The sequence below is a fragment of the Macrobrachium nipponense genome, chromosome 17 (assembly GCF_015104395.2).
Source record: "Macrobrachium nipponense isolate FS-2020 chromosome 17, ASM1510439v2, whole genome shotgun sequence".
NCBI classification, from domain to species: Eukaryota; Metazoa; Arthropoda; class Malacostraca; order Decapoda; family Palaemonidae; genus Macrobrachium; species Macrobrachium nipponense.
In genome coordinates, this window is record NC_087210.1 from 65855994 (window position 1) to 65908493 (window position 52500).

At 36.0% G+C, this 52500-nt stretch overlaps 1 protein-coding gene across 1 annotated transcript; it reads left to right on the forward strand.

Annotated features, from left to right (window-relative positions):
* The first annotated feature begins 36483 nt into the window (after positions 1-36483).
* LOC135195926 (uncharacterized) lies at positions 36484-38833 on the forward strand. Its single transcript, XM_064222430.1, has 2 exons — positions 36484-37382; positions 37510-38833. The coding sequence occupies exons 1-2, from the start codon at positions 36484-36486 to the stop codon at positions 38831-38833; spliced, it is 2223 nt and encodes a 740-aa protein (XP_064078500.1).
* Positions 38834-52500: the final 13667 nt, after the last annotated feature.

Sequence of the window (52500 nt, forward strand, 5' to 3'; positions counted from 1 at the left end):
GTTGAGCTGTCATTTATGTGATGGCTGTTCTGGTTTCCTTGAGAGTTGCCAATCCCCTCTTGTCGCTCTGATATCCTGAGCTGATGGTCAATGGGATTAATCCTTGAGGTAAAGGTGTGGTCACCAAAAGTCTGTTGGGCAGGAAACCTAATCTCCAGGTCAGCAGGGTCAATCTTAGCTTCTTTTAATATCAAAGCTCGGCTTATGGGATCTTCTGAGGTAAAACCTTTGTTTCCTTCTATTACTTTAATCTCTCTGATGAGTGCACCTTCTACTACTCTCCTGTGACTAATTTTGTTGCTTTTGTATATAAGCCTACTGTTTTTGAAATCAAATCCTATGGTCATTTTCTCAACAATGCCTAGCTATAGCACTCCCCTGAGAGTTAAGTTGTACTGCCCTTCTATGTTCTTGGATTCTAGTCCTTATTCCCCTTCCTGATTCCCCTACATGTCTGTCTCCACAATTGTTGCAATTGATTATGTATACCCCCGCTACATCATCTGTATTACTGTCTTCTCCTTCCAATTTATTTTTACATACTTTGTTTTTTTACGGTATTATCAAAGGTATATACAAATTTATATTTACTTTCTTTCATTTTTGAAGTGATTTGTTTAATTTTAGGCATAAAAGGGAGGGCAACTATTTTCTTGTTTTCTTTATTCCATGTACTCTCTACATTTGCTCTGTAAAAATTTTTTCTAGCTTTGTTGAGTGCCCTTTTTCTAAACCATTCCGGGTATGCTAATGCATCGAAGTTTTTACCGATGTAATTTATTTCTTGTTCTATCTTGCAAGGGTCACACGTTCTCATTGCCCTAAGAAATAAACCTGTTAGAACCCCTATTTTTTATATTTTTTCAATCTAATGATGAATGCGCAGGGTTTAGTTACAAGTAACTTAAAAAGATAAATAGAGTTCTTTGAAGAGCTAACCCAAATTGAAAAGAAAATAGATATAATGAATATAAGTGAAACGTGGTATTCCCAAGAGACTGGTAATGATGATCAAATAAAGGGGTTCCAAAATTATAGATCAGAGAGAAAAAATAGGAATCAAGGGGGAACCGCGATATATGGGAAAGACATAAAACAAGGAAAAATATATGAAAAATATAGTAACTCAGAATGTGGACTAATAGCGTTAGAATTTGAATCTAAAAAATTAATGAACATATTAATATACAGACGCCCTAATACTAAAGAGTTTGACACAATAATAGAAAATTTATATGATATATGTAGAAATCACAAAGACTGGACTATTCTCCTATCCGGAGACTTTAACTTTCTTTTCGTAGATTGGAAAGAACGAATAGGAAATTGTGGTTGTATTTATACAAATAAAAAAGATAGTAATAGGAGTGCAGAAGATAAGAGGCAATTCGAAAAACTATTAGAGATCCTACTAGAATATAACATTCGTCGAATAAATCACCTGCCAACAAGAAAGGAAAATACTTTAGACCTAGTATTTGTGAACGAGGTGAATTATGTTAAAGAAATAATAGTTTATAATGCGAGTATTTCAGACCCTAATGTCATAGACTTAACAGTCCATTCCAAAGCAAGTGAAAACGGAGATAAGCAAGAGATGAAAAAGTGGGAAGGATATAGAAAATACAATTTCTACAGTAAAAATATAAAATGGTCAGAAATAAATGAAGAATTAAACAAAGATTGAGATAACATATTCGTAAGTGATGATATACAGATAAATACGGATATATTATATAAAATATTAGAGAAAATAGTGGATAAATATATACTGAAGAAGAAAAGTGAACATCAGTCATGCATACCAAGAGACAGAAGGATCTACTTCCAGAAAATCAGAAAGTGGAAAAAAGGTCTTGCAAAAGAAAAGATTGAATGGCAAGTGATGGAACTAAAAAGTAAGATAGAAAATGCAGAACAAAAGATTATATAATAAAAAAAAATTAAAAACGGGATTTGGAAGAAAAAAACCCTAGTAAATATCAAGCAAAACCACAAACTATTGTACTCATATGCGAAAAAGATGAATAAAAGAAGAATAGAAATAGGCCCTCTAAGAATTGAAGGTAGATTAACGAATGGAAAAAAGGGAAATATGCAACATATGGGCAGAAAGATATAAGAGAGAATTCACCCCTAGAATTGATAATGAAGATAATGATACAGAAATAAGGGATGAAAATAGTGAATATTTATCAGACATAGATATTAATGAAGCCGATATTGTTTAGTGTATTAATGAAATTAAAAATGGAGCTGCAGCAGGGCCTGATGGTGTCCCTGCTATTTTGTTAAAGAAAGTAGTTCATTCCATCGCAAAGCCCCTTGTAATATTATCAAGGCAAAGTGTAGATACAGGCAAGAGCATAAATTAGCATATATTACCCCTACTTTGAAAAGTGGATCAAGACTAGAGGCAAGTAATTATAGGACTGTGAGTCTGACATCACATATTATGAAAGTGTATGAAAGGGTAATGAAGAAAAATATTATAAAACATTTAATAAAAAGATAATTTTTTTTAATATAGAACAACATGGTTTTGTACCCGAAAAAAGTACAGAAACCCAACTGTTAGTCCACCGTGAGAACATATATAAAAATATGAAAAACGGAAAAGAATCAGATGTTGTTTATCTAGACTTTGCAAAAGCTTTTGACAAGGTAGACCATAATATATTAGCGAAGAAAATTAGAAAACATAAGATAGTGGACAAAGTAAGAAGATGGGTGAAAGAATTTTTACACAACAGAAAACAGATAGTTATTGCAAACGATGAGAGATCTGATGAAGCTAAGGTAATATCCGGTGTGACACAATGTACGGTGCTAGCTGCAATTGCTGTTTGTTATTATGATGGCAGACATAGACAGTAAAGTTAAGGACTCTGTAGTGAGTAGTTTCACCGATGAAACAAGAGTAAGTAGAAAAATTACCTGTGATGAAGATAGGAATGTGCTACAAAGAGACCTTAACAAAGTATATGAATGGGCCGAGGTAAATAAGATGGTATTTAAATCTGATAAATTTGAATCAATAAATTATGGAGATAGAGAAGGAAAGCTATATGCATATAGGGGACCTAATAACGAGACAATCACTAATAAGGAAGCAATTAAAGACCTTGGTGTAATATTGAATAGGAACATGTTATGCAATGATCAAATAGCAATTGTATTAGCAAAATGTAAAGCAAAAATGGGAATGTTGTTACGGCACTTCAAAACGAAGAAAAGCTGAACACATGATTATGCTTTATAAAACGTGTGTTCGTAGTCCACTTGAATATTGCAATATGATATGGTACCCACACTACCAAAAGAATATTGCACAAATAGAGTGTGCAAAGGTCCTTTACAGCTAGAATAGAAGAAGTTAAGGATCTTGACTACCGGGAAAGACTACAATTTTTAAAATTATATAGTCTAGAAAGGAGAAGAGAACGCTACATGATAATTCAGGCATGGAAGCAGATAGAAGGAATTGCCGAAAAACATCATGGAGCTAGAAATATCAAAAAGAGCAAGCAGAGGTAGATTAATAGTGCCCAAAATTATACCAGGAAAACTATGGAAAGCACACAGGACATTAATCCACTACGCACCAGCATCAATAATGCAGCGCCTATTCAGTGCGTTGCCAGCTCATCTGAGGAATATATCAGGAGTGAGCGTAGATGTGTTTAAGAATAAGCTCGACAAATACCTAAGCTGCATCCTAGACCATCCAAGATTGGAAGATGCAAAATATACCGGAAGATGTATTAGCAATTCTCTGGTAGACATAAGAGGTGCCTCCCGCTGTGGGACCTGGGGCAACCCGAACAAGATGTAAGGTCTGTAAGGTCTGTAAGGTCTCTCTCTCTCTCTCTCTCTCTCTCTCTCTCTCTCTCTCTCTCTCTCTCTCTCTTTCTCACTAAGCTGATATTAGATTTGCTTACATCCTCAACATGTATCTTCCGACACGAATCAATTTCGAAAATAATTTCTGTATCGAAATTTGCAAATAACATCGATTCCACCACGACATCGGTACACTAACTACTTACACGTAAGCTATATTTGTCCAACATTTTATCAAAGCATATGCCCATACTGGAACAGCGTTTCAATTCTATACGTAGAATATATCGTCAATAATGTGACTAGGATCAGCGCAAATACATCAACGTTTAAGCAAACTCAATATGTATCTCAAAGACCGAACTTCGTTCCTGCATCGGCTGGACATTCCATTGCACTTTATCTGGGCCATTAAATGCTAATTTAAATCGATGTTTATAATAACTTCAGTGTTTCCACTTTCTCGGAGAGTAAGCCTGTATACAAACAACTTTGTTGTGCGGGATCTGAAAAGGGTGTTCCGCGTTGAGTTAAAGATAGAGGAATTTTAGGATAGGATATTTATGATTTATTTATTAGAATGGAAATGTGAAAAATACATAATGTTTATATTAAACAGTACAGAAAGTTGGTGTGCATATAATCCATGTGACCACTGTACCACATCATGACTGGCTGCCGTAATTGGCGGGTCAGCCAGAATTCGACAGCGAAGCGTCGATGCTTTACCGTGGCTTTACTGTTTAATCGAGTTATCAACTGAGTCTTCTGCATTGTAAGTTTGGAGGACACACAAAGCGAAATGAAACCGTTTCCACCTGACAATGGTTGTTGGAGTCGAATGACAAACGCGAAAATCAAGAAGAATGCGGGGTTCAGATTTTAATGGAAATACCAATAACAACGTCGCGACGATCCACATGCTGTATACTACCTGACTCCTGAACTTGCTTTGACTCATCTCCAAAATAACTGCCTCGGAGAGAGAGAGAGAGAGAGAGAGAGAGAGAGAGAGAGAGAGAGAGAGAGAGAGAGAGAGAGTGGAACTGGAGAAAAGGAAACAAAGTTAACCAAAACCAAAATTTTCTGAAGTATTTTCCAGACCTGTCAGTTTGGCCAGCGAGTTATGTACTACGGAAACGTTCCCAGGTATAGTATAGATGTCTTTTGACCACAATACAGTCTATTTAGAGAAGCCGTTTACAGACTACCGGGAGTCTCTTCTAATGGCGCTGAACTGCAATTCCGGTCGAATAGCTGTTACATCTAAATATTGCTTGCATCATAAAAAGGAGACGTTTCCAGCATGGCATAGCTATCATAAACGAAGGAAAACGAATGGTTATTACTATTTGATTTGAAACGAACGCGAGGTTCTGGAATTCGTCAGAACTGTACTTTTATGCCTAAATATTACGAAACTTGTACTGTATCGTTCAAACTGAATTTATTACAAGGCACAAGGCATTTTTGTTGGTGAATACAGACGCTCAAGAATACTAACAGTGATATGACAGCGGAAAGGAAATATCGCTATATTGTCGAAACAGTTATAAACAACCATTCGTATGGTGAAGCGTAATATATAACTGTCAGAAATATCGTTAAAAAGAAAATAAATAAATAATTTTTCTTATCTAAAACGTTGTCGTATTTCAGCTGACACATGAGCTAGATCATATAACTCGATAGGTGTGACATATTACCCGTAGATCCTTTATGATATTTGGTTTTTCTGCACCGTTAGCATAATTTGTCACGGCCTCTCACCATTTGTCAGACATGCCGTAGATATCTAATACAATTATTCCAGTTTATTCTGTTTCCAAAAAGAAGATATCGATATATGCTTATACAAATTCACTTTGAAGCATTTTGTACTGCTGCTGCTGTAGATACTGAGTCATATTTCAACCTGACTTTTTCTGGAGATGATTAAATACTTAATTATTCTCAGACTAAAATATGAAGCATACAACATAATGACTTAAATGTTAAAAGAAGACCATGAATCAAGAGGAAAACTCCAAGGCTACGAATTTCCAATATGATAGCAAGATTACTATGCATTCCAGAGGCCACGACATAGCAGTGTTTTTTGTAAACAACTTTTAATCCGACTTATGGATATCCATGCCACTAAAACACTGAGTGTTTCGAACTTCGTTTTAATTTTCGGAAGTATTGTACATTGCCATATGACTTTCATGAACTTTTCCACTTTAGAAAATAGGATTAAAAAAGCACTTAGCCACCCATCCATCCGCAGAAGTGGTGACTTGTATCATTGACATCAGCATATCGTATCCTCCACTATGCCTTTCAAATGGTTGTTTGACTTATGGTTAAATGTCATTTTACCTATCCTTGGCCACATAAAATTTTTAAAAGCAATTTGATATATTGTATGATTGTATGATGATATATAGTAAATTTGTAATAATAAGGTAAGGGGGATGGCTCTGCGTCAAAGATATGTCATAAAACACCACCTGTTCGAAACGGTCTGAGGAAAGGCAAGAAGTTGGTCTTGTCTAAGATAAGCTCATCTATCAATTCAGTGTACTGCCATGAATTAGGGCAATGTTAAAAATATTCGGTGCATAAGTAGCATGGAAATCCATACGTCGGTTTAAAAGTTAGTTCTTTACGAAAAACACTATTTCATGGCCTTTGGAATGTATAGTAGGATTATAATTATATGTCTGTTCTATTTTTCATTTTCCTTTATAACCAACATAGCCTCAAACTAGTAATAAAATTAATCCATTCGAAGATCCAGCATTATTTTCAGTAATGGAAAAATATTCTATACATGACAAAATCAGTACAATTATTTGGGAATTCAGATCCTTTGCTATATGAATATAAAATCGCGAAGCCTTCCAGATTTTCTCATGAATTTTGTGAGCAGAAAAATAAGTGTTTTATCACAGAACTCAGCTCACCTTTCGTGTCAGCCTATGAATAACTTTACCCAAGGCTCTCAGTAGCTACTGAATTATTAAATTTGTAAGAGGATAAAGTTATACAGAAGGATTGTGTACGAGATAAGGAAAAAACGGCACATTCTTCATTTTACTTTTTTTTTCTTCGTGTTGAGTGTCATTTGTAAAGCGTCACGTGACAGGAAATGAGCCCCGGAGCAGATTTTTTAGAAATTCATTAGCATTCAGACGAGGATGATGATGAAAAGAGGCTGATGGTGAAATGGGAAAGAAGAAAATGTCCTATTTAATTTCTGTATATATTTCATGGTTTTCGAAAATCCACCAGTTGCATGCAATGAGACTCTCCATGCAGAATATGCTATGATTCCGTCTTTGCTTATTCCTTTTCTCTCGTCAAGGGAAAGAAGACAATCGTCAATTCTTTCCTCCTTTTGAAAATATTTGTTCTTCAGTTCTCTTTCTGTTGAATATGAAATAAATGTCTCGTTATAACCATCAACAGCATGAGCTATACTATTTATTTATAATTCCGTCAAATGGTATTAAAACTGCTCGGGAATTACTACATGATGGTACTGATTTCATTTTGGGTGTAAAATAAATACTGCCGAATACAGAATAAATTGTAATCCCTTTTCTCTAAGCTAAGATATTGTACAAGCGAATGAAGATTTAATCATAGAATAAGCTCTTGCATTATAAAACAAAGAAAAGAAAATTTCATTGTTATTTTAACTCAATGAATGCCTCTTTAGCTTTTACAAGAAGCCATGGAATTATTATCCCTTTCAACTGTTAATCCGGATAATCCTAATTACACCGAAATCTCTCTCTCTCTCTCTCTCTCTCTCTCTCTCTCTCTCTCCTCTCTCTCTCTCTCTCTATCTCTATATATATATATATCATATATATATATATATATATATCTTATATTATATATATCGAACTACAAATGTCCTTTAATATCTAATTTGCTCTACTTCGGAATTAATATATTTTCATATATGCTTAACCGAGGGGGATTTATTAAGCGATAATAGAATTGGCGTTCGACAGGCGCAAACCAGCGACCTCTCAATACTAGGACTGCCAATTCTATTATCACTTAATAAATTCCCCCTCGGTTAAGCATATATGAAAATATATTAATTCCGAGGTAGAGCGAATTAGATATTAAAGGACATTTGTAGTTCGATATATGTATATGAATCACGGTAATGTGATAGACTTATATATATATATATATATATATATATATATATATATATATATATATATATATATATATATATATAATATTATATATATATATATAATATATATATATATACTTTATATATTATATATATATATATTATATATATTTCATGGGTGTGAAAGATTAGTAAAAGCCGCCCCTCTCTCTCTCATCTTTTTAACTGAAAAAAATTTTCAAGTTTATGGACACCATAAAAACAGTTTTATATTCGGTGAACGTGAACCTGTTCTTAACTTCTGTGGTCGTTTCAGATGGCGAGAAAATTGCTTCATTGGCATCATCAGTCAGAGAACAGAAAGAACAATGGTTTGGTATTTAGATAATACTAAACCACCCATGACCCGACTTAATGTTGAGAATTAGGGGAGGGGAGGGCAGGGGAGGACAGTGGATAACAGGTGAGGGTGGAAGGGTAGGGGGAAGGATAACGGAGGGGAAGGTTGGATGAGGAAGGGTGGAATGGGGCTGGGAGGGGAGGAGGAGGGAGGGGTGGGGTCGGGGTGGGGGTGTTGGTTATAGAGAGGGAAGGGAATCTCGGGAGCACCAAGGGGTGGGGCGGGAGGGAAGCGGGGGAATGGTATGAGAGGAGTGGAAGATGTGAAGTCTACGGGCAGCAACAGCCCCGTTTAACTTTCGGTGTTTCAGAGCTTTAGTATTGTGTAGAATAGATGAACCATGAAACAAAAATGAAATATCGTCACAAATATGTCCAATGCCTTTCTCTAAGAGAGAGAGAGAGAGAGAGAGAGAGAGAGAGAGAGAGATCTAACAACTTCAGGTAAACCTATAGCTATTTCCTTTAGTGTGACATTTTCAACAGAAAAAGACTGGAGTGTAGGCTGGCTAATATCTTAATGATCTATCGTCTCATAATCCATAGGATAGAGCTTTCGCCCTCTGCTGATTTTTATATCCCCTATTGACAAATAAAGCGTTAGTTATTGAAATTGCTCCTAAACAGCGAGGAAAATAATCTAAATAATGCTAAAATGAATATGATGTTAATAAACACCAATGTTTTACGAGAAACCTTCTCTGATCAATAGTAAAACTAAACATTTGTTTTGATAGTCTAGTGGTTGACTGTCTAAAACTATGGAACAAATGTGTATTATTATAAACTCTTTCTGTCCTTCACAATATACCACGAATTAAGTACGCCTTTAAATAAAAAACCGAAGCACTCATAAAATGTATAAGTCAAACGACACAAAAGCAATCAGTGTGATTTGTATGTAAAATAAAAGAAATAAAAATGTTTGACGTGAAGTTTGTGAAGTTTCTGAAAATAAATCCAGCACAAAAAATAATCATTGCGTATGCCGAACAACTAACGAAACTGGATTTCATACTTTTTCTGCAAAAGCAATCTCTCTCTCTCTCTCTCTCTCTCTCTCTCTCTCTCTCTCTCTCTCTCTCTCTCTCTCTCTCTCTCTCTCTCTGTCGCGGTATTTTATGAAAAAATTGGCCATGTTGACTGGCGATGCTCATACTGATGTCGAGATAAAGAATGACTTATTTTATACAGCCGAGTTTGTGAGACGCTGCTCTGTGTCTGTAACTATAGATTTGACCATTCAACTTGGGTTACCATTTGTGTATTTATACTGTTGTGCTGTAAGTATATGCTTTTTTTTTCTTTTCTTTTTTTTTACCGAGTCAAATACAAAATTTCATGCCCCTGTTTGAACTGTCACTGCATGAGGCACGTATATAGCAACCTAAGGATTTTCAGTGAATTGCGAATATATGGCCTCCTGAATAACACTTCCGATCACTCGCATGGAACTATAGACAAAAAACCAGGTAGACCAATTTTATTTACTGCTATTTATCTTATATTATGTAAAAGCGAGAAAATGATAGCGGCGAATTCTAAATTTCCTATAAATGCCATCTGAAATTAAGAGAATAGAATTTTTAATTAGACTGTAATATTGATATTTTTTTCTTAAATCAGCGAAGAATAAAAAGTAACTACATTTACAGAAATATATCCACATGCAACGTAAGTGAGAACCCTTTGCAATCCTCACTTTCGATATCAGTTGTCATGTGTAGAAAAATATAGTAAAATAACAATTAGCCAAACGAAAATACAGATCATTAGGAAGCCCATGCTATCGGTTTATATGAATGCTTTGAATGTAATGTTGCCTTCCTAATAGCATTTCGAATGGAATGATATGAGATGAAATGAGCTACGACCTCCCACAGCCTCCTCGGTTTCATTCCCCTTCGATCTGAGAGATGGCGGCCAACGCTTGTAACATTCGCATCGGGATTCGTATAAGGTACTGCACCTCCATCCAACTTCCAAAATTGAGTCTTCCTGACATCAATGATGGAAACACAGTCTCTGGACTCGAACTGGTCTTTTCCTTCGAGTGAAATCATAAGTCGTAGTTTTATTCTTATGATAAAAAAAAGGCTTTCACTCTTCATAAATAGTTTAGAAAAAGACTTTTGTTTTTCCAAAATGTTTCGCTTGTGGAGGATAACCAAATAAACTGATTTGTATATATCAATATCATACATTCGTCTATGACTTTTGTTAATTGGAAATATGAACTCATCTAAAAATCTAACAAAATACCCTGCTTTTCGTTTACTATTTTGTTATATTCCTTTTTTATCGTTTATATTCCTTGTATCGTCTTATGAATAATTTGGATGAAGTTTATACGTTATTAGAAACGACTTACTTTAAATATATAGTAATTAAAGTTTTCATTTTAATGGAAATTCTTAAAAGAAATTACTAATATTATCTTTGTATATGCTAAAATTGAAGGAGACTACTTAAACAAAATGACGAAGTAGACATCGAGAAATATTTGGCAAGGAAATTCCTTCAAGAATCAGTTTTCGAATCTAAGTGGTACGGTTATGAATGTTGGAAGATCTCTGAAGAACGTTCAGCTGAACTCTTTTTCCCGGTTTGATGAGATTTTTTTCTTTATTTGTTTGCTTATTTGTTTTGGTGTTACTGAATATCTTTATTGTTGAAGGTAGGTAAACTTTTGGAATGAAATATCTGCAAGTGCCAAATGGGCACCATATAAATCTTTGATAATTTCTTATAAAATTTACAGTTTTGCAAATTAATCTTATAACCACCGAGTTACCTAAGGGATCTGAGCTCTATAATTTAATATTGTTCATCCGCACACTGTCCCTCTCTCTCTCTCTCTCTCTCTCTCTCTCTCTCTCTCTCTCTCTCTCTCTCTCTCTCTGTTACGTTAATTGATTTTTTAGTATTGAGTTTATGTGATGATTTTCTCTCTCTCTCTCTCTCTCTCTCTCTCTCTCTCTCTCTCTCTCTCTCTCTCTCTCTCTCTCTGAAAACAGCCTTTTTCTAAACCTTCACGGTAATTAAAGATTTAACTACCGTAAGATACAGCCAAAACTTAGAGGCACGAACAATCTCCATATCGGACATGAAGAACGATTCCGAATGCAGCTCTGTATATAAGTTTAGCTTATACCTTAATTAAGCGAACGACGTGCTTACCCAGCGTTTCACCAGAGCATTTGATTATGCTGGCATGCCATTTCTCTTCGAGTCTAGAATTCGCAGACTTTGACACCGCAAACATTACCACAAATGTGTCGGATTTAGTACCGGTCCCGCAAATACGTCGTAGATCGCGCTGCGTCTCGGAACAAGTAATGGGTTGTGTAAGCTGAATGTCCGACTACCCATTGGTAGAGCAAAATGATTACTAACTAGGCAGTAGATAATATGACACTCTTATTATCTACAAAAGTAAACATACTGACTTTCAATCGAGAGAAAATATTGGGAAGCTATATGTTTCTGAATTCCTCTGGATAAACTCACCACAATAACAAGAGACTGCACTTCTGGATAGCTATATCACGAGTAACAATAATATCTTTTAGTGACTCATGAATACAGTTATCAGCAAACATCAAATTCGATAAAACTATTTTTTTATAAACAATGAAGGGATATAAAGTGTAATGCCTCACTCAGGAAACAGTTTAAGTAACCTCATAACCCCATACACTTATGGAACAACTGAGAGAGAGAGAGAGAGAGAGAGAGAGAGAGAGAGAGAGAGAGATGCCATGCTAAGTTTTCCGAACCACAAAAAGAAATTATCCTTCTTTGTGATCCCAAGGCTCCTCTGAGAAGATAAGACACCGTTTCTCGTCGTTATTTTACTTTCTAGGCTGCCTGAGCGGCTTTATTTAAGGTTCGGTATTTCTTAGAAATGTGCTCCTGTAACACCAATTTCTTTTCGTCTATTCATTATACGTATTATATAATAATCATGTAACGGAACAGGAGAGAACAGATAACGGCACGAATGATTATTGTGTGTCGCCAAATTGCGGAAAAAATATATATCAAAGGGAAAAATTATTTTATATCATTGGTTTCTATAGTATATATCTTATTATTCTGAATATTAAAACGACTACACTCACACACACACACACACACACACGCACCCACACCCAAAACACATTTAGGTCAGCAACTGAAGTGAAGACTTTCGTAGTAGGTATTAACGGATTGAATGTCTCGAATCTGAATGGTAATTATGGTAAAATTTTAATTCCTCGTTAAACCGTGTCATCAGCTGAGCGCCCAACACCCTTAACACATTGTGCTATATAATTATCTCATGTATTTACCTCTCTCGCTTCCTGAATGGTGAGGCCCTTGCTGTCTGGTGGCCGGAAATACAGTCACATAAAGAAAAAAAACCCATTAATTTACAGTCTTTTGTTTATGTGTTTACGGTAATCCCCAACGGGTTTGTACTAAACACGCCGCGAAGGTAGATTCATATCGGGTTAAAATCCGTGGCGGTCACTATCTAGGAAAGATTAATATGATTTTTTTTCACTGAAATTTACACCGCGACTTTTTTTACCTGTGACTTTTTACCTGGATTTCGCTGTCCGATATCTTTGACACCATCTGCCCAGTAGTTTCTATTTCTCCTTCTCCTCTGACAATCTATAATTTCCGAACTGAACTGTTTCCTATTAACACTTCATCTCGTAATACACTCTCGTCTGTGTTTACACCTACATCAAAATTTAATATTCACTGTCTCTACGTATTTCTCCATTCCCCACAGTTTGACTCCTTCCCTTGTCGTATATACTAAACACCCGGCTCATTTAACACCTCCACCCAGTGTTTTACATCCACAGGTGGTTCAATAATCTATTAATACATGCGCTCTGATTTTAAAAACACACCCTACGCGTTGCATTGCATTATGTATGTATGTATGTATGTATGTATGTATGTATACTACAATTTTACGAAGTCTGTTTGTAATGAATATTGAAATCTGTGAGTTAGTAACTTTACTGTCGATATTTTTACTTGTCATGGACAACGTCACTTCAGTTAACGTAGTATATTGTTTACGTAGTATTGTTTCATTAAGCAGAGTAGTCAATGTGTCCTCATACACAATATCAGCCTTCCACCTTTAAACTGCGTAGAGGAGACCTGGTTCCATCCATTCCCCTAAGTAAAGGCGGTGATTAAGATGTCCCGGGAATTCTTTATCATAATAAGTTAATGTCTCAGGATGTTGTGGGTCGTTCCCCTCTCTTCCCAACTCCACAATCTGGGATAGATTAAATGCGCTGACGTCTTTACGCTAGTGAATACCTTTCCTTCTATCATGGCTTTAAGAGGATGTGCCCCTTCTAAGTAAAAGGACAGTAAACAATAGGGTAAAGATTTTTTTTTTTTTTACCACAAGCAGCATTTCTATATCACGATGGGCAAGCAAATTATTTCAAGGATTTCGACTCACTAAAATCATCTGACCGCTTTTTTCGTATTCCATTTACATCATCGCCTTCAGTCGCTTATGGTAGGTTTATGATCGTAAGTGCAAAGTCGAAACAATGTTTTGTTTTTTTATTTTTTGAGGTCCCGTGAGCTTTCTATTAGATCCGATAGAACATAATTTGTGCAAAAAAGAATTACATTCTCCTGGAAGCCGCTAAAAAAAGCGAAAACTTAAATTATACAAAGAACGAAACGTAATAAAAGACCTAACGTGTATATCAAAAGTTTATCTTTATGCTTAATAACAAAAAAAAAGGTAAAAAATATAAATGATACGAAACAATCTATTATCTATCTCATTTACCTCTCCACTTATGAGTTCCATTGTGTCTTAAATATAAATGTAGCCTCCCAACCACCCACACCCCACCCACCCACCAAAAGAAAAAAACACACAAACAAACAAACAAACAAAAAAGTAAAAATGAGAACAACTAAACTCCATTTCCTCGTCTTTTCGACAGATTTCCGACCACCAGGACAACTTACTGGTCGCGGTTCCCCAGAGAGAGCCCAAAGTCCTAGAGTTTCATATTCTATCAGAATCGTCATTTCTCTAGTCTAAACAATGTCCCCCACCTCTCCTGGGACTGTGAGGAAACTGGATGTGCAGCCTACCGAGAGATAAGTAAAAGTCAATGTGAAAACCCCCTTCTTTCACCTTTTGACATAATGCCTATTTACTTATCGGTGTCTTGTTATCTAACTCTTGGATAGCACTCCAATTATTTGTTTGTTATAAATCTCAGATGATTATCGAAATACGTGTAAAGGAACACAGCAGCTCGAACATGCCTGTTTATAATCACATTTTCCGTATCACTGTCCGTAAAGGAATTAACTTCAACGCTTTGTGCTACACGCAAGCTATCGAAAATAGGTTCGCTGCAATTTCACATTAAGTCCGAGTTCGTTCTTCCTTCTTCTACACAGAGAGCCAATTCCATTGCAACGTTCATGGAGAACACGTTGCAACTCCTTCAAGGTGATAAAACTTTTGAAAAAAAAAAAAAGTGTTCCCAGAAGTATCCAACCAGGCTCATCCTTAGAGGCGGCATTCTTCAACATATCCCAAGTCAATTACTGTACGGAAGTTCATAAGGCCCTGACAAAGGAAAAAAAAGGAAAGGCTTGAGGATTTAATGATAATCCAAATTACGCATTAAGATGAAAATACTTAAAGGATGGAAATTCAGGAACACTTACATTCTCAAGTCCTTTCTTTTTATAATACTACGCTGAAGATAAAGCAAGGTACATGATAAATATACGATACGTTTTCCGAACAACGAGCAATGACTTATATCAAGATATAATTTTGTAATAAAATTATATATCCGCTTTCCCTTACAGTGTTGGAATTTAAAACTACTTGAAGCACCATAATAATCTTATTATAATATAACAAATTTTTCATCACTACCTTGTGAAATGCTAAAGGCATGAGGATTACTTCAGTCAATGAAGAGGACTGCACATATTGAACAATATTAATTCCTAGTCATACTTTCTCACTCTGCAATTCTAACTCGAGAACTGCAGGAATTATAATTCAAAAACTTATGATTATATTGATATTAAGTCTTCGGTGCCTTCAGGTGACTTCACACATGTTTAGTAAGAGAAACTGTAAGAGAAGAACGCGATTCTTAATTGTAATTTTTATCACCCGCAACTCTACATGAGACATTTCAACCGTTTTGAATCCATCTTAGTTGTTGGAGTTATGGCAGCTTACATTGCTTCTGAGAGAGAGAGAGAGAGAGAGAGAGAGAGAGAGAGAGAGAGAGAGAGAGAGAGAGTGAGAGAGAGAGAGAGGACTATAGGGTGGGGGAAGTTTACTTTACAAAATAGTATTTCAGCCAGTTTAAGGGACTCAGTGCTTCAGCTCAAGTTGGCAGAACAGCAATTAGCATAAAATAATATGTTAGCATAAAATTAATAGCCCACTATGGTAAGTAGATAAAAAATATGGTTAATAAATTTTTTTAAATTCGCAATTGCTGAGAGACGCGCGTACTGTAAAAATTTGGACTCAGGAATGAACTTCAGTGTATTGAAACATATTTTCAGTATTAAACTAGTGGGAGATACCACCAAGTGTTGCAGGGAGGGCAAGAGAACCATACAGTGAAATTCGAGTTAGAAAAGTGAGCCAGGGCCAGTGCTCTTCTTACGATCACTTTAAGCTTCTGTCCTGTCGGATAAAGCCTTGATCATTATACCAGTTATATCAAATTAAGGTAATATTATTATTAACAAGCAATATTTACACAAATTTCCTGTCCTTTCCTTTCACTAAATTCATTTCCCTCACTTCTTCCTATCTATTTCATATATTTTCGGCATCTAGAAATAATTTTAAGATTAATGATCTATTACAACCAGAAGCACAGCTAACGGAAGGTTTAAGCATGTAACATTGCTTATCCAGATGGTAAATAAATTTTACCTGTTTAAAGACTGCAACTGAACAGAATGTCCTGATATGCATTTCAAAATATGCATGTCCGCTTTTCATGGCAATTTCAGGATTACACTTGGGCCTGAAATTGCAAATGAAGTACAAATGCAGCAATAAGAGATGACCCAGCATTCTCTCTTTGTTGTCGGACCCTCGTTAACAATCAAAACAATGTGAACATTTTCATTCAGAACCGTGAATATATATTAACTTTGAAATACTGGAGCAACTTCCTAAGGGAAGAGACAAAGAGCTTAAATTTGGGGTGTCTGAAGTGGAAATGCTCTTGGGACAGAACATAAACGTTATGTTCTTGAATGAGGCTTTCGGGGTAACTGGTGTTGCTTAACGGCCGCAATTTTCATAAAAATAAACAAATAAATAAATAGATAACAAAGTTTCAGCTGGTCTATTCGTTTGCTTATCAGTTAACCGGACGTCATAGTTTTAGAAATCAGGGGCGTCACCGTAAATAGCATAAGAAAATAACACTCAAGAAGAAGAAAACATGCTAATCAGAAAATATCAGTGTAGAAGTTAGCCAGTGAAGACAGGCTAATGGGCGGTATACAAGTTTATTTCCAGTCTGAGAGAATAATTAGCTATATCATAACTTTAAATAAGACCCTAAAATCGAGGAAGCTAGAAGGTCAAAATTTTCTATATAAATTACTGAAATACGTCTGAAAAATCTAGTTAACCAAAATATTGCAGTGGATGCCTATTCGTCTCTCTAATTACAAATAATTTTTTTTCCAAATAAAAATGGTCGTTGTTTTACGGTAAATAGTTCCTCTTCCTCGTGGTCCAGGAACAGGAAAAAAATTCAGGAACAAGAAGAGATTGATAGACGCATGTCTATTATTATTATTGTTGTTATTATTATTATTATCATTATCATTATTATTATTTCAGTAGATGAAACTCATTAACATGGAACAAGCACACTCCAGGGGCCATTGACTTGAAATGCAAGCTTCCAAAGAATGTTGGTTTCAACTTCCCACCGCAGACCTCACACTGCAGTAGTAATTTATCATGATTCAGACCCAGTGATTATTCATAGCCCAGGGCGAGACGCGAACCCGGGACATCTGAGTGGCATGGATTAGCGTCCTTCTCAGACTCGTAAACAGGCTGAAAGAGAGACAGAAAGCGAAAAGCCTGGAACAATATGTTTTCCAGGATTCCAGCAAACATTCCGCGGGAAACTGCCTTCTCAATATTCCGCTGACCTAAAACAGTCACTCATGAACGAGATAATCCTGTTTCTTGATTAACAGTTGTTTTGCTGACTCGTAATGACCTTTCACGGTAATATGATTGTTAGCTAATGAGATTAGAGCAACAAGGCAATGAAATGCTATTTGCAATCCTCTGTTATAATTACGTATTTCTCTAAGGATTTGAGACATCACAAACATCTGCGAGGCATTCTGCTAATTGGAGGAAATGAAAAGTATGAACCATGTATCATCCATCCAAATGAACTTTGACCTCTTAAAGATTTGTAAAGCATGTGATATTAGAATCCTTCCGTTTCAGTTCCATTCTGTATTTACGTATGTATTTCTTTTACACTCATGACGGGTATATAAATATTTCAACAAGCAACAATTGGATATCATATGATAATGCAATCATCTATTCATCTCTACCACTTCACCAGAGAAGCAGAACTTTGGAGCATTAAAGGAAAATATCTCTATCATACTGATCACCAATTTAATGGCAACATTACCAATCAATAATCGCAGCAACGCAGAGAAGAGTTTTAATTTGTTAACGAATTAAAAACAACATTAACTGACTATTAGGAAAAGAGATTGCGCAAAATGGGAAGGGTCAAAATGATAAATAAACGACAAACGTAAAAATAATGTCATTAAACTAATCATTGCATGAGAACTTATTATACCAATACTCATTCACATATTGCTTCGACCCAAAGAAAAACAAATGATCCGCCTACTTCCAACCTCCAATTTCGCTTTTCACATGCAAATAGCGACCCAGTCCCTAATAACCCCTACCACCACACCAGTACCCCACCACACTACCACAGCCCCAACTCGCCCGGTAAGAGAGACAATCTGGGTTGATTGCTGTTACCGAGCTCAAAGGATCGGCGATAATTGGGCCGCGGGTAGTCGATCCCTGAGTGGTAAGGGGATTTATTCTTGCCACATCCTATATCAGGCCTCTCTGATGACACTCTTTTTATAATTTCTGTGGAAGAAAGAAGAAATAATAATGATAAAAAAAAACTACAAGCATCGCCGACGCATTCACACTTGAATTGCCGAAGTCTTATTAGTAGTTGGTCAGAACCAATGAAGTCAAGCCACTATTCTCTTATCATATCACCTGATAATCTCCTGATCAAACCTTTCACAAACGCGTTAACAGATCTAGTTTTCCCACGTACTTCACGTTTTTACCTTATTAATTCTTGTGTTCTATATACTATGCAAGCTCTTCCTCTCAACGGTTTAAACATTATATCTTCCATGTACACTGAACAACACGTCATAGCCAAAGATGAGAGTTAGCTCAAGTGCTTCGTCATACCTTACAACTAAGTTTCCACAGACACCCAAAAGTCTCTTTTGGTTTTCATTAATTGTCTTTATAGTATGAGGTACGAGGCAGTAAGTATACCTTGCACGTGCAGTAAGTTACCCGTTTTAACATGAATTCACTGGCTAACATCATTAACATTTGCTTAACTACGATCTGATAAAGTATATTTCAAAATACGAATTTCGATCAAATTGTAAAAATCCTCGGTCGACGAGTGGCCCTTTTGGTCTTTCATAAGTGCCAGTTACGATTCCAATTTCTATCGAGTACAATCCAACCTTCTTTACTTCCACTGAGATATGGTGCAAGAGACATATTTCTGTTTTTAAATTGCTCTCTCTCTCTCTCTCTCTCTCTCTCTCTCTCTCTCTCTCTCTCCCCTCTCTCTCTCTCTCTCTCTCTCTCTCTCTCTCTCTCTCTCTCTCTCTCTCTCTCTCTCTCTCATGAACAATAAAGGATTTAAGTCATGAGGAAATTTATCAAACAGTAATGGAAAACAAGAATAGTTTCTGTCTAGTGAAAAACTATTGGTAATCCTAGCAATTAACAGAGTGAGAATCTTTTAATCACAACAGCTTTAATTGTAATTGATTGTGTGAATGGCCTTAATTAACGATTAGAATCTGTTTATGATTAATAGCAGCAAAATAAATGCATTTAATGATCCACAGTAACCACACATGGAAAAAATATTATTTTCATGAGTAATAGTAAGTTTAATAAATTGACGATTTTTATAAAATACTTATGATAAAGTTAAGTGTGCAGAGAATACATCAAATGGAAATATTCAAGGTGAAGCATCTAGCCATAGCAAAGTAAAAATTCCAGAATTATTATGCATTGGATGCATATTAGTCGTCAATGAGAAAATGTTTGTATGTTTTAAATAGCCAGTGCGCCTCCTGATGGATTAAAAAAGAAAAAAACTCTATTGTCCTGATGATAATTTCTTCCGGTAGCTAAATCCCGGTAGATGGGACGAAACGGAATAAAGAATTTAGGTCAAAGGCCGAGCGCTGTGACCTGTGAAGCCAATCAGACTGAAATTGGGAGTAGAAAGGTTTGAAAGATGTAACAGGAAGAAAACCTCGAAGTTGCACTATGAAACAAATGTTAAGAGGTTGGATAGCTAGGGACCGAAGGAACGCTGCAATGGCCCTTACGCAATGCTTACAGTGCACCATGCGATGTTCACTGACAGCCCTGGATCCTGAACAGCTCTAACCGTCCAAGGGGAAGTCCTGGTAATTGATAATTCATAATGTGCGTTAACTCATCAAGCACTTCCCTGATGTATACATCCTAGAGAAGGATTAAATATCAAGAGTCGTTTGACAATATTCTTGGTTAATGGTACATAAGTGTGACAAGAACTAATGAGAATATTTATCGGGTAATCTGTTCTCTGTTCGTAAACTCACTGAATTTCTGATTTTCATGCTTATTTTGTTTCATTAATTTTCCTTCCGTTTACAATGATGATTTTTAATTCAGTGTCTTCCAACACTTAATGAAACCTTTTTCTCATCATTCCTGCAATTAACATTTTCTTTCTGATTTAAATAGTGCTCCTGCGTAGTTCCAGGAGAAAGATTCTTGTTAGAAAATTGATGGCAACCTACTCGAGGTATGAAGTTCTTTTATTTTTTATGTATGTACGTATGTATATATACATACATACACACACACACACACACACACACACATATATATATATATATATATATATATATATATTAATATATATAGATATATATATATATATATATATATATATTATAATATATATTATTATATATATATAACGTATGTATATACATACATACATACATGCATGACTATATATATATATATATATATATATATATATTATATATATATATAATATATATATATATACACATACGTACATACAGAAAAAATAAAAGAACCTTCATACCCTCGAGTAGTTTGCCATCAATTTTCTAACAAGAATCTTTCTCCTGGAACTACGCAGTAGCACTATTTAAATCAGAAAGAAAATGTTAATTGCAGGAAGGATGAGAAAAAGGTTTCATTAAGTGTTGGAAGACACTTAATGAAACATATATATATATATATATATATATATATATATATATATATATATATATATATATATATATATATATATATATATATATATATATATATAACCAAAAGCTCCTAATTCAGGTTTTAAATTTCTTAATAATACTAAATAAAATGATGTTTGCGATGTATCAATTATATTTTTCCTAAAAACAGATGAAAGGAAACGTAAAAGAAATGACAGGACAATCAAACCTTAAGATAAAGAGAAAACGAACAAAATATAACTAAACGAGGAAAAGAAGAAATGGCAGATTCCACGGCTCCCTTCACAAAGTCTTAAATTCCAAGAAAGCAGTTTGCGAATCCGAGACCATAGCGCGCTCCAAATTTCCCGAAAGGAAACAATTTGATATCCCAATTCTTGGACACTAAGTCCCAAACGGTCGGAATTCTCCGCTAACTCATAAAGACTGAGAATCCGTTCCTTGTTACTTTCTAGCTTAAACTTTAAACGACGGAATAATTATGTTACCTTATCTTCGGTTGGCAAAAGAAATTCATTAGTTACTCGCGTATGATAGAGCGATGTCAATGATAATCATTATAATGTTACAAAGAAATTTTCCTTTTATTTTTTTTTCATTGCAAGTGAGTTCATGTGCTCTGTGATCTCTTTTACTCTTTCAAAGATCTTTTGTGGATTTTATTTAAAACCCATAATTAGATAACCACCTCTTCTCTCCTCTTCTTCTCTCTCCTTTCCCTTCTCTTCCTCTCTCTTTTTCAAATTTCTCTTCTCTCTCGCTCTCGTCTCTCTCTCTCTCTCTCTCTCTCTCTCTCTCTCTCTCTCTCTCTCTCTCTCTCTCTCACATAGGAAACAACACGTTTATTTACTTATTTTTATTTGTTTCATCATTTGAATCTTATCGCAAGTAATAATAATAATAATAATAATAATAATAATAATAATAATAATAATAATAATAATAATAATAATAATAATCATAATAATAAATACTCCCTCCAGCTCAGGTAGCTTCATTGTACATTCCGCTGTGTAAATGTTTAAAGAAATCAGTTGAAATCAAAACATTCCCTCTTAAGCTGAATTCAAACTACTAGATTAGCCATCAATTCTCAAAGATAACGGGACCCTGAGTCTCCTGGGAAAGGGGCAGTTTCCAATTTAACTCTGTTCGAAAATTCTCTCTCTCTCTCATTTTGGTTTCACGTTTTCTCTCGTTTTCTGTCAATGACTCCATAATTGTGAGATATATACCTACACACGTGGGTCCCTAAGGCTTTTTTTTTTTTTGTGTGTGTGATTTTTTATATTGTGATTTATATCGTTACATAATTTATTTGTTTCATTCACCTGTTTGAAAGTTTTTTTTTTATATAAATGAAACTAATATTTCCAGGTCATAAAATGATATTAAAATCAGAAAATTACCGAAACGCACGCAGGTATCTGATATAATTTCACACAGAGCTAATAATAATTTTAGATTATTTCTAAACATCGTAAAGTATATCAATGTATCTTGAGTAATGTTAAAGATTGATGGTTCACGCCTCACCATTATTAAATCAAAAGTTAAAAATACGAGATCTTCATCTCGTTAAGTGAGTATCGGAGAAAATGAATTCTAAGGGAACAAATCCGAGACCAGTGTTTTGGTGGAGCGTCCTCCTTCTTTGAAGTTAAAGTTGCCCTTCTAGATTGTAAGTTCAATGAAGTTGAGCTGTTTGGTCTCATTACCCTTGTTTTTGGGAGTTAGATGGAAAAAGTTTTGCGACGAAAACGACGTTTTTGGAATGTAAGCTCGCAATGTAATTTCTATACCAAGTACGTTCCAGGGGGAATTAGAATATTATTCTTCCTGTGTATTTTTGCATATGCAACTGCTTATACTAATGACCATTAAAGTGACCTCAAAATAGTATTCAGAATATTCGAAAGCGCAGTTTACATTTCTTTCACTTAACTTACAGCAGAGACAAGGATGAACCAAACATCGGCAGAAAGAAAAACCAGTGATAAAACAATAATCAAATACGATACAACTATTAGTGACAGCATGAATAAAGAGAAAATAAACTGTAGATTTAACAGTTTCGGTGGATTTGTCAACAATAAACTTCATAAAAAATTTGGAATTTCAATGACCACGAGAGATCTCAATGATTCTATTAATTTATGAATAACGTTAAGGCATGAATTCTTCTCGGTTTACAATTAAAATATCAGTTTTCTTGGATACGCTCTTATTTACTGGAAGCAGTTGACATTTAAACTAATATATATTAATATATATATATATATATATATATATATATATATATATATATATATATATATATATATATATATATATATAGTATATATATATATATATATATATATATTATATATATATATATATATATATACAATATATTCAGTTGCAATAGTCAGTTTTCTTGGATATGCTCAGAATCGGCATTGCGTTTCTTTGGGCCATTACCGTTTACTTGTAAATTCCTAGAAAAGATGACGCTTTATAAGAGCTATGTGGTTATCAAGAAAACCATCATGACCATGATTTGTTACTTCCATAAACGGATGTACAACTCTTACAACTCAAATAACAAAATGAAAAACGTTTCCCTATTCTTTATTAACAGGCAAATTTTAAGCATCAATATTTCTTCTGCCATTCCTTCACACAGGATTCAGCTATTCTGTCACTTAATCGAAATTCTTGATTTACGTAATAACTACATATTCGTCATCTTCATCATCAAAAGGATACAGTTTACACATAATGACTAATCTTCAGAAACAGTGGTAACAGCAAAATGTCAATTAATTTCAAGGGGACCGAGAAATCAATTAAGGATCAAAGGCTGAGCTATTCCAAGACTTTACCCTTCTGATCCTGGTGTTATATTAATACTAAGATCTTTCTTTCTTCTAATCAAAGGTTGTTCGTAATAAACCACGTTGATAGCTAATTCAAACTATAATGATAATTCACAGTGATAATTCACCAAAGTTATAAAGCTAATGGCAAAATTCGAGCAATGACGATATCTTCAAGTAATAATTCAATATGGTAATCAAGTCTTATTTCCTGCGGTCGAAGAATATATGGCCATATTAAGAAAGGAAAACAAACAAAAAGACAAACAGAAATGCGGACGAGATAAAGCGAAGCCGATGTACCAAAGAATAACTAAGCTTCCGACAAAACTAATTACAGAACAACCCCAGAGAAGAAATGACATTCGCCTGCCCCCCCCCCCCCCCCCCCCCCCACCCCCCCCCCCCCCCCACCAACTCATCAACCACACCAGCTGGGATGACAATATGCCATAGTTGCTTCTAAAAGATAGACCAAATCACACACACACACACACAACACACACACACACACACACACAAAATGACATCAAAACCAGAGATACGAATCATTTGACAGCATCCCCAAGGATGTCGTAAAGTTGGAAGCTCAGAAGTTCAAGCGAAGATGCAATGCATTGCTGCCTTAATCCTATTCTCCTTGCACTTTGATACACTTCCATCCATTAACTTATTAATTTTTTTTCAATAATTGGGATCTCTTCCTTTTGTAATCCCTTTACCTACTCTTACCTTTTCCTAAATAACACCACATTCTTTGGAAGCTTGAATTTCAAGTTAATGGCCCATGTGGGTTTGTTCCATATGAATAGGCTTCATCTTCTTGATTGTAAGAAAAATTATAATGGTGTAAATGCTGCTGTAATACTTGACTTATTATCAACATCAATTCAGATGCAGTGCAGTGGACAACACCGAGAAGTATTCGAAAGATGTGTCTCTGATGAGGGTCGCTGACACTTGCCTGGATTACCATACCTCTGAAACTGCACAGTAAGGTAAAATCCAGGTAATAAAGTCACAATAAAAAAAAAAAAAAGTTACTGAGAAAAAAGTCGTTGATTTTCCCAGTTAGTGACCCTCAAATGTTTTAGCCCGGTATGCATCCATTTTTGGTAACACGGGATTGTCGTAAAAACCTAAGCAAAAGACTGTTAATTAATGTGACCTTTTCCTTGTTACTTTTTTCCTAGCTTTTTTTTTTTACTGTGACTTGATTTTCAGAACTGCTTGTGTGTCGATTTCTCAAATGGATTTTGAATAGTCTTTCAAAATTTATCTTCGAAGTATACCTTTAGTAGACCTACCATCCCTCACTATTCGGTTTCAGAGTGACGGCAATGTCACATAAAAAAAAAAAGAAGGAAATTTTGGCAGGGGGGGGGGGGGGTGGAGTCACAAGGAAAAAGGTTGCATTAAAAGCCTTTTGTTTTATTTAGCGGTCATCCCCTACGGTATTGTAGTACTAAACACACCACAAAAGTGGATACAACCCAGTTTAAAATTAATCCTTGGGGGTCACTTTCTAGGAAAAATAAATCACTTTTTTTTCTCCCTCACTGTTCAGTTTCAGGAATATGGTAATCCAGGCATGTGTCACAGCATCCCTCATCAGAATGAAGATGAAAACAGGGATATAACAATTTTTAAAGGCTGCTTCAAGAAGACATTTACAGGAAAATAACTGTAAATTCCCGATGCCGAGAGTTACGTGGACAACCCGACTTCCCTCAAAATCATTGGCAATAAAGGCCTGATAATATCGTTACCACGAGAGAGAGAGAGAGAGAGAGAGAGAGAGAGAGAAGGTCAACAACTATAATAGAAAACGGGTATCATTTGTTATGTTCGCCGGTATTATTGGCCTGTTGCCTCCTCTCTTCCAGCCGCTTCGTCTCTCCCAAGACAAATTAAGAAATTCTCTCTCTCTCTCTCTCTCTCTCTCTCTCTCTCTCTCTCTCTCTCTCTCTCTCTCTCTCATTTAATAAAAAATAATTTGTTTAATATAGGACAACATGGTTTCGTACCCGGAAAAAGTACACAAACCCAACTGTTAGTCCACCGTGAGAACATATTAAAAAATAGACAAAAGCGGAAATTGAAACAGATGTGGTTTATCTAGACTTTGCAAAAGCTTTTGACAAAGTAGACCATAATATATTAGCGAAGTAAATTAGAAAACACAATATCGTGGATAAAGTAGGAAGATGGTTAAAAGAATTTTTACACAACAGAAAACAGACAATTATTGCAAACGATGAGAAATCGGATGAAGCCAAAGTAATATCCGGTGTGCCACAAGGTACGGTGTTAACTGCAATACTGTTTGTTATTATGATTGAAGACATAGACACTTGTTAAGGATTCGGTAGTGAGTAGTTTCGCTGATGACACAAGAATAAGTAGAGAAATTACTTGTGATGAAGATAGGAACGCTCTACAAAGAGACCTTAACAAAGTATATGATTGGGCAGAGGTAAATAGGAAGGTATTTAACTCTGATAAATTTGAATCAATAAATTATGGAGACAGAGAAGGAAAGCTATATGCATATAGGGGACCGAATAATGAGACAATCACAAATAAGGAAGCAGTTAAAGACCTTGGTGTGATGATGAATAGGAACATTATTATGCAATGATCAAATAGCAATTCTTTTGGCAAACTGTAAAGCAAAAATGGGAATGTTGTTACGGCACTTCAAAACAAGAAAAGCTGAACACACGATTATGCTTTATAAAACATATGTTCGTAGTCCACTTGAATGTTGCACTATGATATGGTACCCACACTATCAAAAGGATATTGCTCAAATAGAGAGTGTACAAAGGTCCTTTACAGCTAGAATAGAAGAAGTTAAGGACCTTGACTACTGGGAGAGACTACAATCCTTAAAATTATATAGTCTAGAAAGGAGAAGAGAACGCTACATGATAATTCAGGCATGGAAACAGATAGAAGAAATAGCAGAAAACATCATGGAACTAAAAATATCAGAAAGAGCAAGCAGAGGTAGATTAATAGTGCCCAAAACTATGCAGGAAAAATAAGGAAAGCACACAGGACATTAATCCACTACGCACCAGCATCGATAATGCAGCGTCTATTCAATGCGTTGCCAGCTCATCTGAGGAATATATCAGGAGTGAGCATAGATGTGTTTAAAAATAAGCTTGACAAATATCTAAACTGCATCCCAGACCATCCAAGATTGTAAGATGCAAAATATACCGGAAGATGTACTAGCAACTATCTGGTAGACATTAGAGGTGCCTCACACTGAGGGACCTGGGGCAACCCGAACGAACTGTAAGCACTGTAAGAACTGAAATGTAAGCACTCTCACACACACACACACACACACACACAGATAGATATATATATATATATATATATATATATATATATATATATGTAAGGCTAGGGTGATGAATAATATATTGTCCATGTGTTCCCTGTGACCTATGGAATGTGGAGAACAGTGTAGAGGTGACGACCTGAGAGTAGCTGACAATGAGATTCTAGGGGATGGCGTGAGATAAAAACGATTAGTTCGACAAGTCAATGCACGACAGTTTATGAACTCTTCTCAAAGTGCCTTTGTGAAACTGGATGCAGCTAGAACCGTGAGGCGCTATCGAACTGTGTGTTCGTATGTGCGTGTGCGCCTCTTTCTGTTAAAAGTGTCATACCCAAGCCTATGGGAGGATTTTGACAAGAGGGCTTCAAGTCACAGGCAAAGATGCAGTGGCATTCGCCGGGAGTTTTTCATTGACAGTGTTTTAGTGTCCGGTTGTTTGGGTAAGTGTTGAAGTGCTTTGGCCAAAGGGATGGCTTGTTTGATATCTTGTAAGATGTTCCATTTTATTAACTTTGTCTTTAAACTTGTGTGTACTTCCGGGATGTGTTCTGTATCTTTGAAACAGACAGATCTGGAATGCCAGGGGGACAAAGAATTCCCAGAGGGGTGTAGACTTTTTTGGTGACTAGACATTGTACTGTTTTTGAGTTAGTCTGTAAGACTGGATTGCCTGATGGATTGATTTATTTATTCTTGTTAATAAACGTTAATGTTATGACGCAACTCTCTCATTTTCATTACCTGTTAGAATGGAGAGAAAGAGGTGGAGAGAAGAGAGAGAGAGAGAGAGAGAGAGAGGGGGGATTGCCGAGAGAGAGAGAGAGAGAAAGGTTATGAGTAATGGGGTGTGTGGGTCTGCCTTCCGTTTGGTGTCCACGCTTACCTTATGAATAATGGGGGGAGGAATTTCCCCCAGGGTTTCACACACACACATACATATATATATATATGATATATATTATATATATTAATATATATATATATATATATAAGAAAAAGAAGGGGTAAAAGGTATATAGATATATATATTATATAGGAGAGGAGAGGAGGAGAGGGGGGAGAGAGAGAGCAGGAGAGAGACGAGAGAGAGAGAGAGAGAGAATTTTTAATTTGTCTTGGGAGAGACGAAGCGGCTGGAAGATAGGAGGCAACATTCCAATAATAACCAGCGAACATAACAAATGATACCCGTTTTCTGTTATAGTTCTTGTTGACCTTCTCTCTCTCTCTCTCGTGGTAACGATATTATTGCCAGTGATTTTGAGGGAAGTCGGGTTGTCCACGTAACTCTCGGCATCGGGAATTGACAGTTATTTTCCTGTAAATGTCTTCTTTACAGCAGCCTTTAGAAATTGTTATATCCCTGTTTTCATCTTCATTCTGATGGGGCTTACTATATCTATATATATATATATATATATATATATATATATATATATATATATATATATATATATATATATATATATGTGTGTGTGTGTGTGTGTGTGTGTGTGTTATATATATATATATATATATATATATATATATATATATATATATATATATATATATATATATGCGTGTGTGTGTGTGTGCGCGTGTGTGTGTGCGTGCGCTGGATTTTGCATCACCTGCAGAATAATGACTACTTTAATAATGAACTATTGGCTACATTTGTGTTGCTTTTGGTTTAATTTTTTACGTCAATTGTACTCCTTTTAAAGAAATTAAGTTTCTTGAGAATACGTATAAATTATTTAAGCAAACACTAAAACGATAAGTCATTATATTAATGCATGCATTAATTTCCAATGACACTGCTAATAATACCCACGACCATAACAAATGTTGCCCACATTCTGTTATACTTGTTTTTGATATTCACTCTCTCTCTCTCTCTCTCTCTCTCTCTCTCTCTCTCTAGAGGTAACGATATTATCAGGCCTTTGTTGCCAGTGATTTTAAGGGAAGTCGGGTTGCTCACGTAACTGTGCGTCAGGCATTTACAGTATTTTCTTGTAAATTTATTCAATATAGCAGCTTTTAGAATTTGTTATATGCTTTTTTTCTATCTTCATTTTATCCATGCTGTGGAAGTCATTTTACTCAAATGGATTTTGAACATTTTCTTCGCCCCAGTTTCCGTGAACCAAGTCACCAGAGAAATAATTTATTCAGCAATGATAATTCTGTCTTTAGTGCTTTCACACGACTAACTAGACAATTTTTATTATGCAATTATACTACAGTAGTTTTAACGGGAAAGGTGAGGCCACTTTAAAACAATATATAATAGCATAATTTCATAGAGCGAGATAATTTTGTATATGATAAAGCATCTGCAAAAGTTGTTTGAAATATAACGCCTTGTCCCGGGACATTCACTTACTAACAAGTGGTTGACATTTAATATACATCCTTTGTGATTTTAATTTATATTTCAAAAAACAATTCTATTTTGGCAGTTACTGTTGTGTTTAAAACACATCCATAAACAATACAAATAGCCGATGATCAATAAAATGGCAGCGTTTTCCTGCTATATCGTAGAATAATAGTTTCAAAAAATTATAATTTAGTTTAGAGCTTTTCCTAAGAACAGAATTAAACCATTTTACTATATTTTTCTTTTCTCTAGAAAAGTAAAAAAATCTAAGTTGTTAATTAGGTAAAACTGAAAAAACATGATAAAACCAACCCTACAACTTCCACTATTGGTTTGTAAGTTCAGGTTTATAACTACCGTTTTTTTTTATTAGTAATGTTAATAGTAAAGCGAAATACTTTAAGTCTCAAGGGTGCCAACACAGAAAAGCATTTGAGTAAAAAATGTAACGAAGGAAAATGCTTTAAATCATGGAAAATATACAATTTCATATAAATAACCGTGCGCACGGATTAAACTTACTTGTAGTAACAAACGTTTAGAAGAAAATTTTAATGTATGCCCTTAGATATCGTTATATTTTCCAATAGTAAGTCTAGTCTTTGTTCATGATCTCCATATAATTCAGAAAACATTGTTATTAATGTATTATATTTAATCACTAAAATCTAAATATTGCTCTTATTTTCTTATATAAGACCTGTTTCAAATAATCAACCTAGTGCATTCGCTCTTTGCAATAAAATTAATCACTTTCGTATGCCTGGCTCACAAGGGGCAAATACACGGCGGGGACACACTGTCACCAAATAATTTTGTGGGCGGATGACCCTCACGAGCGTGATCCAAATCATAGGTTCTCCTGTCTTGCCTACTGCCTGCCTTCGACTCTGTGATCTGGTAACACTGTTTAAAAAGGAGACAATTACTGGCAAATCAGAGTGCCCTTCGAGTCTTACCCCTTAGCGTGGAAGGGTCTAAATTACTCATTCCAGGCAAAGTCTGGTGCCTCTGCTCAAAGCGTTCTACGGCTATATATACATCAAACATAAGTCTAATCAGCAACGGACAAATTTCTCGCCTCTGTCTACATTTTGACTTATCAGTCCTAAGATGCTGACCACAATGTCAGAAAGTAAAAGTAGGACGACTGCGGAAACTATTCAATCCAAGCAAATTCAGACCCTGCCGCCTAAACGTTCTAGTTTCACGCTGCCTAGCAGCTTTCCTTTGCATTACATCTTGATTGGTTTCTTGAAGTCTTTAATTCCGATGTGTAACGCAACTTTTTCTTGGTTTAACAGCTTCCCGAATAGTTTATCAAATTATCACCGTATGCATCCCAAAATGCAGAGGGTATTTATCTTTGAGATACTAATGTGAGCAAGTAAAGAACCATGCGTTGTAATTGCGTGGTTTGAAACCGAGAGTTAATCTCAAAGCTGATGAGCCTATGTCCCACTCTAGGGAACTAATCTAGGGTTCTGTTTTTATCTACCTGGACAAGAGTCAAGTGTCCTGGAAGTTTCCACACTCTTATCAACCTCTATTCTATCAAATTTCTTTGTATCCTACCCATCTTACAGAAAGTTTGCGTAAAGGATAAGCGTGATACAAAACCACACATTAAATGTAGATATGCAAGCAATATTTCCTAGGATGTAACTCGAGAATCTTTAAACTATGTCATGATTTACATAGATTTTGTAGCAAAATGTTTTGTTTACATGTATATTTTTGTGTCAACAGAGTTATTCTAATAATGTAAATTATCGGAAGGTAATTGTATTTTCATGTTAAAAAAATATTAACTTAAACGAAGGTACACTGCGATCCATCAGTCCGACGGGACTTTCTAATTACCATTTTCACGATATACGATCGAGTTAGTTACTCATATGAAACTGATGCCTATATTTATTCGAAAAGCGTATTTGAATAAAGATAATAGCATCCAATGCATTGCCCACGAACTCTCCCCGTTGCTGAATAACCAATGGTTCCATACAGCGTAAAAACACTATACAAACAAACGAATCTCGACAAGTGGGTTCTACATGATAACGCTTGCTCTTCTGGTTAGGAGCCATGCAGCAATTGTCGTACGGCCGCACGGCGCTCACCTCCACCCAGACTTCGACGGACCAGACCAATGTCTAATAATTATCAAGGTATATAGAATAAGGGGTATATAGAATAAGGGAGAGAGGTACAGTCACTTTGGTCGCGGGGGTAGTTGTGGGGTATTTCCGTGACAGGCCTGGAGGCCAGGGTGGGAGCGGTCAAGGCAAGTACTACCTTGGGAAACTTAAGTACCTTGGTTCGAAGAGATTAGGCCTGTAAGATGTCCTTTTCACTCTGTTATCTTGTATACGTTTGGTGTTCTTTTGAATTCATATAGGTCACTGTACAACACATACAAAATCGTGGATTGATAATGTTTGGCCCTCTAATGTATAATAAAAACCTTAAATTAATATGCTTTACAGGACATAAAAAAATATTCAATTAGCATTTGACCTGGCATTTATTTACAAGGCTTATGTATAATTTTACAATACATTATTTAATAAATTAACATAGATAACACATAACAGTATCTGGCTTCATAATGGAAATGAAAAATACTTAGTAATAGTGAAAAAAATAAAAAATTTTAACATTTTCATGGCATTATTTAGTTAATTTATGCATCTTTTTTCTTTTTGTGCCTACTTGATAAAATTTGGGCATTCAGAGCTCTCATCCTAAAAAACATCCGACATCTGACAAAAAACAATATTACTTTAAAAGGCAAGGATAAACCATTTTCAATATGGCGTGCCAAGTCGCATAATACTCCATTGCCTGGTCTCAGTGTATTTTCTCCATTGTATGTTTGAAACATTTTTTCCGTTACCTTTAATTTTTCAAATAACTCAGCACTTGGTTCCGTTAATTTATCATCATGTCGCTCTACTGCGCTAATCCAGGTACCTTTCACTATTTTAAGTTTACATCCTAAGAACTGATAACCTCCAACATATCGAAGGCCCTCTTCGTCTGCAACATTCTCTAAAGTTATTTCATGAAATTAATTTTCAAAGTTTTCTGAATCTTCTTCTGGCATCTTCTCATCTTCAGTAGAGGCAAACAGCATTGCAGAAATCATAAGCTCTCTGTCAAGATCGGTTTCATTTGAATCATTATTTTCACAACTTTTCTCTTGACTGGACATTCCTTCCGACATATTTGAAGAATCGCACTCCTTCATCGAGTTACAATTTTTTCCAGTTATAGAGTTTATTTTGCCAAGTAAATATGACCTTATTCTGTGTTTGACTTCATCTGGCGTAGGATGATCATAAGTTGCAACCATTTGTCTAAGACAGCAAAACATGTTTTCCAGTCCATCTTGGTTAAGTCTGAAGGTAATTATGTATGATACATCATATTTACTTTTCAACATATCATGCAACCTTGGCAAGGATTTGCATGACACAATAAGTCCCTTTTGGAACTGATAGATCTTATTACTTTTGCAAACTCGTATTGTTTCAGCAGTACACTTCATATTGTCAAAGATTTTATTCTGTTCCGTCAGTTGCATCCCATAAGTATTTATAGATTTTTTTTTCAGTCATAAGGTACCCTTGAAATGAACACATCAAACCAGGAGTCGGAAAGCTTTATAAAGTCCCTTGTACTTTCCCAGGACATGCTCGTCAAAAGTCCCTGACTTCCATAAAAATCTAAAGCTTTAGATGGTTTTTCCGAAAGAAGCTGCACGGCTTTCCTCACATTCATACGTCTGAATTTCATTGCTGGGGCTCGCGATCCAAGGAGTTCCTGCTGCAGGTCTCTTTTATATGCATTTTCTTCAAAATGTTTACTGCATATGCGATGAGTAGTAGGGTTAAAGTAGTCCTTTCTATTACAACGATGAACCCATTTCCGTCTTGTTTCCTCATCACGAGGGAATCGGAAAAAGGATACCTCCTCCTTTTTTCTACTATTTGAATAACAACCAAACACGGCGCAGTTGTTTGGCATTATTTAAATAATAACTTAGATTATATAAAAAATCTAAACTATGGTTGCATTCGAAGAAAGTAAAACTAAATCAATACAGAGATGACTGAAGTGACCTGTGATATACATTTGAATGAAACGGTAGCTGAGTGACTTCTCGCCCTGACCTGGCCTCCAGGTGACGCGGCTCTTGGGGGGATAAGCCGCAACCCCCCACAAATGACTCTACCTGACCATTGTATATAGGTACCTTGATAATTATGACTTTGGGCCAGACGCGGCCGTGTGAACAACCGAACGAAGGTTTGTTGCCAACGGACTAGCCCTGACAAAAAGACTGGTCTTGTGGACGGCCTTAATGTTAGAGAGAGAGAGAGAGAGAGAGAGAGAGAGAACTTATCGATGGTTTCTCGATTGTATAAGATTCACGACTACATATGTAGATTCATGGTATTAGGTCTAAGTTATATCCAGATTACAATTTATATTAATTCTATAATGAAAATCTTGCAATGTAGGCAAGCACAAACAGAACAGGTAAATTTTATATCTTGCATAAATATTAGTTTCGTTGTCTTAAGATACGCAAAGTTTATGCCTGCACACAATTTTCCTCCTACGTATGTGTTTGCGGTAGCTATTATTTTAGCCAAGAAAATTTTAGTTGGACAAACGACAACTGTGTAAAAGGAAAGCTCAGTTGTACCAAAGACAACGGTGTGAAAAAATTTCAGTTTTACAAAGGGGATAACCGAGTAAAAGCCTTTAAGAAAAAGATGTAAAAAGACTCTATAGTTTACAAAGCTTTATTACAGGCATAATTCAAGAAGCAAGAGTTTCTTGGATAATTCAAAGTTTCCATAGAAATTACGTAGTCCATTACGGGATACAGCCTTACATGGCTTATTGCCAAGAGTTCTACCTTACAAATTTCTGGTGACACTAAATACTAAGCATGTAATAAAAAACTGACGCCAAAGGTAATTGACACTAAGCCAGAGAAACATTCATGATACAAAACTGACGTCAAAGAGGTTGAACTTTAGCCAAAGAAAAATCCCATAACTGTACAGTTACCACTTTCGGATATTCAAAACCCATGGCGAAAATCAAGTAGTACTTATTTATGGACTGTATTGGGCAACCCAAAGCATATCTACGTGTCTAGAGGAAAAATAAGCCTTATTAGTATGCAAAGGGAATTTTTTTCCCCCGCGAGAAAGTATACGTAATTAGTTCACATTTGTCAATGTCACTCATTCAAATTTTAGGGTATAACACGAGTCGTCTATCTGTTAAAGCCATTTCCCACAGCTATAAAAAAAAAAATACTAAATTTTCTACCCTCCCCGGCCTATACTAAAGATATTAGCAAAAACTATGTACTGAAGTTGACCTTATGAGATGGCACGCAATAGCCAAATCAAATATAGCTCGAGTATCTGGTACAATCCACCTCTATCTATGCCCATTTCTTCAGATACCGTAATGTTAGGTTATAAAATCAAAGTTATTAAAGTGATGAAAGTCAGTATATATTTCTCCTGTTTACACTTTCAAATACATTCAGATATTCCACAGTAATCTGTCTCACAGGAGAGGCAACCATCTGATTGTTTTAGATAAAAATTGGAACTGCCAGATCTTCCAAGTATAAATCATATCGGGAACAAAGTTGACCGATGCCAATATTTAAACTGACAATGCTCTTGACGATGTCTGGAATTACCAGATCTTGCTACAACCTGAACTGCCAGATGTTTCTAGAATTCCTTTGTAAAAATAACGGGATCATTGCTGACCGATGCCTATAGTAAAGTTTGGCGTGGCTCTCCAGGTTGGGTGTCTGTTGGGAATAGCAACGATAAGTAACAGATAAGCGCAAATACATAAAGGTAATTTTACATATTTCATCTGTGGATCTACCAGATCCCAACACATCTAATAACTAATTTCAGTCAAAGCTCAAGTTCTCTTTCCGTTGGGAATGATACAGTTCCAGATGCAGAACTACTTAATATTGATCAAGCAATACCGAAATAAAAATAAATTTTACCAATAGATTAATAAACCGCAGCAAGCCTTTCCCCGTCATCTTATGAGAAAAAAATCTATCTACATTTCCCTAATCCTTATTCCATACATTCTATAAAAACAACATATACGTCGTAAGCAAAGGAAATTATAGTTACGTACAGTCAAAATTATATAGGATGACTTAAGGTCAACTCTTTAATTTCGTCGTAAGCAAAGGATATTAAAGTTACGTACAGTCAAAATTATATAGGATGACTTATGGCCAACCCTTTAATTTCGGTGGATGTTTGAAGGTTGACTTACGTGTCCAACAAAAATCTTTAAGCTAAACTAATTCCTCCGCTACAATTTTCAACGATAAAATGTTGAAGTTAACATGTGATCCACGGATAAGAATACCCTGCAGTGAAAACATGGGATTACGTGGCCCATGGTGTCTCTCAATATGAGAGATTTTAGGATAAGGGACCTCCTATACAATGCTAAAATAGTGAAATCGATCAAGAAATCACAAACATCAAGAAGAACGTTGGTCTTGTGTGAAAATTTGAGATCTCTATTGCCTTCACTATGTAAACATTGTATAGGAAGTAGATTGTCTGAATCTCAAAATATGTTGAGATATACCATGTAATGTAAGGTTTCTGCTAGTTTTGGGTGTCACATTATTGGTTGAAGGCAAAAATACCTTGTTACTTGTAAGCTTGGCATGATTAAGGGTGGTTTGGAAGAATGATAGCGATATATTATTATTAAGAAAGTCTGGCGGTGAAGTGTAGGATGGATGACACAGATGGCCCTACCAATAAAAAAATTAGAACTTGCCCACCCCCAAACAACTCAAGCTTCACCCCTACCTCAACCCTACCCCAGACTCAACCTAAACTTAAATCGCGCCCCAAGTCTCAACCTTATCCTCAACCTCTGTCCTGTCCCAAGACTCAACCTTATCCTCATCTTCAGTCCTGTCCCGAGACTCAACCATATCCTTAATCTCAGTCCTGTCCCAAGACTCAACCTTATCCTCATCTTCAGTCCTGTCCCAAGACTCAACCTTATCCTCAACCTCAGTCCTGTCCCAAGACTCAACCTTATCCTCAACCTCAGTCCTGTCCCAAGACTCAACCTTATCCTCAACCTCAGTCCTGTCCCAAGACTCAACCTTATCCTCAACCTCAGTCCTCCTTCCTTTTTCTCCCAATTTTCTTCTTCCTTCCTCTTCCTTCCCTGTATCCCAAGAATCAACCTTACCCTCAACCTCAGTCCTGTCCCAAGACTCAACCTTACCCTCAACCTCAGTCCTGTCCCAAGACTCAACCTTACCCTCAACCTCAGTCCTGTCACAAGACTCAACCTCAGTCCTGTCCCAAGACTCAACCTTACCCTCAACCTCAGTCCTGTCACAAGACTCAACCTTATCCTCAACCTCAGTCCTTTCCCAGATCAACCCTTATCCTCAATCATCAGTCACTGTCCAAGACTCAGACTAACTATCCAAACCTCATCCTGTGCAAGACTCAAACCATCCGCAACCTCAGTCCTGTTCCCAAGACTCAACCTTTATCCTCAAACATCAGTCCTGTCACAAGAACTCAACTTATCCTCAACCTCAGTCCTGTCCCAAGGCCAAACACTATCCTCAACCTCAGATCCCTTGGTCCAAGGACTCAAACCTTACCTAAACCTCAGTCTGTACCAGACTCAACCTTACCTCAACCTCAGTCTTTGTACAAGACTCAACACTTACCCTTCAAACCTCCGCTGTCCCAAGACTAAACCCCAGTCTGTACCAAGACTCAACATTTACCCTCAACCTCAGTCTGTCACAAGAACTCAACATTATCCTCAACCTCAGTCCTGTCCCAAGACTCAACCTTATCCTCAACCTCAGTCCTGTCCCAAGACTCAACCTTACTCAACCTCAGTCCTGTCCCAAGACTCAACCCCTTGTCCCAACCCAGTCCTGTCCCAAGACTCAAACCTTATACCTCAAAACCTCATTAAGTGCCTGTCCAAGACTCATAACCTACCCTCTTACCTCAGTCCTGTCCCCAAGACTCACCTTATCCTACCTCAAGTCCTGTCACAAGACTCAACCCTTCCAGTCCCTGTCCCAAAGGACTCACCTTTACCCTCAACCTCGTCCTGTCACAAGACTCAAACCTTCTCCTCACCTCCAGTCCTGTAAACTAAGAAACTCAACCTGGATTCCCTCACCTCAGTCCTGTCCACAAAGACTCAACCTTATCCTCAACCTCAGTCCTGTCACAAGACTCAACCTTATCCTCAACCTCAGTCCTGTCACAAGACTCAACCTTATCCTCAACCTCACTCCTGTCCCAAGACTCAACCTTATCCTCAACCTCACTCCTGTCACAAAGACAACTTTTATCCTCAACCTCAGGTCTGTCCCACGACTCACCCTAATTCCTAAAACCTCAGTCCCCTTGGGTTCCCAAGACTCAACCTTATCCTCAACCTCAGTCCTGTCCCAAGACTCAGACTCAACCTTATCCTCAACCTCAGTCCTGTCCCAAGACTCAGACTCAACCTTATTCCCAACCTCCAGTAAGTCTTTTCCCAATGCCCCCAAGATCACCTTATTCCTCAACCTCAGTCCTTGTCCCAAGACTCGACTCAACCTTATCCTCAACCTCAGTCTTGTCCCAAGAACACAAACCTCAACCCTGAATCCTCAACCTCAGTCCTGTCCCAAGACACAGACTCAACCTTACCCAATCAGTTTGTCCCAAGAACAAATCAACCTTATCCTCAACCTCAGTCTTGTCCCAAGACACAGACTCAACCTTATCCTCAACCTCAGTCCTGTCCCAAGACTCAGACTCAACCTTATCCTCAAACCTCCGTATGTCCCAACCAGACTTCAACCTATCCTCAACCTCAGTCTTGTCCCAAGACACAGACTCAACCTTATCCTCAACCTCAGTCTTGTCCCAAGACACAGACTCAACCTTATCCTCAACCTCAGTCCTATCCCAAGACTCAACTTTAATCCTGCCCAAAGACCCAACCTTAACCTTAACCCAATTCTGCACCAAGACAACCTCAACCTCCATCCTGCCCCCAAAGACAACTTTAACCTTAACCTCCATCCTGCTCCCAAGACAACCTCCTTTTTTTAAACCAAAGTGTTGATAATACTACTGCGGCTGTATATGGTAGACATTGTCTACCATATAGGGGCCTGGAGCCACCTTTGCCGAAGCAGCACCGCCACCACAACAAAGGTGGCCCCTTTCAAATTTGAGAAGCACTAAATTAAAATTTTAAATCTAAACTACAGAATAAAATACTCAATAAATAACCTAATAAGTAGTTATATTTAAGAAAACAAAAACTCGAACTTTGTTCTTGATACTTCAAAGATAATTATTCTCCCTAAATAAGGATAATTGTTTACAGTTACGTTGATACTTACATAAAAAAAAAAAACATTGGTAGTCTAACTGAAAGCCGTTGATGTTTCTCTTACCCGTAGAAGGTATTAGCCTGTCCTCTGTAATCAAGAATACAGCGGTTTACGCCAACTCCTATGAGGAATTCGAAGCAGGTGTACTAAACGTAACAGATTCTTACCCGAAATTAGGTCCGGTTAAATAACAATCACGTAAATGTTTTAATCAAATTTAGATCCATTAACGCTAACTTGGGCAACATTCAGGCATAGTATTTAACAATGTTTTCACCAAAGTAATTTCTATAACTAAGCTAACATAACCAATATATAAACAGAACAAGAATCCCCCCCAAAAAATTAAACTCCGCGATACCTGGAAATTCCAATTATTTGCATAAAAAAGTGGTCAGTCACTAGTGGTACCATAAATAATCATTAAAAACCTGTCCAAAAAATAATTACATACTAATGTCACTCAAACTGACCCAGAAATATATTTAAACCACGAAATATATAAAATGAAAATTGACTGATGTACTATCAAGTTATAATAGGTACCAGAGTCGACATCGCGAAGGACAAACCATACGCTATCACAGTTTGTAAAAAAGAAAAAAAAAAAAAAAAAAACCACCAAGTAACAGCAGAAATATAACTAAGTAAACTAAGGCCTACGAGGGTCCCGGAACAACTAAAAATCCTCATCTGAATGAATGAAACGGTCAGCAACAATCCAAGAACAACGTCCAGTCCGTCTACGTCATGCCGAAGGAAGTACGTACACGTCGTTGATACGCGTTCGGTATATAATACTAAAGGGTTGCCTGTAACGAAGTCAAATTTCACCTACTACTACATTCGCATGGTAGAAAAGCGCGTAAAATGGGTAACTGCCCATTCCTCTTGGGACGGCTCGTTATAATTTCCAAGATTTTGAAGCACACACAGACACACAAACACATAAGGAGAGGGGGGGGGCAGGAACGCTGTTGTGATCTTGATTTATGACTATGTTGTTGGGATCTGGCTAGCCCACAAAGCAGGAATAAAAGATGAAAACGATGATATTAGACGATTTATAAAATCAAGGATAATTAAAATTAGATATATACTGATAAAATCTTACATGAGTAACTAAGTAACTACAGATAAATATTAACATTGAAATACATATATTATCTGTAAAATGTACTCTTTACATTTATTTGTTAAATTCTGGTAAATTCAAGTCAACTTTGATAAACTTCAGCATATAAGACTATTAAATCTGTATATTATTGTAGATTTTCTCTAATAAGAGATAAAAAAAATCAAAATTTTCACGTTTTTTCATGCTTTAGGGTTCTGCTTTGATATGATAATTGTCTAAATGGATTACTTTACCGCACGGAATGTCGGCTGTCCACAATTTCGAAAATTTTGAGTACATACAATTTCGTTGGTTCCCTTATAGATAAAAAAGGGAGATCATAGCCATCATGAAAAAAATACGAGTTAAATAGTTTGGCGGGATTAAACCCATATCAAAGCTATTATACGCCGATACCTCTGCAATCATGAAAATGCTTCAAGTATATAGATGGACAGTTATGAAGCAATGTCTTAATATAAAGGGAATTCCGTCAGTTTCATCTGAAGAAAGCAAATGTTAAGCTTTTTGCGAAGTTATTCAAAGTTAAATTCGGACATTTTGACTAAAATACGTTTACTTAAATTTGAAGGACAAAGAGGAAATGCTGCAAGTGTGATATGAACGAAAAATATCAAGCCGTTCTGCTTATCATTTGTTTTAACTGCGGGCGATCATTGACGAGCTACTGAATACATCGATTTTGAGTTCAGTAAAATCCTAATTCTGTTGAGAATGCTAACTAAAAATAAACCGAGAATTCTCATTTTAATACGATGTCGTAAGTATATGAAAATATAACTTTCCAAATTATTATTGTTTTTGAAATTGAACCATTAGAATGTTAAAGGAACAGTATGTGGCATAATGGATGTCAGATGAAAGAGGAGCTGGCCTATGTTTCCCGTTCCATATGTTACCCGGGTCCTATGGTCGTCCCTTGGGCCTATGATCCCCGGTCATATGTGGCCTGTTTTAGGCCTTTACTAGTTCCACGTTGGCCGAGTGCATTTCGCACTCGGCTACCAATCTGGTGGTCCGAAGTTCGATTCTCGGCTCGGCCAACGCGGAACCAGAGGAATTTATTTCTGGTGATAGAAATTCATTTCTCGATACAATATGGTTCGGATCCCACAATAAGCTGTACGTCCCGCTGCTAGGTAACCAATTGGTTCCTAGTCACGTAGAAATATCTAATCCTTCGGGCCAGCCCTAGGAGAGCTGTTAATCAGCTCAGTGGTCTGGTAAAACTAAGATATACTTATCTTAGGCCTTTAATATAGGTGCATGATACTGTCACATGACCAATGTATGTACTTACATGCATGTACCCTCCTTTTGCATGTAATGTACCAATTTACTCCATACATTCACTCAAGATTTATTGTAGATAGCATTAGGCTAATAAATTAAGCAAAAATGCCAGTTTAATCGTATATTTCTAAGCTTTTTCTACCGAGGTTGAAATGGAACCATGTAAGAAGCCTGCACAGTGCTGCCACCTACCGCCACCCGGGAGAAACATAATCAACCGGCTGGGTCACCTTTGACGGTTGACAGCTCATACCAAAAACCACCGGACATCTTTGCCTTAACAATTCGTTATGGTTTTCGCTCATTTCTACGTTCATCGTTTCATTTAGCTTCACCTAAATGATGCATCTATGTAGTGGCGTGCTAGAAAATAATGGAATACCTAATTACAATGTATTTGCATTGACATTGCTTATCATTGGTGCGTTATCTCTTCACTTGAAGATGCTAGTATGATAGTTGAATAAAATAAAACATAAATCAAAATATTTTGGAAATAGAAAGCTTGACTCGTTGGCAGTTAATAGTGCTAACTAGAATTACATTAGAAATGACAATAGATTGCTATATACTTTTATGATGCTGTACTTCGTAGCATAATTCTTGTAAATGCCAGGATGTCTCATATGAAAAAAAAAATAAATAAAATAAAAATAAAAACTAAATTTATATCATTCGTTCATGGCAAATATCTTAGAAGCTGGAATAATTACCAATTTCCCCGAGTATTTGTAAAATTTTGCTTATTCATTTAAGTGGCAGAATACATCGAGAGTAATTATTAAGATAATGTGAATATTGTACATTAAATATTGTAAATCAAATAGACAATAAATAAAGACATGATGAAGGAGAAATAAAACCGAAAATCGTTTATTGTAAGGCAGCTACTCGTCAATTTAACGCCCAAGAATTCTATAGCACCTATAAATAAATAAATAAATAGATTGAAGCCATATATAAGTGTATCGCCATACATATAACAAGCCACCTTCTATAATCAAATCATTGTACAAATTCATTGTCAACATCATTTATTCTAATACTAACTGGGATAAAAGAATATTTTGGATCATAAAAAGCATAGATTTTATTTCGTTTACATTCAAAGATAAGCTGTTTAATTTAAACCTATCAGTAATATTACCGCCATCTTGAGCTATGTCTCCATGTATTAGGGCTGTTGCCTTGTATAATAAGGCGCCCTATGAGGTAATGTTAGACTTGCGATAATCTTACGCTAAGTCGGTTGGTATTGCACTTCCATATTCATTGGAGTGTCTTGGGGTTTGTAGATCACTTACGAAGTCGGTATTATCTTCTGTGGTTATGACGACGATGTGTTAAACTCATGATGATTTCTTCCTGATGTGAGGTTCTTAGTAGAAAACACGAAGTATAAAAATACTTATATTCTCTGAGATTACATGGTGAAGATCAGGTAGGATTGTACAGGTCTTCTAATGACGATGGCTTGATCGCTTCTGCCAACGATGATGGCTAATTCTATTCTGTCCGTCTACCATCTCGGTTACAAGTCATAAAGGAAGCAGACAGTAGCTCGAACATACGAACATACATACAAAATGAGACACACCACAGATCACGTAGGCCGTTTAAATTATAGGTCGCGGTAGTTGTCTCAAGCAGGGAGCTTGGACTAATGTTTCAAAACAAATGAATGAACACAGGTGACAGCACGTTATCTTAGCCTACTTGTATGTATCTGTCATCTTTATCGTCTCTGGTCTGATCACATTCCTGCAAGCAATCTGGTTGACCTCTTTAGTTTTAGTCTTTTATATATATGGAATAACATTCCATATTTTTATTATGTAATCACTTACACATGTATAAGGTGCGGTAGCAGTAGCATTAAAATTGCCACACAACTGCCCGTGCGGCTGCCGCATTCATGTTTCCATGTGTAGGGTAAAATCATTCCAGAAGTCATGGAAACACGAACTGAAATGATTCAAGAAGTTATTATTTCTGCAGTCGCTACCGCAACCGCATGCTTGGAAACAGCTTAACATTTCAATCCTATGTTCCAGTAACACTGGGGCATATACTATAACAACCCCCAAAAGAGAAAGCTGTCTGTGGAAGGGCGGGACAAACTGACTGATGCCGTCATTAGTCATCTGCAATGCTGTTTCTCAGTTGCAGTGAAAAGGATGATAGGGACAATCGTTGAAGGATTTAACGCTATCGCACCTTATACAAGGAAACAGCTTAAGATTAGGTTAAGATGGCGTTAATATTAATGATTGGTTTAAATTAAACAAATTTTCTTTGAATGTAAATAAAACAAAAGCTATGCTTTTTCGTGATCTAGGATAAAAAATATAACCCAACCAACATTAGAATAAATGAAGTTGACATTGATTTTGTATAATAACTTATTAAATAATCACCGGTAGAAACTGAAATATGGCACACGCATGTAAAATTGGTCAGGTGACAGTATCAAGCACCTATACAAGCCTAATACAGGACACATAGGACTCGGAGAACATAGGCCCCGGTGAACATAGAACCCGGGAAACATAGGACCCGGGGATAATAGGCCTGTTCCCAACAAAACGAATAAGATGAAGATGATGAAAAACGATAAGTCTTGGAAACTGCACTAGGCCTAAATAAACTCTCTCCAGCATATTTCTTAATTCATAGCCAGTCTCTTTCGCTTTTTCCTCACCCAAATTACCTTATCTCCCTTGCTCTAGTAATTATACCACTATCAGGTTAAGTGTAATTAGATATAATGAAATTATTAGTTCTATTTGCAATCGATTTTACTCTTGTTGAACTAACATCAAGCATTTTAGGGTCTTACGTATTTACCAAGATCATCGTTAAAAGTACGATCCTCTGATGTAAAACAATTATCAGTAATGACTTCCATCACAGTGCCTGTGATGTTACTAATCAGTAGTTTCGTAGGCCGTAAAATCTTCAGTGAGGGTGCATGTAGGTACATGGCCTCACCAACTGTAGATGGGAGGTCTCATGACAGAGTTAACATAAGTGACATATCCGCCAGAGTGCACCTTCCTTCTGTATGTATGCACTGAACCCATAGGAACCCGTGATGTGTGAATATAAAGTACCGTGTGGAACAAATACAAAACAAGTATAATCCCAACCAGTTCAAGTTGAAGTTAGACATATAAAGTTCCCTGAAATAATTAAAACTGAAAACAGCAGAAAAGGGTAGGCAGAGGAATTCTTGTTTGCAAAGTCCAGGTGTGTATAGTAATTCTCGATCCCTCCTGTAAATAAATTCAAACCTGTTCGCAAACTACGCCTTCCACTTTTTAGGCTGAAACCTTCCAGAACTTTTTAAAATCAGGGGATGATGTTAATATTATTATTTTAGTCGATGAAACATGATTTTATATATATATATATATATATATATATATATATATATATATATATATATATATATATATATATATATATAAACACTCTAAATATTAATCCCTTTCTATTTGTCTTCCTTTATACTATACCTCCTTTCTCCCCTCATAAGAGAGTTTTAATGCCATCAAGAAACTATTATTTCTTTCCTTACTGAACCAATCGAAAAAAAAAAAAAATCCTTGGGTAAAAGTAGTTCCAAAAGGAATACAACGCAATTCGAGTCACTTTCCATTCATTGCTGAAATCCTCTGCGGGAAGGAAAAAACTCAATTTCGTCCCGTCTTTTGGGACAAACTTGATGCGCCTTGGTATTTTTGCAGCAATTCAAAAATAGAAATGACAGAGCTCCCCAGACAAACTTCTGGCGGGCTCCGTGAAAATAGCTCCCTGTTGTTTATCAACACTGGAAAATCCAATAAACATCAAAGGCGTCGACAGAAATTTCCTGGAAGAATTTTCGGCAATAATAATCTTAACTCGGTCTCTTTGAATAAAATATCCTCAGCATTTGAACGGCCAAATATTTCTCAAAAGAAAAAAAAATGACCAACGTTTGTTAACCCAGGAATCGGCAACTCCGAGCAAATTAGAAACTTTAATGCCTATGGGAAATATATACATAAACAAACTGTAAGAGAGATAAGGTATTCTATTAGGTGCAATACACGAGATAAGAAAGTTAAAGATTCTTGAGTTGGCGCAAAAGCAAAGCAGTGTATATAAAGCCCTTATAAGTGATGGAGCTTCCCCATCAAAAGAAACTTGGCGGTTGTCAGGGATAATTTAACTTTCCGAAACGTGTTATAAATCATCTTCATATTTTGGTTTGGGGTATTCATTTTCTTGATATGTCAATATGTATGATATATATGCCAGTAATGGTAATTAATTTGGGAGACTGTCTACCAGAAACTGATATGAACTTCCTCAGAGCTAATACACTCGTTATGATAAACAAAGCTGAGTCAAACCTCATATATATAATATATATATATATATATATATATATATATATATATGTGTGTGTGTGTGTGTGTGTGTCTGTGTGGTGTGTGTGTATATATATATATATATATATATATATATATCTATATATATATATATATATATATATATATATATATATATATATAAAAACTGTATATCGTAAAGAGTCTTTACAAATTACAACTAATTAAAGAATTTAGTAAATAAGTATGGATTAACTAACTAAAGATGAATGTATGCGTAACCGCACCATTTCATCAAAGAAAATTGTAAGTATCGGGTCTACGACACCGACAATGATCAGAAATGGATTTGCGCAGCATTAGAGCAAAAAAAAAAAAAAAAGAAAGAAAGAAAAAAAAAAAAAAAACTAAAGGCACTGAAAAACGTTACGTCGTGGCAACTTAGCAGAATATCGATGATGATGTCTAATGAAACGAATGGCATGCGGTAACACCAAAGGCTCTCGGGAAATCATAGCAAGTTATATATATATTGAAGATGGTCAATCATAACTGCCGTTGATACAAGACATAAACTATTATTTTCAGTTGATAAAGATCCCGTTACGCTGCTGACATCCCAATGTGGAAACAACATAGTACCAGAAATTCCTGGCAATGATTCAACCGAAGGTATAGAGACATTCAAATAATACAAAATTTTTTGTCTGCAATACGCAGCCGATGTATTGTCAAATATTCAAAACGAAAAAATGTTAAAGCCACACTGATACATCCGAAGTCTCTGTTAAGGTACCAATTCCTTTATCATCTGTAAAAACAGTATCTGCATCAAGAGTTTTGCATATGTATTAAATACTATACTGTCTTCAAGACTAAGAATTTTGCCGTTTCTAGACTAACAAAAATAATGCTTCCTGAAAACTATTATGTGGAAATCCACGTGGGATAACTCTTGGCACCTTTAATGCACCATAAGTAACAAATCTGCTGTTAATTAATCGACAGGCTACGAAGCTTCTTGGGCCTTATGGTTCAAAAAGATAGGAACGCTTTCTAGAAGCATGCTTGCTAGAGTCAAGGACATTAAAGTCCAGTTTTATACAACTGCATAGATAAACGAAAAACGGAGATCGGTCTAGATTTATTGCAACACGTACAAGGGCAGTTTTTTTCTTTTATTTAATATCTTGTTTCAGAATTTTCTTTTGAACGGAACCTTCACTATATATCCCCCTTGCGTCTTGTTTCCGGTGCTCTCTCTCTCTCTCTCTCTCTCTCTCTCTCTCTCTCTCTCTCAACACACATCTAGCCAATAGTTTCGTTATTGTCCTGGCACGAGCTCTCCCTTCTCTGAAAAATTGACTGGTTTTTCGGTCGGTCTCAAATTGACTTCAACCTTGAATCCCCTTCCTATAGATAAATTCACTTATTTTCAGGGCTATTGCGAATGTTGGCCGAGAGCATAAAACTCAGTAAGCTGGATGTGTCAAAGCTTTTCAAGTCTCAGCTCCCGAATTATAGCTTAATCCTCTGCAGAGCAAACGTATTTCAAGGAAACTTTTGTATAGACTGCGATCGTTACGAAGACACAGAAGCTGCCTCCATCTTAGGAGATTAAGGACTTTTCCACAACAGCAGAAACTTTCTTCCAAAGGGAAATTTCCGTTTAACTGCTTTACCTGAGAGCCATATGGAAGACGGTGTAGTTGTACATAAGTATGCATGGACATAAGTTGCTGACCCACTTGAGTTTAGTAATTAAAAATTCTCCTAAAGATCTTCCAGGCTGCACATATGAAATTCCTTGCAAAAAGTGTGATAAAGTCTATTACGGACAGACCGGTAAATCTCTTTCACAAAGTCTCAAACAGCACCAATATTCTGTGAGAACTGGGCAAATATCGAATGCATTATTCATACATATGAGAGATTTAGATCATCCTATTAACTGGAGTCAAGCAAGAGCCTTAATCCCATGTAATGACACAGTTAAAAGGAATATCATTGAATCTTGTTTCATCAAGTCAAATAATAGAAATGTTCTAAATTTAAGTCTTGATTTATTTAAACTTGATGCTTTCATAATGAAAAAAGTTGTAGATAGATATAAGCAACAAAATTAATATATTCGGTTTTTACATGTTTTGGACTGTAAAGATACTTTGTAATTTCGGTTAGGGTCAAATCTGTTTAGGTTTGTGACCGTGTGATATCCGATAATCCTAGATTATCTCTTTTAATTTTTACCCTTTTGACAATTAACCATCTGGTATTCTTGATCTTGTTGTGTACCTGAGACCTTTCTCTCCAATTGTGTTTCATTAGCTCCTTGACAATGTCTTAGTAAAGTCGAAAGCGCTTGGATTTCTGACTTCATTTTCCTGTGGTATTCGCTTATTTAACGAAGTCACGCGCATCTACTGTGATTTTTTAAGCATTATATTGCGGAAGTCCAAGTTACGAACTCCATTATGCCTAATCGGTGGTATTACCACAAAGCTCCCCAAAATCCCAGGACCAAGATGTTGCCATCCCAAAAAGGCGAAAGTTGAACCAACCGCTGGTGGATAACGCTACTTGCTAAGAGAGAAGAGAGAGAGAGTCAATATCAATATCAGTGTTGTTTGTTAAAAATTAGTGGCTTTATCATAAATAGTCAATGACTTACAATATCTTCGTATTCCTTTCTAAATTACTCATTCTACGACAATATTCAGTGTCTTCCGGCAATTCACTTGTTTACATTGCATTAGTTAAGGATATATATAACATTTCGTAATAAACGTATCAGAACTATTAATTTGCTTTGTTCAACCACTGGCTAAATCTTCTACCTATTTTTGTAAAACTAATTGTTTTGAACTTATGATTCTTCGACCAAACAATGATCCCATGAATGACGTGAGTGAAACAAACATTTCTCATAACAAACTTTGGCTAATATTGTCAATGTTGTTGTTTCTGAAATAATTACTTTGATTCCTACTACCATTTTTTATTGGTATCTTGATGGTCCAAACGTCACCGGAATTGTACAAAATTATTAGTGAAAATTGAGTAATTTTGGTTCCTATATTTGGTAATCAAACTTGATTTCTATCCAGTTTATATTATTCAAGTCATAAAATACAGAATCACGAAATCACACAAATATTGATCTGATTCCAAATCTGACATGATCATCGAAAATGTATGAGCCCCTTGCACTTAGCATGACTTGCAATTTGCAAATAAATATTGCTCACTGAAAGTCCAGCGTGCTCTGGTATAAACCTTTTCAGTTGCACCATACAAAGGCACCAATGGTACCGAGAAAGAAAGAAAAAAAACATAAAAGGAATCTCTATTTACCATTCCTTTGAAGTCTTGCACGGCTCAGATGCCACGTTCGTTTTTTTTTTTTTTCACGATAGGTTCTCTGGAAAACTTTATTCGCACAATACATTGAAAGGATAATTCCTGTTTTTGTTCCATTTTGTTTTATTGTGTTAGGGGGGGTCGAGACTCGATTTACTGAAATGAACCTGCCACATATTGTGATGGTCGTAGTTTTAAAACATTTTCGCATTAACGCACATATGGAATATACCTGTATTAGACCGTTCTGAGATAGTTATTACATTATCAAAATGCAGACTTTCCGGAGGCATTTTCCTGAGATGTAACCGTGTATTGAGACCTTTTCCTGAAAAAAAAAAAGCGGGGGCCTTATCTTAAAAACTGATCATGGAATTTTCTTGAAAAAAATCTCATTATGTTTCCAACACCCAAAATCTTGCGTAGGTGTGAATTTAACCTACCCTAACGTAACCTAACCTAGGAGCATAGCAAAAAACCGGGGCTGGTGCAATACTAGCATACATCTCAGGAATTAGCGTCCCGGAGATGCGATTAGTACTCTTTACCCCAATGATTCCGTTAGAAATGTTATAAAAAGAAATACTGGTAAAGTGAATGCTAGTCGTATACCAAGCTCCATTTAACTATCGTGAATGCCACACCTAATCACACTTACATAGACAGCGCCAGACGTTGCCCAGGACAGAATATCCATGACGGTTCCTTCAATCCTTTATTGGGGAGTGAAAATGAACTTATCTTAAGCAGGTCACGGAACGAGGAAGAGAAGGATCGTATTCAAAGGGAAAGGCCACAAAGAAATTAAAAGATTAAATCAAATTCGACTCACAAGCGAGAACCAAGATTAAAGGTGTAAATAGCCATTTGATAAACGACTGACGAGGATTAACTCACAGAAAAAAACAAAATGCACGGGAATATTTACTGTTACTCCATGAATATGAGGGAAGTGTTAGGCTCAGAGTTGCTTAATTGTAATGCATATGTTGTGAGAGCCTTTCCATCGTTTATCGTTGATGTTATAATTAATATAACAGGATTTTATCGAAATTTGCCTACTTTCCTTTTAATGAACAAAGTATTTTAATGGGAGAACATTCTAAGAACAATGTGCATTATTCACAACACAATAGGCATGTTCTGAAGGCATAAAACAGCAAAGACGTGAAAGTTATGATTTCATGGCTTTACGAAAAATAATTTCCAGGCAAGCATTAACATTATTTCCACTCGAAATAAAACAAGGTTTCTTGTGTGGATTACTTTCCACTTTCCCTAGAAAATTACGAATCATTAATTAATTTTCAAATATAAAACTTATGTAGCAATCAAAAGAAACAGTGATTTTCATCTGGATTATTTGTGAAAAGGACTGAGGATATACTAGTGTACTATCTGTTGTAATACGTTATCTCAGGATCCACATTTACTAGGACTACATCTGTTGATGGCCATAGAACCGATGTTCTCAAACTTCAGGCAGTGTCCCATAGAATACATTACGACCTCTATGGTACAAGCAGGAGTCCTTTTCTTTTTCACAGAATGATATTAAAGCACTAAAATTTCGCTTTAGCCTACAGTTATTGGCCTTTCTGCACTTTTTTCAAAAAAAGTATTTGTTTATTTTGAACAACAGCAAGAACAAATACAGCAATAATAATAATAATAATAATAATAATAAAAATAATAATAATAATAATAATAATAATAATAATAATAATAATAATAATAATAATAATAATAATAATAATTTCTTACAGAGGTCACTTTTTTTCTCTCGTAGGTTGATAAGAAGTACTCCCATTCTTCTGCAAGTTTCAAAGTCACTTAGCATAATAAAGAATATATATATATATATATATATATATATATATATCTATATATATATATATATATATATATATATATAATATACACACATAAGCAAAAACGAGCCAAAGAAAAGTAAGTGAAACATTTTACATAACTAACTTTTTAGATAAGAAATTAAAACTTTCAAGTTCATGACGGCCACTACGCAGACTATACAAATTCCCATTAGTCTGTTATGCAGTCGGCATGATTACGTTGGAACCGAAGATACCAAAAGGGATCAGATAAAAACCACCTGGAACTTTTTAAAGGCGAAGGCTTCATCCGCTCAGTCAAACTTGGGGCGGAGGGTACGTAATGTGAAAGAATTCCATTCCGAAATCCGAATCGCATTGCGATAATTCATCGAACGCCTTTTCTACCTGCGGTAAAGGTCATGGAGCCTTAATCTCTGGAAGGTGAATGGACATAACGAATTTTCTTTTATTTTGACTCATTAGCACGTCAGAATATTTGTTTGATTATAATGTATTTGAATGGGGGGAAATATGTAACAAAATTCGTCTTCACCTCTCTTCTAACAGTTTCTGTGCACATTTATGTAGAGAGAGAGAGAGAGAGAGAGAGAGAGAGAGAGAGAGAGAGAGAGAGAGAGAGAGAGAGCTATAATTCAGCTTACTACACCAAGTGGAGAGACTCCCTTTTCATGCACGAAAGATATAAATCCAATTTATTTTCTGGACGTAATATTTTTGGGGTTATCTTGGTTCTAAATCACGCTAAGTTTTTGTGGCATTCTTTATGCCCTGAATCGGACTAACCTTTTATGAGACATCCTTTATGCAGAGCATTGAAACAATCAGTGTGTCTGCCTATCCTGTAACACACCTGAGCCTTTTTATATATTATTTACCACAAAGCACTAATATAAACTTGTGCCTCTGTAGCAGTATTTCTTTAGGCCCAATATTTATTTATTTTTTCCTGTAGTTTTTAGAAGTCGAATGGAGGATCATACCGGCGAGGAGAAACAAGTTTGTGAGTAACGCTCAATTACTCTTTTGATTCATAATAGTCACCCATAAAACTTGAAATGTTTAGTGATAAAATTGTAGATATCGTCATCTTTGGCCAACAAAAGAAATCTGCATGAAAATCAGAACAAATCTGAACATATGACAGAATCACTGTTCAAGCAAGTGAATTGTTTACGGAGCATTAACATTCACATGCCGATAGCGTTTATTTACCAGTGCCGCGTTATCACCATGAATTGATTATCGGTATTTGAAAAAATTACACCAAACTGACACTAATGAAAGGCGACTGGTGCAAAATATAATGAGGAACTGTCCTTTTTTTTTTTTTTTTTAATACGCCCATCTTCTATTA

Excerpts from the sequence above, each read along its gene's own strand:
- LOC135195926 (XM_064222430.1), top strand. The coding sequence starts at position 36,484 with ATGGCCCTACCAATAAAAAAATTAGAACTTGCCCACCCCCAAACAACT. Across the intron at positions 37,383-37,509 it reads CCTTACCTAAACCTCAGTCT|TCTGTCACAAGAACTCAACA; the intron begins GTACCAGACTCA and ends CCTCAACCTCAG.